This window comes from Chlamydotis macqueenii, chromosome W, assembly GCF_036417535.1.
Source record: "Chlamydotis macqueenii isolate bChlMac1 chromosome W, bChlMac1.mat, whole genome shotgun sequence".
In the NCBI taxonomy this organism is placed as follows: Eukaryota; Metazoa; Chordata; class Aves; order Otidiformes; family Otididae; genus Chlamydotis; species Chlamydotis macqueenii.
This window is the reverse complement of record NC_141592.1, coordinates 362698-433859: the sequence shown is the minus strand read 5'-3', so window position 1 is coordinate 433859 and position 71162 is coordinate 362698. Positions and strand designations below refer to the sequence as shown.

Sequence of the window (71162 nt, the reverse complement as noted above, 5' to 3'; positions counted from 1 at the left end):
GTCTGAGCGTCCCAGTACAAGAGGGACGTGGACAAGGTGCAGAGAGTCCGTCAAAGGGCCGCAAAAGGTGATGGAGCGTCCCTGCTATGCAGAAAGGCTGCAACTGCTCCTCCCAGAGAAGTGAAGGCTCGGCGGGGGGGGGCTCACCAAGGGATGTAAACACCTGAAGGGAGGGCACAGAGGAGCGAGACCAGGCTTCTCCCAGAGACGCCCAGTGACAGGACCAGAGTGATGGTCAGGAAACGCTTTATCCCTGTCAGGGTGACTTTAGCACTGCGTGGGTTGTCCAGAGCGGTGGAAAAGTCTCCCTCCTTGCAGCTACCCAGAAGCCGTCTGGGCATGGTCCTTGGGCAACCGGTCCCGGGTGACCTTGCGCGGGCAGGGGCTGGGGACAGTGGGTGTCGTCCCCCCCCCAACCTCAGCCGCTCTGCGGAGAGGAGAACGGACGGAGAGAGGGATTAGCTCGGCGCGTGTGTTTGCACGAAGTCACTGCGTTCGTGCAAACGGGCCGCCAGACCCATGGGTGACCACAGAGGGCCCGTCCCAGCTCTAAACCCCACGGGGCAGGGCCAGCCCCCCCCGGGCAGAGCCGGACCCCGCACCGCGGGCGTGCAGCTCCGCGCGCCCCCAGCAGGCGGCGCCCTCGGCCCGCGGACCGGGAGGGGCTGCGGGGGGCGGGGCGGGGCCGTGGGCGGGGCCGGCTGCCGGGGAGCGGCGCGGCGTGGGGGGGGCGGCGGCGTGCGGAGTGCCCAGCGCGTCCCTCGGCGGGCCCGGTCCGTGCGCGTTGGGGGCGGCTGCCGCCCGGCATCGGTAGGCAGTGCCGGTGCCTTTGCTCCCTCATCCGGGCCCGGGCCGTCGTCCTAATCCCGCTCTCCATTTCCTCTTGCAGCCGCTCGGTGCCGGCCTGCTCCCCGAGCGGGAGTAAACCCAGGTGAGGGCTAACGAACGCCCCAACGCTGCTCCGTGGCCCCCACTCAGCCCTGGGGATCGTAGGATTTTGTAAATGGGTACTCTGTGGTTGACAAACTACTGAAAGAAGATGGTAAAGTCCCAAGGTTTATAACCCATGGCATCAGTGGCAGATGCTGGCTGCATAGAACCTGAGTCTCCAGCCCAAATCCACCGTAGCTGAAGAGAAACCCCTTGAATTAATGCCTGGTAGAGCTGGACTTCATATGTCCCAACAGACTGAACTGAAGAAAGATGTAGCCAGGAGCTCTGAACAGATACTTCAGATTCCTCACTAGTAAGAAAGTAAATGTTCTTACTTGAATTCCCTGACAGATGTAGCTGAGGCAGAGGGAAACAAAGTCCTTCAGCTCTCCGTCTCACCTGCAGACATGACGTGTCCTCAACAGAGGAAGGGACTGGTGCTGCTCTCAACCCCAACAGCTCATGGCAGATATTTAAACTGTGGCTGAGCTCTGTGTGTTTTCATCTCTGAGGGGCTGTGACCTGTTGCGGCTCTGGAGCAAACACAAGGGCTGGCCCACTTCTCCAGAGGGGATGAGAGCTTCTCCTAACGCCATCCAGCAGGGACTGAGGGTCAGTCCTGCACAGAGAGCCAGTCTGGCTGCTCTGGAAAGCGGCTCAGCTGAACTCCACGTCAGAACTCTCCTCGGCTTAAATAGGTCAGGTGTCTTGGCCAGTTTTCTTGAATACGTCATGACAGGATTTTGAACAGGGTGGGAAGGAAGAGAGATCAGAATCCACTTTCTGCTGAGCCGTGGTGCCATTGAGACCGAGTTTCACGGCAGCATTTTCCTCATAGTTATTAATTCAGAGATCCTCAAAGCTCTTTATAGTAATTGTCTTCTCTCCTGCATAGCTCCCGCAACTGACTTGTGAAAAACTTTACACTTCCGTATGTTAAACCTGCAATTTCTGGGCTGGGCCAAGACAGCCAGGCCTAATGGAAAGACTTCTCATGCAAAACAGTCTAGCTCTCTGCATTTCACGTCTTAATGAAAAAACACCCAGGATTAACCTCATTTACCAGTGGACATTGCTACAGATGAAGCAGATGCAGAGGTGGTGATTTGATTTTACTCTTCCAGAACTTTGAAGCAAATGCAAGGTGGACAATTTAACGCTTTGCATAATGTAAAGAAATGTATATCCATCCATCCTCTCCCTGATTAAAAAATAGGAAGCTCAGACTGGTCGTGTGGGATTTACCTGGGAATGAATTAGGCTTTCCAAACGCAGCGAGGGTCCTAGTCCAGCCTGTTCACCCAGTGGAGCGCAACAGGGAAGGAAAGAGGAAAGGTTTCCTCAGCTTCCGACACCGGCTGCCCTCCCCAAGCCCCATCTGGTGATGGGAGAGCCCGCTTTGGCTGGCAGCAGACACCACTTGTCTTGCCTCCCATTCCCAGCACCGTTTGCCCCTCCTTACTAGCCGTTTGCCCTGTGTTGAGAAGGGAGGTGCGGCACCCCAGGAGCCGGGATCAGTGCCCATGGAAGGGTAGCAAAGATTCATCTCCACGCAGCAACCCCTCCCGGGAGTCTCATATTCAGGACACTGAGCGATGACCAAGTTGCTCGTGGGACGTGCAGACTCACCCACCAAGGCGTACACACTTCCATGAGTTGCTGCGGCTGCTGACAAACCCTGTCCTGCAAGTCCACCTCTCCCAAAAGGTGGCACACCTCGCGTAGCAACATTCACTGTCTGCAACCGTCTCACTGCAAAGGAGTAAATTTCTTAATATTTTCACTGGCAGTCCTTTATCGCTATTGTTCTTCCTTAGAACTTCAGCTGCTGCAAAAAAGTCAAATATAGACACTAATAATACAGTTTAAGCAAAAGAAGAAATAGATCACTCAGAAAAGGCCAGGCTAATAGCCTTAGCAAAGTTAGAGTAAAGAAGTGGTTAAGGATCTAGATGATTTAATCCAGTTTTAAGAAAAGGTTTTACAGTGAGCAATTAGATGCTGTTTAAGGAATTAATCACTAATGGGTCATTAACTCTGACTGCTATTGTACAGTTAACAAGCCGAGGCAGGATTATTAGACTCAGCACCCAATTAAGAAGGAGAAGATATTTACAACAAAATGAACAAATGAGCTTTTAAAATGGAATGGGACAATTTGAAATAAAGTGTAGGAACACAGAAAGCTAGACAGGGTCTGAGAAAGAGAGGAGTTTGCATGTGCCTCTGTCCCTTTATTTGTTTGAAAAATATTTCTCTGTCTGTGCCCACTTAGCTGGTCAAAATATTTACTTTTAGCAATAAATATAGCTTTCCTTGAAGGACAGGACTGCACACAGTTTGTCCATTACAGGGTTCACCTGTACAACGTATAACAAAAGACCTGCTTAACATGTCAATAAAAGAGCAATCACCATAGCTTGACATAATCTTTTTTTTTTCTCACAAGTGTTGGATCAGGAGCTTAATAAAACAGAACGGGTTTCTTCAGCTGCTGTTTCTGCTGTCCTGTCACTGTGTTTTTATCTACTGTTAGTCTTCCACTCTCTCGTCAGTGCTGGTGACAGCGCTGATCAGAAAGTTGGGGGTGTCCTTCCAACGGCTTTACAGGACACAGGAGGGAGGGCAGCAGCATCACGATTCAGAACACCGCTGAAATCTTGGCCAGCTGCTTGTTAACCACCAGCAATAAGCACAGGTAAGAGCTTTGGGGCTGCAGCTCGATGTGCTGAGATGCAGGAGGGTTCTCAGCATCACAGCCGCAGCTGGACCGCGCCCAGGCAGTGACAAGTGGGGTTGTTCCTGCCCCCGAGGAGGAGGAGTGCGCGGAGTCGAGCCCGGGGTGTGCCGGCACTTCTCAGGCACCCAGAGGCATCCTTCGTCCCCTCGGACATGCCTTCTTGCAAGCCCAGCACCCTTGGTGATACACACAAAGCCCATCTGTGAAAGGACCACTGGGATAAGACCTAAAAACGGAAGCAAGACAGTTTTTGTTTTCCTCTCTTCCCCCCAAGACTTTACTCAGGCCGCCTCACTAGAAGTTAGCAAAATATTTCCCCGGTCCCGGCAGCAACAGCACTTTCTTGTCCCAGCAGCACGGTACTTTCTTTGCCAAGGAAGCAGAGCTGTGTGCTGGGCAGACTGGGCAGCACCACGGACACGCATACGGTGGCACTGACAGGTCCAGGGCCCAACGGGAGGGTCCAGCCCAGCAGAGCTACATCCCCCCAAATTCAGCGGAGATGACTCCCGGGGCCTCCCTGCACCCCTGGACCAGCACAGCTGAGGGGAGGGAAGCCTGGGGGCCCGGGCACAGCATGTGCTCCGGCCCAGAGAGGCAGGCTGGATCTGCAGGGAGGCCGGGCAGGGAGGAAAAGGCGTTTGAAAATAGAGGGATTCCTATTATTATCTGTAAAAGCAGCTCTCCAGACAATAGATGGGGGCTGCTGTGGAGAAGGCTGTGAAGGGATGTTTAGAAACTGCTGTCGAAGGTTAAAAAGCTCTCTGAAGTGAAGCCGAACAAAGCTGACATACTTATTTCTGGCAGGACTCTTAAAAGATACGCACAGATTGTAAAAATATAATTAGACGCCAGCCTTTGTCTGGCCACAACGAGTGGGAAACGGTGAAAGGAGAGGTCTCCCAGTCTGCATTGAATCATCCCCAGGACACAATGAGGGCGCTTGTGCATCCTTCTCTCTTCCCTAATGAGAAACGTTAATTGCCACAACCTCCAGAGTGTGTGGAGCACCCGGTGCCCACTGGAGGAGAAGGGGTGTTTCATTACAGCTTCTCAGCCCCATTACAGGCAGTAACGGAGATAATGGAAAATAAAGATGCTGCAGTTTTAGTTTCAGCAGCTTGGCGATGGGCACTGGGTGGGTGGGGGAGCGAGCACGGCCCAGCACCGTGCCAGCCTTGGGGGCTGCGCTGGGCAGGATGCACCCGGCGGGCCCTCACCGACAGCTCCAGCCACCCGGCCAGGTGTCCAGCGCCCCCGCCAGCCACCGCCCGTCTGCCCCGCGGACAGCTGGGCTGCAGGGCCCTGCTGCACCCGCCGGTCCCCTTCTCCGAGGAGGCAGCGAGGGCCAGGGGACTGACACCGACCCCAGCCCGCTGCGGCAGGGGCAAAGGCCATCTGAACCCGGGCTGTCCCACAAGGGCAGCTGTGGGAGCGCTGCAGACCCCAGCCCCTGGTACTCACAGCCACTTTGGGCAGGGTCCTGCTGCCAGAGGGGAAGGGAAGAGAGCCCACAGCCAGGCCTCTCCCACCCCTCTGCACATCATAGGCAGCAAAGGGTCCGGCCTGAGCAGCCCATTTGGGTGCAGAAACACGAGGCACAACCTTCACACAGGTTGTGCCGCTCAATGGTGCAAAAGCACAAAACCCTCCCCAGGTGACGCAGGCCTCGGTTCCCAGCCACCTTACACAGCTCTTCGCCCTACTGCAGCTTTTATTGCAACTAAAGTGTCCAGCCAAGGAGGGAGAGCAAAAGAGGTTGGTTTGGTTTTTTTTCCTAAGCTATGATCGGGCCCCTAACTCTGCAGAGCATGTGGAAAAGGGAATTAAAAGGACCACAAAATACAAAGCAAGTCAAAGCTGGGGGAAAGGCCAGTGCAGGGGACAGCCCTCCCTTGCCTGGCCGTCCGGGTGGGGCAAGGGCATCCCTTGGTGGTCCCAGGACCGGCCTGCCCCACGGGTTTCTCCCAGGTGCTGAAGAGGAAGCTCAGATCGTCTGCCAGGGTTTGCCAATGGACTGGATGTGCTCCTTGGCCTTCATCCGCAAGGCGGCAATACTGGTGTTGCGTGGGTCTGCCTCCTCCAAGGGGAACTTGTCCACAAAGGTGGCCCCGCACTGGTAAGGCGGCGGCGGCCCCATGGCTCCCAGGGGCTGCAGTGCGTGGGTCACTGCCGGAGAGTTCAGGAAGGGTGGTGGCGTGTAGCTGCCGGGCAGGCTCTGCGGCGAGGCCACGAAGCCGGGCAGCGTCTGCAGGGCCGTGCTGCTGGGCACAGGTGGGCTGAGCCATGTCTCCAGGGGCAGGTTGCTGCTGAGGGGACCCATGGGCGTCGCCTGCGGCGAGCGGTTGAAGGAGAGGATGGGTGAGTCCTGCAGCTTCATGGAAGTCACCTCCAGCTTCTCCTGCCGCCGCCACTTGGCCCGTCTGTTCTGAAACCACACCTGCAAGCACGGCCGCGTCAGCCCCCACGGAGGGCAGGGGCTCTGCCCTGGGTGCCGCGGCGCACGCGAAATGGAGCGAGTGACACGGCGGAGCGGCAGCCGAGCCGAGCCGAGCCGAGCCGAGCCGGGGCAGCAGCGGCTTCAGTCGCGCTCGGCGGAGAGCAGCGCCGCGGGCGAAGCGGGGCGGCGAGAGCCCCGCCGCGGAGCCAGGCCGCCCGCCTGCCGCCTCTTATCCGCCCGGAGGAGCCGGGCCGCGGCCCGACCCCGCGGCTGCCGAAGGGAAAAGAGCCGCGGCCTCCGCGGTGTCGGGGCCGCCGCGTCGGGGCCGTGCGGACGGCGCCGGGTTTTGCCGGCGCGCCCGGTGCTGCAGCGGTGCCGGTGCCTCGCGGGGCCGCTCGGCCGCGCCCCGTGCTAGCGGTGGCGGAGCCGGGTCGGGTTGGCGGGCCCGCCGGCCCGCGCGGTGCTACTCCGCCGTCGGAGAGCGAGTCCGCGTCGGGCTGGGGGCTGCGCAGGGCCGGGCCGGGCTGTGCGGGCGCACCCGGCCGAAACCGGGACCGCGACGCCGGGCCGGGTCGGGCCGGGGGCTGCCGGGGCCGGAGCGGGGCGGGCGTTACCTGCACGCGGACCTCGGGGAGGTTGACCTTCATAGCCAGCTCCTCGCGGCTGTACACGTCGGGGTAGTGGGACTTCTCGAAGGCGCGCTCCAGCTCGTGGAGCTGGTAGGTGGTGAAGGTGGTGCGGTTCCGCCGGTGCTTCTTCTTGGGCTGCTCCTCGTCCGACGGCTTCCCCTCGCCGCTGCTGCCGGGGGGCAGCTCGGGGCTGGCGCTGCCGGGGCAGTACGGCTCTGGAGGGGAAGACAGGCGGTCACCGGGAGGGCGATCTCCGCGCGGGGCCGGCCCGAGGGCGCGGAGGAGAGCCGCCCGCCCGCCCCGCTCACCTTGGAAGCGCTCGGCGCGGCCCTGGGGCTCGGCCGGCGGCGGCTCCCCGGACATCTTGGGGAGGCAGTGTCGGGGGCCGCGCCTCTCCGCCTCCTTGGCGCTGCCGGCGCTGCCGTCGGGGGGGAAGGGGCCCAGCAGGCCGTCCTCCTTGGTGAACCCCAGGATGGCCTCGATGCTGTGCAGCCTCGACGGGTTCCCCCCGGGGCTGCGCGCCGCCTGAGCGGACAGCGAGAAGGCGCCCTCGGCCATGGCGAGCGGAGCGCCGGGCGGGTGCATGGGGCGGCCGGCCCGGGGCCCCGGCGCGGCGCTGCTGTCCCGCCCGGCCCCGGGGCGGCGCGGGCGGCTCTGGCACGGGGCCGCCGGGCGGGCGGGCCTCCTTGGGGCGGGGGAGGAGTGCCGGGGGGCGGTGGGCGAAAGGGAAGGCGAGGCCCCCGCGCCGTTCCGGCGCGGCGGGGGAGGCAGGGCATCCCCCGGGCCCCGTCGGCAGCGCTCGCTGCCCCTCCCGCCCCGCCCCACCGCCGGCTGCCCCGCCCCGTCGGCCCCGGCCCCAGACGGCGCCGGGCGATGCCATCCGGGGCCCTCGAGGCGGGGCGGACCAGCCCACGGCGGCTGCCAGGGGCTGGCCCAGGCCGGGCGCCCTGTCGAGCCCCCGCAACCGGAGCCCCGGTGCCGCGCTGCCCGGGCCGTGCGCCGTCGGAAATCGGCGTGGGACAGGCGGCTGCCGGTGCGCCGGGCGCGGGGGGGCCAACCCGCACCGCAGTGCCCGGGCCGGCGGGAGCGCGGAGGACCGGCCCGGGAGGCCAGGAGCCCCGGCGTGCGCTGCCGAGCGCCCTGCGCTGTGCCGCCGGCTCTCGCAGCCTCTCCGACGTTCCCTCGCTTGACGGCTCCAGCCTCCGTCCCTCCCCGGCGGTTTTGAGGTGCGTCGGCTCCTCGGGCAACCTCCCAACCGCTGACGTGCCCGAGGATGCCGCGGCAGTGTCCTGCGTCAGACGCACAGAGTAGAAAGCACTGGGGGTAAAAGCTGATGCTCTGGTCCCGTCGGGCTACTCGCCCTGCGTCTGGCTGCCTTCACAGCTGGCTTTACAGACTACGTGAAAGTGCCTGTGGGCTTTTGGAAAGGATGGACTCTGGAGGCATCTGAAGGAGCTGGGCTCAGCCTTTCAGCCGTCACAAGTCTGGGGAAAGCGCTAGGCAATATTCCTGAGGAAATTTTCCAAGATGTTGGTACAGGAGAAACCCTGTGAGAAGAGCTGTGACCCCTGTTCTCCACGGCGTGAGTGGGGCTGGGAGGCTAGAGAGCAGGGCATGGCTTCATGGGAGATCTGCAAAATGCTTGTGAAGGTAAGGCAGGGAGCCAAATCCCACACCTCACTTGGTACTTGGCTTGGTGGAGGGCATGGACTCGGCACAGTACTAACCGGGCAATGGTATCATGTCTCTTGCCTCCAACGTACTCCTTCCTGCATCAATATGTTTCCTGCTTTTCGCTGTCTGTCACTTTATCACTTTTTATGCTAGCGCTTGCTAGTTCCTCTGAGGCACCAGCCGTCTTTTGTCCCAGTTGGTTTAAGTGACAAACACAGTAACATCCAGAGTGCTTTTCAGGCTGCTTGGAACATGCTTCCATTTCAAGCCTGAGGAAAGTATGTGTGAATTAAAAACACCAGTGCTGCTGCTTCTTCCAGATATATTAGCTAGTCTAATAAAAGGTATGACCTCTCTCAACAGATCTTCATTTTTGCTCCCCCTCCTCCCCCCAACAGGATGCATTTTGTGTAGATTTTTCCGGAGGAATCGCTTCAAAACAAAGATTGGCAGTGCTTGCCTCAGACTGTGCCCACACTTTTTTAAGGTTTATGGTCTGATGTCCCAAAGTTAATTTCTTTTAGAAGTGCTTGGCTTTTCCTACTAGCTCCAGGTGAGGTTTGCCTTCACTGACTGCTTCTTGGGGGGGGGGGGGGGGGGTGAAAGGACTCAGCCATCCGTTGGCAAAGAGGGAAGAGGCCAACAGAAAAGACAAAAGGTTAGTGTGGCTTTTGTGCACAATATGAAAAGCAAGTCAATACCATTGTAGGGGCATTGGAGGGTACTCAAAGCAATCAGCCAGGGGCCATTGTGTTCCTTTAATCTACATGTGTATTTCCCAAGAACTCTATTAGTGAAGATGAATGAAGTGTGCCATGTCCCTAATTTCTTCTAATTTGGAGCTGGGTTTTATGGCACTCACAACCAGCGCAATAATGCATGTCCCTCCAGAAGCCCTGGGCAAACTTGGGAATCTTTTTTGCTTGTTGTAGCAAAAAAAAAAGATAGCAAGGTGAGACGAAGGAGCAAAAACCCTTTAGGCAGACTCTGGTCTGGCAGTAAGTGCCACAAAGGGCCTTGGGTCCTGGCACACATGCTGCTTTTAGGGCACCTGTCAAAATTGCCAAATAGAGGGACAAGACTCAGATTTGTTGTTGTTAATCACAATGCAAATGTACAGCAAAAAAACTTCCACCCCCTAAAGCGAGCTACACATCCCGCACAGTACACGAGAGACCTTCCTGCCTCATAGAGAAGGATCCTCCTTCCTCAGCAGTAGGTTGTTACAGCTGTATTTGCCGTATGGAACTGCATTTGTCACTGTAGCATCCTTCTTGCAAGGGACTGGGGTTGTCGAAAGAGGAAGCAACTCCCTCGGTCACAGTCTGTAAAATCTGGGGGAAAAGAACCCCCAATGAATTGTAGCAGACCAGAGACCAGCTCTGCCTGTCCCAGCTCCAGATCAATCTTTTCTCTCTCGCCACGCTTAAGGCACAGACTGCGGTGCCCTGAGAGGCGCGTGAGGCATCACACTGCTCTGGAAAGGGAGGAAGTCTAACGGTTCCTCTGATAATCAGAGACTAACGCAGGGAGTCCGGGATGGCAAAGGAAGGTACCTGTCTGAACAGCTCCCTTTGGGTCTCGTGTGCCGGCTGTTAGCTAAATCCCCTGCTGCCACAGAGTCCCTGGGGATGTATGTGGTACTAGTATGAAGCCTCAGAAATTGATACCGTGGTGCGTCTCAGCTTCGCAAAGACCTTTTGCCTTTGGAAATTTGCAGGGCCAACCTGATCAAATTTGAGAATATTCATTAGGGCATGAAATAGGAGAGCTTTGTTACTTGCCTTTCCAAAAGATTGCCCCCATTCCATCACCTTTTAAAGTTTTTTTTTTCTGAAATTTACTGCTGAAATTATGTTTGGAAGCTAACAAAAAATCTGAAGACAGGCAACCTCTAAAGCACAGCTATCTGCTATACCTCCTTCCTGTGCATGCATAGTGAAGACTAAATGGGAACAGTTTTGATCCTGTTGGTGCTGTTGAGACATACCTACGGGACATGGCGTGACACAATTAAATCAGCACCATAAAATGCCACAGATTCTTGCTTCCTTTCCTCTTGTCTTTTCTTCAAGCTGAAGAATAGTTACTGCTGTCAAGCTGAAATAGTTACTGCCTTGCAGAGCAGACATTTGAAGATGAAGTCACTCTGCAGGTGGCACATCACTCTTCAGACCAGTGATGTGCAGCAGGGAGCACCTCCCCTGAAAGATGAACAGGACTTTCAAGGTCAAACAGTAAACCGACAAGGGGCGGCGGGGGGCACGGGCAAGGAAAAGGGGGAAATATTCAGAAATATTCACTCAGCCAGAAGCTGTACCCTGCTGCAGTTTGCATACTCTGTATCATCCAATAGATTGTTTAAAATGAAAAAAACAAACAAACAAACAAAACCCTGGCTTTGCTTTTCTTCTCCCCAGAAGTTCCCAAGTGTGCAGTTGAAGAACCTTCTTGAAAGCACGATGTATGAGGAAGCTGCTGCCTCCTCCCGTCACCACATTGCTTATACCTTGACAGTCACCTCCTGTTTCTTTCTAGTGAGATTTTTTCTTGATCTGCCTCTAGGAGAGTCGGTTGTGTTTCCTCCACCACTTACAAGGTGCTCTGTGGCACGCAGGGGTCCCACGGAGAGCTGAGCCTCCGTGGAGCACGCTGCCCGGTCCCTGTCCTGGCTGTGGGCGTGGAATCAGCCGTAGCTGTTCGGGGAGCTGGGCGGCCCTTTCTGGGAGCAGGGCAGCATGGGCCTGATGCGAGGGCTCCACCATTTCGGCTCCCCAGGCTCAGCCATCTCTTTGGAGGGAGGGAGCGGAGGTTCATGCTGTAAGGCTATATTAACACAATCCTTCTTTACTTGTTTTCCAATTAGCCTAATTGAATTCGGATTGCTTAAAAGTGGGCACTAGAGACATTTATCTTGATGGGATGACGGCCTTGAGCTCCAGCGATCCTATTAACTGTAAGAACCCAAATCCCAGGTAGGGTCCGTCCAGCAGTAGCTCCCATGTGACCCAACGCTTTAATCTGCTCCTCTTCCGTGCAGCACACACACGCGCACACACACACACAGACAGATATGTACAGAAACATGCACATACATGTATATGTGCATTTGTGCACACAGGTGTCTCCCTGTACACACACACCAACCGTAGGAGAAAGGTTGTTTCATGCAACACATTGGAGAAAGACCTTCTTTTTTCTCAAGAGCTGGAGCAGATGAGCTGCCTGTCTGCCTGCCTGCCTGCTCTGCTCCAGGCTCTCCCATCACCTGCCCCCCCCGGGGCCAAGCATCTAAGGAGCTGCACGCCGGGTGACGTGCGCCCCATGTGGCCCTGCCACCTCCTACCTGCATGTCTCCACAGGCCTGCAGCCGGTGTAGGAGGACAGGGACAGCCGGTGCTGGAGGGATGAGCCATGCGGGGCAGCCACGTCCAGCGCGGTGAGGGTCACGCTGCTGCTGAGGGCAGGACAGATTTGCAGCTGTGCCCTGGCCATCACGCTGCCCTGTGCAGGGGCTCTCAGGGGGATTTGGGGCAAAGGTGCTGGCCCTCACAGGGCCGGGACCTGCTGTGCCCCACCGCTCCTGTGCACAGCCCGATGCCAGCCGCGGGGCAGGTGCAAACACAAGAAAATGCCATCTGTGCGCAGGAGGTCAGGGCAGAAACTCTCCTGCGACGTAGCCCGGCTCTGGCACTCCAGACTGAGAGTTTTTAAGCCTCTGGTTCTGAAAATGGTGCCTACGGCCGCCCACTCCCCTCCCAGCAGCAGATCAGCGGGGCGGCAGCCAGCGCCAGGGCTGGGGAGCGTCCCACCTTGTGCATGGCCAAGGCCCCTGTTCCACGCCAGCCTGTAGCCCCGTCCCCACCCTGCTCACGTCTGCCAGCCCTGACATTTTTTTTGGAATCTCATTAATCGCTTGTTTGGTGATTCTGACTGTACTTTCTTCTCTGACCCTTTAAACCGTGAAAATGCTGATCCTATATGTACTGCCGAATTTAATTAGCTCCTTTAAACCACCAGATGCTTTCAGTAAGATTTGCAGGATGTCCCAGTCACATTTTAATTCAAAGGTCGAAAGCCTTAGGCTTGATTACTTTGGTGTTTTATGGCTAAGACAATTCAGTCTGTCAGGTAACAGAACAGTATGGAGACACCTACCAGATTTATATAAATACAGAGGGAAATGGATTGATCCTCACAAACCACAGGTCGGTTGAGCTAAGCTGGCAACTATTCTAACCACTTTATGTGAAGACCTCCTAAAAAAAGCCCGCTTGTCTCTCTGCATAGATAATTAAATTCTGTGGTGATATGTGAGAGAAGGATCCCAAGAGAACGAAATAAGGTCAGAAGTCTTGGTGGTTTTAGGCAGTGTTTGAGACCAAGTTAGTGTTTGCTAGCTCAGATGCTTGATGAATGCACTGAAGATAGGTCTTCTCCACTAGAGAAATGACCTCTAACAATACAAGAGCCACTGACATCCCTCTCAGAATGGACCAGGGCATCCACTGGGAAAAGCGAGGAATGCAAACGTGGCAACTTCTGTGTTTCTTAAGTAAGAAGGGCCCCTGGGCAGGGGCTGTGGGTGAAGAGCCATTGAGGAAATAAACCAAAAGTCCTTTGGCCACCAGACTTGTAGGAGAAAGAAGTTTTTCTGGTTAAAAGAGTGAAAGCGGCCATCGAGGGCTGACTGCCTTTGCCAGGGCTGATACAGCGGCACAGCGCTGTCTTGGACACCTGGGTCTACCAGGCCCTTGCTGGCAGTGGGCATCACGCAGCCTGGCACAGGGAAGAACTATATTTAAAAAAAAGCCAACCTGCTTCTGTTAAAAACTAGAGCAAGACGAAAAGATTGGATGTTTTCTGTAGCTTCTGAAGATCCCTTCCAACCTTTCTTGCCATCTCTTGCTTTCTTGTCTGGAGGATTTCTCTGTTGAATAGCAAAGCTGCCCTCCCTGGCAGTCTTGGCACCCAGCGCTGGAGCAGGAGAGAGGTGACTCCCCCCCCCACCAACTCGCCCCACTCTGCCTCACTGCAGAGGTGGCTTGGCCAGAAAGAGAATTTGTCCTCCTTTCCCAAGTGACCAGTAAAACATCACAGGCACGGCACAGGCTGAAAGCCGTCCTAAGATTTTGTGTGTGCGCGCGCGCACTGTGCGGTAATGGCGCTGCGTAAGGAAGGGCAGGGCGGGGCGGGGTGGGGAAGGGAAAGAGACAAAAGAGCGAAAAGACAGAGAAAAGGAAGGCAGGCAGGAGGGAAAGAAGGAAGGAAGGGAAAGAGAGAAAGAAAGAAAAGAGACAAATCATACTTAGTGCATTTATTCATTTAAAATGAATATTTTTACTTGATTGGGTGGAGACAGAGAGAGAGAGAGAAAGAGACTTACAAACCTGTAGGGAGGTGCTGCAGGTATTCACTGGCAAATTTCATTCACAGGCTAGCTCTTGGAGAACTTACAAAGTCCTTCATTTCATAGCATATCTGAGCCCCTTGGGAGTAGCATTGTGTCCGTTATCCATGTGCAAGGGCTGTACCGCTTTTGTGTGGGTGATCATGTGTGATAACCGCTGTGGCCATGCAGGTGCAGAGACAGACGGATGCTCCTGTCTGCCTTGCCCACAGGACCCTGCTCCGCAGGGCTGGTGGAGATGGCCTCTGCTGGCCCCATCATTGCCAGCCCAAGCAATGGCACCCCTGGGCTGCAGCCCCAGAAAAAAAAAAAAAAAACCTCTCAACACCAGCAAAGAAAATCTTTCTTGGTCCTGAGTCTCAAACGGTTGAACTAGATCCTGCCTGTCCCACGACTCAGATCTAGGGCTAGTGAAAGCCATGCTTTTTCTCAGGGTTTAGGCACCATACCCCATCATAATCTTCCAGGTGTCCAGTTGTGTGTTTAGCCTCGTATGGAGCTAACTCCTAGGGTAACTGCGGTGAGCTCATTTTAACCGATACAAGTTATTTGCTAGTACCCCACGCCCCAGAATTTGGCACACATGGCAGCCAAGCAGAGGGCCACCGCTGTCACTTGTCATTTGAACTGCATTTAAAGACCACGAGGGCTGTGACACTACAGCAGCCCGGAGCAGTCTGTGTTGCTCACTGACCATGCTTCGCTGATAGCTACCAAGCCCTGGGTTCCTACAAGTCCTCCCTCAGTTCTATATATGGTGACATTTTTGTCCCAAGCTGTAGACATATGCTTCACTTTTTGCCTTTTGCAATATTTAGTACAGAGACAGTCAAACCCATTTTTTTTTTAAAGTCTTTGCAGATAATGTCAACATTTGAATACTGGTTTTGTTTCAAAATACTTGAAACAGATATGCTTTTATTAGAAATACAAGTATTTATTTCTGCAAGTAGTATTAAATGAGTGGTTACCTATATATGTTATGCATCAGAAGCACAATTTTGCTAAAAATACACATTTAATAGCATTTTGATCACTTTGAAAAAATGGAAAAAGGCACATTTTTTCCCCAATATTAGCTTTTTTAAAGCCTTTTTTTTTTTCCATGGGGAAAAATGTTATGTTAAAAAAAAGAGGATCAGTCCTAACTTTGCACTAAGTAGTCACAACACATAAATTCTGACCCTTCTTGGGGTACTAAAGTCTCTCTCTCTCTCGCTTTTCTATTTTTACATTTAATGCTCTAGAGCTAAGTGCATTCCTCTGCCTGCCCTCGTTCTGCAGCCCCTGTCAGACAAGCCTGATTTCACAACCCTTGGACAGCGGTGTCTCTTCTACATTACAGAACATTTCTGCTCAGCAGCCTGTTTCATTTCGGTGAAGGTGGCTTGTGCCTTTTCTTTGATTGCATCCATGTCCATATTCTGGATGTTCTGTAGCTGTCCCAGGATAGAGTCCTTGTCCTCTTCCTCCACCTGATCTTCTGCCACCATCTTCTGAAGGTCTTCTGGCAAACCCACATCATCTCCAGCCATCTGTATTTGATTCTCATCCAATTCACTCTGACACAAAAAGCAGAAAATAAAAACAGTACATGAGAGTATTTCTGCTATCCCAGGATCTACCAACAAGTCTCTTTCTTGCTCCTCTGTTTGTTTGTTTTAGGGAGAACCAAAACATATGCACAGATTTTTCAGTCAAAGTTTTTAGATGCAACTTGTGAATTCAGGGGCTCAATCAGCTCTCACTGAAGTGATAAGATTTTTCAGACAATGTCAATTACATTTCTTTCTTTGAAGGATTTCAGCAGTCTCAAAACTGAAGTCTTTGGTGTCACTTGCCGTTTTAGAAATTTTTGCCGTATGTGCTAACTGTGGTAACATGCTGATGCTGTGGGAAATCCACTACAAGTTATCTGTACCAACCAAAGACATGCTGCAGTATACTGCCTAGGCTGTCATCTGTTGTGCGATTTGGTCCATGGAACAATAGCTTTAGAAAAACTCCTTAGAGAAACCATTCCCATATTCATTTGGTGGGGGGGATTTTTAGACATCAGCACTAAACTGAAGCCTTCCTGAAGAAAGATACATTAAACTTAGGAAAGAATTACTGGGAAAAAGGTCTCCATCTTCCCCAAACCATGTCTAGACTACATCTAGGTCTCTGGTTGGCATCTCTGAGTTGTGACGAACAGCAGGGGCTGCCTGGCGCACAATCAGAGCAGTGCTGCAGTGCTGGTAAGCGGGGTAATAGGAGGACTTAGACAATAAAGGCAGGATGGAGGTTGGGTGTGAGTCTGAGAAAGCAAAAGGAGACAGGAGAAGGAGCTGGTTCAGCAATTAAAAGGGGTGAGATGCACTAAGTGCTGCACACACTTGCTTCCTGCCTGCCTGCCGAAACACCATCAGCGGGGCTATGTCGGTTTCTCAAACAATGGCGATTTTGTTCACATTTTGTGGTGGATTCTGATGGATCCAGAGCTCAGAAGAACAGGATATTTTGACACAGTTCACACATCAAAGATAAGCATTAACGCCTCATTTCATCCTCAAAATGAAGCATGACAGCAGCAAAGGTCTGATACGAATAAGCAGCAATGTTGTCAGCAGGAGGTGTTTTGGAGAGTGAGAGGGCTCTTAGGTTTGCAGGAATGAATGACTGCAAGAATGAATGGAAGGATGCATATGAGCAATGTTTGTGTAGCTTCAGGCCTCAGCAAGGACACGCAGACTGGGATGCTTGACTGCGCAGCCACTATTTACTGTTACATGTATTTGCACAGCTTTATGTTTGCAATAACTGTACTTCCCTTTCATCTGATTACTCCCCATCTCTCTTATGAAATGATGGTGAGGTGTGTCATGATCGTGGCTAAAATGAGTGAGGACGTCTCTTCATCCCACTGGGTAAGGGTTGCTGCTGTCAGATATGTGGGAGCTAGAAACAATATCCCAATTGGCCTAAGTATTCTTTATTGCTTGTGTAGCAGGAAAAAATTGTGTTAAGCTTTTAATCAGCAAGTGCTGGCTATCGGAGGAGTTAGCCCTTTTGAAATTCTCCCAAGAAGCAGTAGAGGATAATAAAAAAAGATACTGGGTTAATTACTGAAAAGTCCCCCTAAGCAGACAATCACGCATGTTCTTTTCTTTAGAACTATTCATAATTTAAGACATCCTCGCTGCACACTGCTGTATATTATGTGGAGAGATGCCCGTACAGCACACACAGAGGCCACTTTGGCAAGGTGAACAATTGTTTAGCGCGTTCTTGCTCCAAAGCCTACTGAAGGCTGAGCGGTGATGCACAACACAATTTGGGAGTTCAGAGTATTTTCTGACCAAAGAAGAACATATTCAGATGTAGTCTGAAGCAGTCCAATCCTGCCCAATGCATGCGCCTGGCACTGAGCCTGTCCTTGAGCAGACCCAATATGAGCTTCAGCAGGGGAGGGCTGCTCAGTAACAAGCCAAGAAGCATGTAAGATGTATATGGCTTTTTCTCTTCCTTCTAAAATTTGACAGATCTGGTTCTGGTTCTTTGATTTGAAATGGAAATGTAGCTTTAAGTTTCTTATTTTACCTGGTGGGTGGGGTTTTTTTTTGTTGTTTTTGTTTTGGTTTGGTTTGGTTTGGTTTTTTTTAAATTTTAAGTCTGGTGGAAATAAGTTACAGCTTGTTTTCTCATAAGGAGAGAGCAGAAGATTTTCCCACAATATGTTTTTAGAGTCCAGCTAATGCTGCAAGTGTCCAAACAGACACTGAGTCTGCAGCTCCAAGCACTCACTTCTGAAAGTCAGCATCAGAAACGTGGTGCTGGAAACGCGCTGTGTCTGTTAGTTTCAGACAGCAGCTTGCCATCAGAGTGCGCAAAGGTGTGCAGATCCCTACTGTTGCAGCATGCAGACACGTGGGAACGGTTACTTCCCCAAGGCCAGCCACGGCTCTGACAGTGACAGAGCACTACCCTACATCAGAATACGCTCCCTGGACTACAGAGAGAGCCCGAAGTAGGCAGACCTCATGGACAGGACAGCCAGGGCCATGGCCTCTAACAAACCCGTAAAGAAAGCCCCTCTCGCCTCTCTTCCGATGACTTTCATCTCCATAGTCCCCAGGTCTCTGCAAGCGTTCAGCCACTCTTTTAGGATCTCTGAGAACACAGAAGCAACATCTGTTCTAGTAAATTAAATATGCCTGGCACTGGTCTCTTGCCCCAAGGCCAGCTGGCCTGAACAACCCACTGCGATGCTATTGAACTCTCTCGCCCAACCAAACAGGGTGGTCCCATCTTAACTGCCTGTTGGGAATGCCTGTCCTAACTCCCAAACCAGCCCTGGGAACCGCTTGGGAGAGGGCCCAGGCCAAAACTGGGTCAGACGCTATTCTGACAATTCAACAGGATAGGCAATAGAGTCCTAGTGCCTGCTAATGGTCTTTGACCCCGATTATGCTTCTGATGTAGTCAGATCCATTTTGTTACAGGTGCAATATAATACAGAGTTCTTTAAACATACATGATACACAGGTGTAAGCAGAAAACAGCCAGTCTAAACATCTGTTTATGCGAAGTCTGATTGTAAACAAAAGAGATCAAAACTCACAGACTAATCCACAGGGGAGCCAAACTGTTTTCCAGCAGCCCCATACTGACCTATGCCATCCAAGGGCTGCAGTACCTCACGAGCAGGTACAAAGAGCCACAGGTTGGCACCACCAGCCTTCTCCCCCACAAACACCCTCTTGTGCCATCCCTACCCCGGGATCACAGTTCGAAGCACAGAGAAGGTATGTGGAGACTGCTTGACACCACAGCTGTCAGGGGCTCCTAGGCACCATCATGTCATTGCCCAGACTGGCTTCAGTGAGAGCCCCAGAAACCTGATTTCAGCTCCCGCCAGGCCCCCAATCCTGCCTGTGCCAAGGCGGTCCTCTGCTGAGCCTGGCTGGTTTTCCAGGATGGACCATGCTTTGCCTCCCCTGATGATCACTGGGCTGTTGCAGGAGCCTGCTGCCAGCCCCAGCTCTGCCCTCTGCATTCAGAACCTGCGGGACTGTGCCGGTGGGTCAGGGCACTGCTTGTGCTGGGGTGCCCCATCGCCCCAGCCTGGACCTTCTCAGGGAGCAATCCTGATCCTGCTGCCTCCTGATATCCACACTGTGACTGCATTTTTCCACAGCGGATCCACAGCTGTTTCACCCTGGCCTATTACGAAGACATTTAGGTCAGCAAAAGAATTCTTCAAGCTTAGCAAATATTTGTTTTCAGGTACTTATTTAAAGCCTGCGTGCGCTGAAGAGCTTCTCCTGAGACAAGCTTCTCTTTCTGCCTGGTCAATATGCATCCTCCACGGCACAGCTAGAGCTTATGTAATGGCTGCATGCAAGTAAAAAACCCCTTAATTCTGGAATGGTGCTATTCATTAAATCAAGTCTTAACAATATTCCCATCACAGCACAATAGAGCAAGAGCTGTTTGAGATTACATGACTACATGTCCCTTTCACAGTGAGAAGCTTTCCTTTTTAATGTCTTTAGCAGCACTTGTTATTGAAAAGACACCCGATTGCATCTGAATACTCTTTCCCTCTAAATACCCGTGAATGAAAAACATCCTGCTGTTCAGTAACTAAGAATCTTGTAGAGCAGTGCCACAGAAGTGCTTTGACTAGGGGAAGGGATCCACCTGCTTGGAGCAGATGACATAGTTCCTTCCTGAGGTGCTAGAAATCCATACATCACAACACACACCCCAGCACTTGGACGGAAGAACAACACTGATGTGATAATACTCTGACAGAGCGCGGTGACATTTGAGGCGACATGGTGGGTATATGTGCAGATCAGCGATGTGAAATGGGTGGTGGGGCCCATGGGGAGATGTTGCCGTGCTGCAGACAAGGTCTTTGGGCAGGCTGGACGGGTCTGTGGTCAGACAGAATCATAGAATCACAGATAGCTTGAGTTGGAAGGGACCTTTAAAGGTCACCTAGTCCAGCCCCCCTGCAAGGATATTCCTCTCTCACATCACAGGCACAATCACCTCAAGCCCTGTGTTTAGACCTTGCAGAAGTTAATTGATTACTGGATCCCAGTTCAGGAAAAAGGCAGTAAGTGAATAGAAGAGTTTGGTGTGGGGGTTTTAAATGAAAATATTTATTTATGTATTTACATAATTAAAAAAACCCAAACATTTTGTATGGATGTGATGCATTGAATACTCTGAAGATGAAAAGGTGTTCCATGGATCAAATGTCTCATGGCTAAAAACGTCTTTCTGATGACAAACCTAAGTTGACAATTCTGTTAATAGGATTAGGTTCATTAAGGGACTGCTTTCCCTTATAAATCTGGCCCAGATAGCATGGAGCTTTAGATTTTACACTGAAAAGGGGGCCCTCCTTAGTCCTGAATGTCATGCTTTCATTTACAATGCATGATAGCGATTGATACTGGTAATATTCAGAGTTCCTATCCCATACTAGTGTACCTGAAAGTACTTTCATTTTTCAAAATATTTAATGTAGTATCACAGATCTGAAAGCATTTTGCTGCCATAATGTTGTTTCATAGAGTTGAATTTTTTTCAGTGATATATAGCATGCACATAATAATTTCATTTTCTTCCTTATATAACATATGTTTTCATAACGGCTGATGAAAAGAAAGCAGACCTTCAGCCAAGCAGTGCTATACGGGTAGACACAAATGCAGAAAAACCAGATCCTGCACAATTTACTTGCAACCACTGCAAATTAGCAAAGCCAAGTATAGGCCTTTCTGGCTTAGAGCTCCTGTCCTACCTTGGAGGCAAATCTTTTACTGTTATTACTGAAATTTGGCCCCAAGTATACCAAAGTGACGATCCAGCTGGAGATGGAGTAGATCATCGCTGCATGCTCTCAGATGCTACGTGGTGGCAGTGCACTTGTCGAGGTCAGCCAAGGGTGACTGTGGAGACCTGAACACTCTCTCAGAACTGGAAAAAGTACTACGGATGGGAGACTTTCAAAATTACAGAGACACCTGGCTCCACTGGCTTTTAGTTAAGAGCTGGGCACATAAGCGTCCCAAAGCCTTTGAAACTAGCCCTTCCTGGGATTTAAAGCTGGAGCCTCATGGAGTGTGGTGAGGCCATGGGGAAACGCTGTTCATTAGCTGGCTCAGCATATGCCTCCAAAAGGAAAACAAAGGCTAATGATATTTTACTACTCAGCTGCTAATTAAAATGCTGGTGGTTAGAGATTTAGATCTACAATCCAATCAACCACTCAAAATCTTGTAGTTCAATTTTTTGCATAATTAATCTTTCTGTAATTAAGCTTACTCTCAGGATATGTTTTCCTCTTTCTTGTCCCTGTGCTGAGTGCCTGTGGCCCAGAACAAATGGTATATTGCAAGAGGTGAATACAGAAGAGAATAGTGGATAACCTGCCCTTGCTCCTTCCACCTCTATATATGACACCGACCACGCACAGAGCATCTACCCATGTTTCTCCAGGCATATCCCTTTCTCTCCAGATGGATATTCAGTCTGGAGGGAATCAGACGACATAGTGCATTTCTCTAGTCCTTTTGATGCCAGGCTGCAGCTGTGAGTGCCAACAATTCCCTAACACGTCTGCTGCAGGGACAACCGCCAGTCTTACACACGCGGAGTGGATCCTGCGCTTGCACCAGGCCCTGCGACCGTGCAAGCCTTGCGCAGCGCACCGGCAATGCACGCAGCCTGTCTGGCTCGCTGGGGACTGCACTGCTGAGCTGAAAGAGCTCAGCAGCTTTGATTCAGCAGGACACACTGCAGATGATCTGTGTGGTTTGCAGGAGATACACAGGTTTGGTAGCGGCTGGAAGCGTCAGACTACGCAGTGCAGACGCGTGTTTCTAGAGGGAGACCTGCAGCTGAAATAGCAACACCTCTAGGGAGTGAAAAAACCAAAGCTCAAGTACAGATAAGCATCTGTTACTGATAACCACCTGCAAGAGACTCATGGCCTAACAATTCTTCCCTTTAAAGGGGTCATTTGAATGAGAAGCTACAGGTGTAGCAATACACCTTCATTTTTGAAGATGGCACACTATGCCTTCAGATAATTTTAAGAGTCAAATGTCCTTACAGAGAGTTTTTTGATCTGAAATGAACTGCTGTATAGAACTGTATTAACTTCAAATTTGCTTGTGAAAGCTTTGTTCAACACTGACTCATTGGGAGGGCAAGTAGAGGTAGCTTACTTGAGATTCCTCCGTAGCATTTTTCCCATGCTTTTTTTCTCCCCAGTACCTGTCTCAAAACATTCTGCCATACTTTTTTTAAGACAGCACTTACCTTTCTTGGAAAGTCAGTTAGCAAGGTTTTGGTTGCAAAACTCATGTTTTCAAAGTTAGAGAAAAAAAATACATTTTTCACCCCTGGTCATGAATGAGGCCTGCCACACCGGTTAAATACAGATGGTATCATTTTATCTAAGTCACAAGGTTGATTCACTTTTCGTCCAAAATGTAATTTGCCTTTAGGGTTCAAGCAAACGATTGTATTGAGAGTGGTGCAATTTCATGAACACGGCACTAGAGGGCCTTTGGCGGCTCAGGGCTGGAAACAGAATCAAAAGTTGTAAGGCCACCAAAATCCGCGCCTGTTCACTCTCCCGCCAGTAAGCCTGAGATCACTGTCTGATCTCTCCTGTTTCTTGGTCCCTCGCCATCAGCTTCCTGCACACCTTTCCTATGGACATCCAGCTGGCAGTGGCCAGGGACCCTCTCCAGAAATCCAGGGCCGTCACGGCCACGCTCAGTTCAGATTCAAGCTCAAGTTTGTGAGCACAGAATCAAGGATCGGGTTGTTCTGCTAATTCCGGCTAAAGCATTGGAAGAACCAGGATCTTAGGGGTGAAATACATCTCACCTGACTTCAGCCATCTGGTCTAAGGTAGCAACCTGGCCTCCCTCTGCGAGAGGCATGCGTCACTGGAAGGTGACCCAGCTCCTACTTGAACGCTAAAGTTTGGATAGGTGAAGCTTGAAGGGCTGGTCTCTTTCCATTGATGATGGAGTCTCTAAACAACTTGCTTGGGTTAAGTACTAAATTTTTAGCAGCTGAATTTAGACAAGATGGATTCTTTACCTTCCTCCATTTTAATTAATCACAAAAGCACTGAAAAGTACTAATCAGAAAACAAGCAGTAAAGACTCAGAGCTGGCAGGTGAGTACTAGTAATATAAACAGGCTCTCAAATTGCTATGAACCACCAAATGCTTCCTTGTGGGCTATAAACGAAATCTTCAAAAATGCTAACATCTTCACAGCAGTAGTAGTTCAGAGCAGATGCATGATCCAAACCCCCACATAGACTACTCTGTCCCATACTACCTCTCTCCTGCCCGGAGAAGAAGCTTACAAAAAAATGCAGTAACAACTTTTCCAAGGACAGAACCCTGAGTTACTTTCTCTGTGCTGGAGCTAGCAGTGCAAGCCACTCTGGACAAAACTGAAAAGCACCCCCCACACCACAGCCAAGTGCCAGAAAGTCATGGACAGACACAGAGCCTTTCAATTCTGTGGCCCAGACCATAATCTCAAATTTTAGGGAGCCTCTAAATGCACAGTAGTAAAGGCCCCAAGAGTGATTTGCACAAACAAGTCTTCAGTCACTTCTTCAAAATGAATGGAAAATAATATTCAATACTTAATGGACCTTCCTTCACACCCTACCACAGTTTGTTTTCTTTAAGGAGTCTTTGGGGAAGGAATTTGTCCAACTTTTGGTTTTGTTTTGGTTTGGTTTTTTTTCGTTGTTGTTTTTGTTTATTTTTGTTTTTTTAAACTAGAACTAATAAATTTTCACCCTTATGATTAGTCATCCCTCCAGAGCATGCTAATAGATTTGAAAGGCTGGGCTGTGTGGTACAAAAGTCTTATTTCTCTTCCTCCCATCACATCATATATCTGCTAGCTGTCTTTAGTAGTTTTCCTTCATTTCCCTTACAGAAGTCAGTTACTGATTCGTTGTTCCCTCTATCTCTCTTGTGGTCTTTTTGTGAAAATGTCTTCACATTTCCCATCTTCTGAGGTTAAATGACAGAGTACGTGCCTCAGTAAGTTTGGCAATTTGTAATTTGAAATCCTTTAGAATTCTTGGGTAAATACCTGCTGGCCCTGGTATACTGTGCACCATTTAACAGCCTCCTCCAACAACACTCAGCTGAGAAAATTCCCCTGACTCACCCCCATAAAAGAGACTGTGACAGGGAAACCTATCTAGGGACCTTCACAGTGATCCTGCAGTTAAAATGAATGCAAAGAATTCACTTAATGTTTCTGTTATGGGCTAATCTTCCCTGATTCTTTTGCAGAATCCTTCTCAGGCTATCACTTCTTCAGCTCACTTCAATTCCAGCCCATAGTCCTAGAAGAGATATCAGCTTCCCTCATTCTAGAAGCATCACCATCTTGCAACAAGAAATCATCTCCAGAATAGCCACATTTTGAAACTTTTTTTTTTTTACTTTTATTAATAGACAAGATCTGTTGATGTTTAGTGTAGGCTTAGTGCTAAAGCTTATACTTTGACAAACCTTGGATAAACAAGAGTTCTGCATTTAAATCCCTGAAAACATGGAAGACAATCAGAAAATAAGGGAGCAAGCCTTCCCTCTAACCAAGAAAACACCTTAAATACAGTAGAGAACCATCCTTGTTTGTATCCATGTGCTTCTATGTCAGAAAAACACTATCAACATAAGCGCTAACTATGCTTTCTGTTATGATCCAGAAGCTATTGCAGCTTTTAACAAACCTCCAGATTTCTCTGTTGCTTGAGGCTTCTGTTATCTGTATTTTCATTTTCCTGGGAATATTTGGCAAACAGTGTCAGAAGTACTAAAGAAAAAAGAACAGCCAGTTTGCTTACACTTCTTGGAAGAAGATAGTAAAAACATGCCTTCAGCAGCCTAGCAGGACTCAAATGTACGGCTTGTAGAGGAGTTTTCAGGGACTTGGCTTATTTGCTTATAGCTTTTTTTTTTTTTTTTAGCAACTGTTGCATGTTGCTAAATTAAGAACATAGACTAACTGTGAGATGTGATCAGACCAGATACTCCACTTGCCTAGTCACCTGTTTCAGGTCTGACAGTACAGAGAGGGATTACAAGAATCTTTCTGTTAGATTCATCTACTGAGCAGAGAAAAAAAGGTCTAAAAGAAGGAGTCACTAGGGAAAACCATGTTTCTGGCCTCCTCCATTTCTGTACTGAGCTGCAGTGAGGATCCCACTAATGAAGGCAATTTGCCATTTTCAGAACTCTGTGTTGGTAGTCAGCCTGTTTTAAAATCGGCCATGAAAGCAGATGAGATCATGAACTGCAGGCTTACCTTAGGGAGTCTGTACTTTTCTCTCAGATGAACCCTCAGACAGGCTCGCTCTGCTTTTTTCTGTGCAAACGCTGCATCTCTTTCCATCCTGGAAATCAGAAAAAATGTTTCTTCAAAATACTAGCAAAATGTTTTTTTTTTTTTTTTACACTGAGACAGTTGCTCAGCTGCAAAAGCTACACACAGAAGTTATTCCCAAAGTTATCTAACTTGTCCAAAGGCACAAAAGGAGTGGTATCAATAAAATGATGCCTGCTGCAAGCTTGTTCTCAGAACAATTCCCTTGAGTCTTGTGAAGAATGAAGGATAAGCCAGTACTACTTGTGTGGAGTTTGTACCTGTACTAGCTGTTATTGTTCACTCTAACAGTGAACAATTCCAATAGGCAGAACAGAAAAGTCACGCTTGTTCCACTGGGGCACTTACAGAGACACAGATGCCTGTCAATGCTCCTGTTCTACAGACGTGATGTTCTCATAGTATAACACCACACAGACAACGGCAGAATGGTCCTTCTGGGGCAGACCAAAAGTTTAGCTATCCCAGAGTCCCATCTCCAACAGTAGACAGTAGTGGACACTTAGAGAAAGAATTTAAGAAGAGGATAAGCATCCTGTATCCAAACTGCGCAGCTTCCAGAAATCAGTGGTGTGGGGTACTGGAGCTGGAAATTGGCTCTATATCATTTTCTGTGGTAGACCTGGATGGCCTCTGTCACCTGTGAATTTCCCTGGTCTCTTCTGCTTCCATTTATTGCTTCAGAATGTCCTACAGCAATGAATTCCACAGCTTCCCTGTGTGGAAAAGGACTTTTTATCTGTGATTTTATAAAGTGCTCTCACTAGCACTTTTTTTTTTTTTTGTTAGATTACTTATATATTTATTTGCAAAATCTGTCTCCTCAAACATTTTTGGTAACATTTGATAACATTCACCTTTCTCCTTCTCTCTTTCTCCCTCCCCCCTCCCCCTGAAGCATTGTCATGGACATTCTATGGCAGAATTGATTTTGTATAGGTATTTTGTCACAGAAAAGCTACTTTCAAGACAAAATGTTATTTTCCCCCTGCTTCCACAAATAAGCTTTTGGGTTTCTCTCTCTCTTAAAAAAAAAAAAGTTCACATGAACTGGAAGCCATCTTAAACTTCTTTCAGCCAGTCATTGATGAGAAGATCCTTTAAGGCTTTCTGGCATATTTTCCCTCTCTTTCTCAACCTTCCTTTTCTGTTGCCCACTCCTTCTCCAGAGGAGCCATTAGCAGCCATAGTCACTACTGGGATACATTCCGACAGGGCAGCACGCGCAGCACATCCCTTTGGGTGTCCCATGAGGCTGAGGGGCAGGAGGGGAGTTTCTGCTCAGGTAGATTTGAGCTTTTCATTTGTCATGGGAAGACCTGGCAAAACTCACTCAGCCCATCTCCCACCATTGCCTGGGCCCTAGCGTCTGACCTAACCTCACACCTTTTTGTTCTGGAGGATCTAACTATTCCCTGGAACATGAAGCTTTGTAGGAACAGGAAACAGGTATAAGAGCAGTTGTGTGACAGTCAAGAGCCTGTGATGTACAGCACAAACTGGTGGTTCCCTTGTGCTTAAGTTCTTGTGATGCTGGAAGGAAATTCTATGCGACTGTGCTGAAAACTGCCATCACAAGCCACCTGTTTGTTCCTGCACATAACACATTTTCCTGAGAAACAGCAATCTGTGCATTTTTGTGTGTTTAATCACAAAAAAGCAAAAAACAAAAAAAACCACCCAAACAAACAAACAAAAAAACCCCCCACCAAACCAAAAACCTGAGAAGAACCCAAAGCCAAGATGATCATATATCAAAGGCCAAACTCTGCCTGATGATGACGCTAGCAAGGCACTTCTGCTTCTCTCATCTCCTCTCTTGTACAGCTGAAATTGGAGTAAAATCCAGAGAGCCATGAAACAGATGCTGTGCCCAGGACAAACATTTCTGACACACATTTACATAACCACACCACTGTGCGCTGTCCTGAGCCAATTTTTTCCTCTTTGAAAGTACTTCAGATGTTCCTACTATGGTTCCAAACTGTACTTTCAGAAGTACTCCTGCACAGACTCCTCAACACAGTTCAGCATGTTACAGACACGTGCCACACTTGAAAACGTTATAAAAATAATTCTTTTTCCAAGTATTTTCCCTATCCCAGGAATCCTGTTCTGCTTCTCAGTCTCAAAGTGTCTTCCTGCTGGCAGGTGGTTATTTCTCTTTTAAATATCCCTTGACAAAATGCATAGCAAAACATTCTGTATTTTATTCCAAACCAAATGATACCTATTCAAGTTTTTATGACAGAAATGGCTGCTGCTAAATACAGACCTGGATACCTCAAATTCCGTCAGTTATTAACCTTTCACCTATAATCATCTTACATGAAAGATTTACACAACCATTATGTAATTGACCATTAGAGGAACAGATGCATTTGAGATTTAAAAGTAAATTGTTTTATTTATTATGTGTGATTTGAACTCCTACATGTTAAGTCCTTTATTTTACTTCTGTTTTGATATTTAAACACCGCAAGTGGTAAAGATAATTACAGAGAAAATAAAATTGAGATTTAATAAGTTGAGAAGTTTTGATTTATTTAGATTTTAGAAAACTAACTGAAAATGCAACTACAAAAAAATAACCTTCTTAAAACTTTTCTCTAGATCAATATAATTCATTTAACATAGCACTCATTACTTTTTTACATCTGCCGTAATAAATGTGGACAAAGAAAACGTTACATGTTGAAAGTGGACACTTTCAGCACTCCACATGGAGTTCTAGGAGAATAAATCACACACATTTCAGAATTAACACCTGCACTACAAACACCTTTGCAACTGTGGAAAAAAATTGATAAAGTAACATCAACTAGGAACGAATCCACCATATCAAGGTGTGGAGATAGCAGGAAAGTGTAGGAGAGAATTGCAGGATGAAGAGGGAAAAGAAGGAACATAATATTTTATCATTTCCAGTTGGTGAACTTTTATTTTGGAAAGCCTCTTTAGCAAAGATTCTTCTGCTTTAAAAAGAGGGAAGAGATGAACGTTTGGCTTTTTCATGGGTTATTTTTGTCTGCACAAAGTTACCAAGAATCAGCCCCATACTGATAATAAGGGAACAGGTACTCACTTCTCCTCAACCATTTGCTTTTGATATTCCTCATACTCCTCTCTGGTCATTCCTGCAGCTGCTGCTGGATCAGAAGGAGTGCTTTCTTCTTTGCTTTCTTCCCCTCCACCTCCAAGTCCCAAATTCTTTACCTGGTTGCTCAACATACTTTTCATTAGAAAGGCCATCTTCTCAAGAAAAAAAAAGGAGCTATAAGCAAACAACTACAAGAAAGCCAAACCAAACCGAAAATGTTTTCAAAACCAACAATTGTAAGCAAGAGAGTTTCTACAGCCGCATCAGCTCTTCAAGGGCACAGTGCTAGTGAAACGTGAATGCCAAAACCAGTTTGTCAGCCATAATCTGGATTAAAGAGTGAACTCCTTAATATCTAGAGGCAGATGGTTCAGATTATTCAAAAAAAAAAAATCATTAGATGCAGCTATCTACTTTTTATATTAATACCTTAAGCTAATTTTACACACACACACACACAAATCAATTATAGCGTGCAATAGCATTGTGACTTCTTCAGTCCCGAAACTCTCACTTTTCCCTGGAAAACAGTGGATCTGAATTAAAAACATGGTTGACAAAATGGCCATAGTAAAACCGTAAAATTCAGGCTACTGAGCAGAAAACCTTTTGGGATTTACACAATCAAATGAGATTTGAAAACTGTAAGTTTTCATTAAGCAGAAAACCCAATCCTTTTTATCCACTAACATTGTATCATATTGGACAGAAGGTACATTGAATTATTTTTCTTCATCCACTTTTCATATGGCAGTTTTGTCTCGTAGATTAATGGGGCTCTACTGCTATCATTACTTTTTTTTTTTTTTCAAACAAAGGGGAACGACTTCTAGCAGTTTCCTGCAGAAGCTACCACCTTAGGCCCCCCTCCACTAAACAAAACCACAACATGACAGTAATCCCCAAAAAAGCAAATCACATCTTCCAACTTTCCATTCCTTAGAGTTTATTTCAACTCTTTCCCAGGCTGTCTCCATCTAGATCACCACTTTGGTGCTGCATAGGATACCTAGTGGTTTTAATCATAACTGCCAGTAAAGGAGAAATGAATCTGACTGAGTCTATATGATATAATACAGCCTTGATGTCTTTTGTTTGTGGATTGCTTGTGTAGGTCCTCATCTTTCACACTTTTATTCACATCATTAGCCTCATCAGGTCTATTCAGGTGAAAAAAAGTTTGCAGGACCTGTTGCCTAGATCATAGACTATTTCGGGAAAGAAAAATAATCTGCTAGGTCTCAAAAGTTCATTATTTTGGGTTTTGAGCATTTATCCTGCTATGACTGACTGCGCATGTCTTAATGAAACAGTATGTAATTTTGATTATCTAAATGGTTCTCCCAGCACTCTTGTAATTTCACTGAGAGATGGGAGGATTCCAGTTTGCCTAATGCCTTAATCTGTATTAGAGCCTTTCTAATTAAAGCAGATCTGTTACTATATTAAAAAAAAAAAAAAAAAAAAAAGAAGAAGAAAACTACTTTGATATACTACAAATACCTAGAAAGCATTTTTCTTAAATCAAAATTGATTTTTCTCATCATTGTGCACTTTCAGAACTATGCATAAGTTGCAACAATTTGTGGGAAGAATCAGCTTTTTACATTCGACCAACTCTGACCTTGATTACCAAAACTATATTGTTTTTGCCCAAATGGCCCACAGCACTAAGATCATAGACGCCAGATAGCTAATCCCATTTTAAGCAGCGAATGCTAAACTTGAGCATGCATTAGGCTGAAGTTGAATTCATAAAATTAAATAAAATGTGTTATCTGGCAAAATTAAAAAACGAAAAATCTGGCATTAAGTTTATACATAAAGGTATCGCTGCTCCTACCTCAGAGAGTTACTTCAACATGGGCCTGGCAAAGTCAGTCTGACCTTCTCTAACACCCAGAGACTTCCCTGGTTCAGTCTGCTGCCTCTCCGAGGCATTCAAAGGGCAGAACGGCTGATGGCACCCTGTATTTCCCATCCTTCTGCATTTTAGAGAAGCCTGTATTTGCTCAAAAGTTTGCTGACAGCTAGCTAGTGCTGTGGGCACGCTGCAGGCCAGCTGTAGCTGCACAGGCATGCTTGTTCCAGCAGAACGCGGCATGACCTATGCTATTGTCATATCATTGTGCAACTGCATCCTCTTAAGTGCCGTCCGACTCTGCTCAATGGTACTTTTATACCGTTTTCTCAGCCTGGAGACAATACGGGCCAAGCAGGCATGGTTCTAAACAGCAACACTCCTGCTGCCTTCTGCTAAAACCAAGACCTTGTTTGGGACCACAAGGGCCCCTCTCTGCTTAAACAGCCAGCTTTAAAAAGAAGAAATGAAAATAAAGGCCTATTACTAGAAAATTACTCGAGTTAAATAGCACTCCAAGAGCAAGCCCGTGAAAAAAACCTATCCCTAGTTCCTGAACTACAGCCCGCATCAGGCTAGTGACTTGCCCCACGCTGCTCAGAACACAGTGACTCTCAAGAGTGGGAGAAAATCCAAAGTGAGGGGAGAAGGTGCTTGGTCAATTCAGGCGTTTCTAGAAATAGATGCTGGCTAGAGAAAGAGGGCATCACAACTTTGGTTAAAAGTTCTGGTCTCGCTGAACTGGGCGTCCACTCCTTACAACACTAACAAACCAGCAACATGGACATCAGAAGCTGGAAGATCATCTTCTCAATCTGCTTCAGCTCCAGAGCCAAGCTCTATCTTACACAAGTACGCAGCACAAAAGGGGCCAAGAGATACTGCATGAATGACGTACAGATCACGGCAAAAAAGTTTTCAGCAGCTTGCAAAAACCATTGAACAGGTTCAAGTAACATATTGGCACCGCTTATGCGCCAACCCTAAAACGCACGAGTTCAGTAACAATACAGCAGGCGTCACAGAAAAGCATGCTACAGAAGTTGAAGAACAGATAAATAGAACTTTTGATTGTTAGCATTTTCTCTGTGCTTTGGCAGGCACTTGATTAAATGTTAGAATGCTGTCCCACATCATCACTACTTAGTGCCAAATGCCTCTCATGTCCACCTGCAATGCTTGACTCATCTTTATTTAAAACTTGCCTAACTGAACAGGGAGCACCAGTGTGTCTGTACTGTGCACTTCGCATATACGACATGCAGCACTGATTTTCGCAGTATTAGGTTTCATAGTCTTCTCCAAGTGTGTCTGTTAAAACTTAGTAGTATTGGTCTTTACTGAAGAGAAACTTCCCTAGCTTTTGGTGTAAGTCTTGGCTGTAGACTTTGATCCCTACAGAAATTTTGCTAACACCACCTTCTGCCTAAAAGAGCTGCTGTCACAGAATTGACTGAGAAGGCAAGAAAGCTTAAAACTGGCTTGGGAAGGACCACTGGGAGTCTGAGAGATCTTGCCCTCCAGGTCTTGAGAGAGGTCTCATGAACCTTCCTAACAGCAAAACGCTTTCCAATGTTAGAGTCAAAATCGATGGCAACAAAATGTGCTTTAAAAGTTATTGGCCCTATTGGCACTGGAAACTGCTGAGAAACACAAAAGAGACAACACTTTGGAAGACACTACATAGCTAGCGAATTGCTCACTTCATTGTGGATTTAGGTATTTATCACAAATCTGTGTATACAAATAATGAATAAACACTCAGACTGATAAGGAACCAATTGCTTATAGAGTATCTAAAACACCAAGCACTTACCTTGGGTGTCAACAAGGGCCAGTACCCCCTGTTCCAGACAGGTGCGTTAACCACTGCCTAGACTGAAGTTACAAACCACTCACTGCTTTTTGTTGATTACAGGAACCACAGGCTTAATGAAAACATACAGACAGGTGCTAATTAAGTACTCATGTTGCCACTTCCTTTGCTTTAAATCAACATCCTTTCTCTCTAGCTTAAGTGAAATCAAAATTAAAGGCTCAGTTCTTGTTTTATCTGATGGAACTGGGCAATATGAAAAAAGCATGTGTTCCATACCCAAATAACATAAGTATCTCCAGCCCCAGAACAGAATTCAGTCTTGAAACCGGCAAATTGTGAAGAGCAAAATCTAAAAGCCTCAAAGACAGGCCAGCACAAAAATGCTATAGGCAGGAAAGCACAAAATTCCCAGCCTTTTCTAGAGACCATGTTCCCAAAACACAGTCACAGCAGACAACTCCAACCACACAATTTAGAAGCATTTAAGTGTTCTTTGAAAGGACCAAGACTCCTCCCTGGCTTCATCCCTCTAGAAGAAGATGACACCTTTTATGCAAGTCGAAACATTAGATCACTTGCACAGAAAGAGAGCTTTCTCAGCTTGAACAGATTCAATTAAAGATTCCTCTCCTCCACCTATCAGAGAAATTGCTCCTGGCTGGGGGAAAATGATGGCCAATGAGGGAATTCTTACTCTTCCTGTGGGAGTTTACCACAGACAAACACAGTTTACTAGACAGAACAGTAAGAACAAAAACAAAACAAGAAAAACCCAAGATGAAACAGACTGACTTGTTTTGGGTAGGCGTGTTGTATTCTAAACAAACAGGAGCAGAGAACCCAGGTGACAGCAGTTTAGGGAATGTGGAGAAAGAACTTCAGAGATACCGGCAATCTTCAGCTCAGAAAAATGAGGTACTCCGTATACTCAAAATGGCCAGCAAGCAACTCGATTTGCTGTTAAGAGACTTAAAAGTTGACACACTACTTTATATTTGACCCTAAGTGTCTGATACTCCAGGCAAGTCTGATACTCTTAACACAAGCTTTTGAGCTAATCTCTTTACTTTTAGGTTAGACTCACTCTTGCATTAGACCGTAACACAGGGGATGTAATCCCTCTGCACAGAATGAACTGAGGCTGCATTCAGTGTCTCTTTCTAACCAATGGCAGTCGTTTCTCTCTCTAGGACAGGCAGAGCCTCAGCCTCTGAATGCCATTAACTCTCCAGGATGAGGTAGGACTGAACCCACATCTCAAAAGTGTTCAAACTCTCTGAACAACAGAGGGTACAGAATGCTTCAAATCCACTTGCTTGGATTTCATTGACATGTACCAAATTAAAAGAAAAAAGCTTACTAAAAATATGCATCTTTATTCAAATAAGGTTATTTCTGAACTCCAAGTGTCAATTTACATTAGTCAGAAACAAACATATGAAAATGTCAGCTGTTTGAATTAAAAAAAAAAAAAAAAACAACAAACAATAGACAGCCTTCGGTGTTACAGTAATAGAAACATTAATAAATGTCAGATTTTTTTCAAACAGAAAGTTAGGTAATTTACAAACCATATGGTGAATTTTACTTTTGAAAGATTCAAGCGGGACCGTGTATTTAATATACTCTGACCAGTACAATGAGATTCTCCTGTCACTGCCAAGTATTTGCTACTTATCATCCACACTTCAGATACAATTATTAAACTTGTTCTCCCCCATATTGTCAAACTGAATTCCAAGGTGTCTTCTCCTCCTAGTCCTGAAATCTTACTTCTTAAGAATAAAACACACTATCAGCATTCAAATAAACTTCTAGTAGCCAGCCATAACAGGAGGCTACCTCGACTAACAAATATTCTTACAGTCAAAATTTGTTGCTATCACTTCAGGAACAGACAGGACAAAATTTGAGCTGGGCAATTTGGAGCTTTCCTTTGATCCAGTAAGTGACGAGGCAATTATGGAAGTTCCAAGAAGAGGGGACTGTGAAATGAAGCATGAAGCAAAGTTATCACTTTTTGGATGTTATGCTTTAGACCATCTGCTCCCTAATATGAAAGTTTCCTAGTTGCACATGGGAGATATGTCAGAACTATTAGCAGCATAAATTCACAAGCAGAGCCTCATACTGAAGTTACAATTGCAGGTTCAAGTTTTCCCCTACACACCCTCCCCAGCCTTCTCTTCTTTCTAACAAAAGACAGAACAGCGTGGGCTGCTCCAGCTTTAAAACAAAGTTATTGGTGGATAAAGTCACAGTAACAAAAAATACAGGCTTCCTCCAATTGATACATTAGACCTGTTCCTCATTATGCCAGATACATGCATCTACTTATCAAAATACAATTGCTAGCCTTTCTGTATAAAGGGTCTTGCAAAGCCTGCTGTTAAGAGGGAGAGTTCCATTTAGGTGTTGCACTGATGCAGGAAGGCTTGCAACTGAAAGGAACAACACTATAAATTTCAGAACAATTTAAGAAAATATATTATGTTTAGTTAGAAGAGTCAGGGTTGTAATAGCTTCGACTCAAGGCACCTGTAAATATTTGCTGGTGTTGAAAGAACTGAATGGATAAACTCCTATGTGTTATTCTGGCTTATCTGAAAAGGTTTTTTTTCATTGATTTACCCTATTTATCCAGCAAAATTAGCTTGAGGCAGTAGTTTCTCCAATTAGTACAGAAAAATCTTTGCAAATTTAGAAATTAATCTATAAAGCTATACCATTTACAGTATACTACACACTGTAGCTACGTAAATAGATGTGTAGGTAGTATCATTTTATTGGTATAGCATAAACATCCACTTTTTGGACAAGGATTTTAAGTTACAAAATATATTGCATAGATTTATAATTTCTCCAAACTGACAGGCACAATACTGAAGTGTTCTTCATAACAGCAAATTTGGCAGCATGTGTTGCACTCCAAGGGAGTAGAATGTAGGAATGCAGTAGTAGTATGCTAGATTCCAGATAATTTTTGCAGTTTCAGACAAACAGATTAACAATTAAAAGTGAAATATCTTGATGCATGTATTTTATAGAATTTTTTTTAAAAAACAACCCTATTCTAACTCTACACACAAACAAGTCAAGGACAAAGTTACCACAGATATGTAAACAAGGCAAAATGAATTCATTTCACATTCCTAATTTGGGCTATGTGGTTTGTTTCTTTCCTGAAGCAAATGTTCACCTGATAAGCCATATCAAAACCACATGTTCAGTCTTATGCTTTTGATATTAAAGCAGGAACTGACACACAAAACTGGTTCTACGATAGCTGCTGGATTAACAAACATGTCTGAAACAACTGCTTGTGAAGAAATGGGTTAACACTCAACATCTGTACTTTAGAATACTTGCCACATCAAGATTTAAATCAAAGCAACTGTATTTGGTACATGAAAGACATGAAAGAGTTTTATAAAAGACAAGACATATTCATCCACTAAACATATCCTGAATAAAATCAGATTTGAAGAGGTATAAAGCAATGATACCTTTGCTGAAAAGGTTCCACAAATCTCCAAACAAAATTACAGACAGACTTGAAACTACAAAAAAGAAATCAGACCCACAATATACTGAAGAAACTACCTTGTTTTCTCTCACTGCCTAAAACCAAAACCCAAAATAAGGAGATAAGCCTTTATTTGCTTCCTCTATATAGTCTGTTTTCTGTATCAGGTATCAACAGACTGTTAAAAGCCTGTCTTTGTGTCCACATATTAAAAAGTGTTTACATTTATATTTCATGAAGACTTAGAACTATCTAAATAATTATTAAACTGTTAAATCCAAGTGGTAAAGAAATGAAATGTTTGTAACAAATTTTTACTCCCCAGCCCACAAAAAAAATAGAGAAGAGTAGTTGTTTGGAGATTGTTTGTTTGTTTCATTTTCTTGTTTGTTTGCTTTTGTTTTTTTAAACTGCTATGTCAGGACACTTAGTGGCAAACTTTCCACACAAATCACCCATCTGCAGGTCTCATTATGAACAGTAACCAAACATGGCTGTTTCAATTCCCTCCTCTGGAAACTTAACAAAAGAAGAGGAATACAGCATTTGCCTTCCATAGACCTAGATAGGGTCTGCAGCCTTCCTCTGTCTAGCATCTGCACTGCTGCTCCCTAGTCCGTTTTTATCTTTAGCATTAACAGTTTAAATGAGAACTCATTTCGTTTAACAAAATTCAATAATTTACAAAATTGAAGTATATCAAACACTAAAATTTCCCTCATTGACAGAAGTGTATAATTTTCTGTGCATACATACTGCTGTTATGTACACACAAAAGGAACAGGTCATCAAAAGAACTTTTTGGCTGCTGCTTCTTGTTGACTCCTGAAAGAAAAAGCAGAAGAGAATTCATTAAGTACTTGCAGTATAAAACTAGCTAACTGGTTTAAATAAATAAATATTTAGTTTCTTTGGGGATTAAAAGATTTCACTCCTTGTCTACAAGTACTTTGGAAAATAAAATATAAATCATGTCACAAAAAAAATAGGATATAATTTTTTGTATTTACAAAAAGACATTGGTAGCATCCCTATAGTTCCAACTTCACATTAGAAGCAGAAGGAAACAAAACATTCTAAACAGAAGCCAGAAACTGTAAAACAACATATGAACTGATTTTTAAAATACTTTTAACTAAAATTTTCTAAAGCTTCTCAGTATCTGATCGGCCCAAATATCATCACAGAAGAGGAAACACATGCAACTAAGCAGTGAAAGAGTTTACTTGAAATGGGGTTTCCTTTTCCCTCTGGCACAGAATGTATTTATTTTCTTAGTGGATATAGATACTGTGGATCAACCATGCACAGATGCTAGAATTACAAGGGCATCAAAAGCTACTGGAGGGGACCAGCTCCTCATTTGTCTTGGAAGCCATCTTTCCAGTTGATGGCATAACATAACATACATAAGAAATGCACTCTCTCCACTTTGTAGAGAAGCAGGCACACAATAGAAGTTGCCGCTATCAGCAGCACTGGTCTTATATTAATACTAGGTGTCCTTCCATAAAGGTAGCAAACAGCACTTTCTCTTTGAAGAGCAATACAGCTATTTTGGTCCCTACTCCTTATCCTGATCAGTGTATGCGAGAAGCAAGAGGGAAGACTACCAAGCAAGTCCTTACTCTCAATACATTTTCCTTTCCATCAATGGAAATTTAATTTGAACATTATGACATTACAAGGAGGAGGAAGAGAACAGAGAAAACACGCCAACTAGTTTAGGGGGGTGGGGGAAGTTCATACACTATCAATATCATGTGTAGGAGAGGGACGAAGGGATATATATCATTAAAAAGTTCACTGAGGAATCTGTTTAAAAATAAAAAAAAAACCAACAAAAAAAACCGCATCACATCAGATTTTGTTAAGATATTAATAAAATTCAGTAGTCTAGCAGAGGACCACAAGGATAGTGGTCAAGAGCTGAAGCACACGCCTCAAGAGAAGAGAGGGAGGGAACTGGGCTTGCTCATCCTAGGCAAAAGGCGGCTTCAAGGGCTGCAACAGCAGCTTTTTAATACCCATAATATGTTACTGAGGAGACAGGGACAGCTTCTTTACAGAGATGCACATTGCAACAGAGACACAACAGCCAAATTGAAACAGGGCAGGTTCCCACAAGATATACCATGGAGGCGGAGAGAGAATAAAACAAATTTAATTATGATAATTAAACATTTCCCATGGGGTCCATAACAGTGGTAAGTTTTCCGTTCTTGGAGGTTTTTAAGACCTGACCAGTCTAAATACTAAGCGACCTGGTCTGAATTCAGTCTTGACTCTGCTTTCAGCAGAAGGTTGAACTAGAGACCTCCCAAGGTCTCTTTGAATCTGAATTATTGCTTTTTTAAAAGAAGATTAACGTAATCGTACCATTGCAATTGCATTTCCAGTGAGAAGTTCTAAAATAATTTGCCCCATTGTCTTTAAAGAAAAACATACTTGCCTATACATGATATAACCAATGAACAACACTGTTTGCACTGCTACAAATATGAAGAAGTGCACTGTAGATAAGCATGATGGAAACGGTGGCAAATCTGGACACTTCGATTTCTCACTAGATGGCTAAAAAACAAGAAAAACAATATTTGAGAAGAGAGCAAACAAGACATGCCATCGAAAGACTTATATGTAAGAGACAAAACAAGGTCTTTGCAGCATGATCTAAAAATCGGAACACAAGCAGAAGAGACAGAAATGACACTATTCTGAAAAAAACACAATCTTACTCCCCATCTCACTTTGCCCTTTCACTTTTACATTTCTCAGATAAACTGACTGATGTTAATCTGAACGTTACAGGGGAAAGAAGAAATCTTCGGTAAACTAACCCAGAAATCAAGAACCTTCTACAGGATCATAAGCTAATTCAGTTTAATTGCTACCTAGACTAGAATAAGGTGCTCCTGAATGTGAATGCAGTCATCTTTCACCCTTAAGAGACCTTAAGCGGAACCTGCCCAAATGTTTTCTGATTAAAGCTCTCCCCTTCTGTGCAGAAGCAATAGAGAATCTCCTATGTATAGATCTGTTAATGCAGGGGGACAAACACAGAAAAAAGCACCCAGAAAACATAATTGCTTGACCTTGTTTCCACAGGAAATTAGACTAAAAATCATGCTCTTTGTGCAAAACTTCTCATCGAGACACAGATCATGCAGTCAGGTCAAGGCAGTGCAGTTTTAGCGAAGCAGCTTAATGAAGGATTAATTGCTCTGTAAATTGCATGCTGGCTCATCCTGGCTTTTCACTAACAGCCAAATAAAGAAGCATTACAGTCATGCTTTGCACTACCGCACAGAAATTACCATATTTCGTTGTACTAAATGCTCAATGTCCCTTTTTACTACATGAAGGTGTTCTTTGATGTCATTGAAGTGCTGAGTTGTTTCATAGACTCCTGCAGCAGAGCCAGGATGTTGAGCTCCACTGATCAACCGCAGAGTATCAGCCATGGAATTCCTGAAACAAGACAAACAACAAAACATCTTTCAGCGCAGAACAGCCTTTCTACAAACTGCAGTTATTCTGGACACCTTTTAGTCCATTAAAATTAATTTGAAATACATTGGTGCCCCAAAAGGCAGAAAACACTTTCTGGTTTCCAAGAGTACCTATCAAGAAATAATTCCTTAATCAAACTATGATTTAAAAAAAAAATATTTAATTCCACAGACAGTTTCAATTTGTCTAGTGCACCATCTCCTAAAGTCACGCTGAAAACAAGATCTGGCAAATATTCTATTGCTAGACATCTGCTCTGCCTGACTGATGAAGTCCAAAACAAGTGTTTTATCTGAAGCTCTTGCCAAGGCTTTAGGATAAGCAGAGTTTAATGCAATCTTTGAAGAAAAGCAAAAGCTGTTTGAAAAATAAATAAATAAAACCAGTCATATAAGAAATAAAAATAAAGAAGAGGCTTTAGGGATAAGAAAAGATTTAGATACATCCTGGTTTCATGATTATCATTTATATGAGAAACTCATTTCCCATACGCATTGTCATAATACTTAATATTGTCCTCATGTGAATTCATTTTGCTTCTACAACGAATCAAATTAAATCTGTAAAAAGTTGAGGTTCCATAACTAATTCTGTTTGAGGTAAACTAGTCAATGAGAGAAAAATACTTAATCTCTAATCAATATGTTTATACAATTTCCCCCTACTGTGATGTCTCTTTTCAGTGGCAAAGAAGATTATTCTACAGCTAAAATATTTATCATGTGAATGTTAATCTCATCATTATGAACAGAGTAGACAATCAAAATGTATGTCTTTGGATTTCTTTTTAATTTACTTAAAACTTTCCATTTTGTTCAGATGAGAGCTTACTTTGATGCCTTCAAGACAAAGCCCTAACTTTGTACAGTGGTCAGCAATTTATCATAGAATGGCTTGGGTTGGAAGCGACCTTTGAAGATCATTTGGTCCAACCCCCCTGCAAGGAGCAGGGACATCTTTCAATAGATCAGGTTGCTCAAAGCCACATCCAACCTGGCCTTCAATACTTGCAATTGTAACTTTCACATAAGGAAAAAAAAAAACAAAAACCTGGCTTGTATGCTATTCCTCAAGTAAACTGACAACAACATATAACCATATTTATAAGTGTTACGCAAAATTATAGTGCTGTTTTTTAAATGTCTCATATTCATTGTGAAAACAGCAAGTTAAGCATCAAAACTTAAATGTTTACAAAAAAATCTTCATAAAGATGTTGCTCATCTTTTAGCTCTGCATCAGTTGCTCTTCATGCCATTAAAATTCAAAACCCACAAAACTAAAAATAAAACAGGAGAAAAGAGAAAACCAGTAAGGTACATACCTATTCAAAGGCACTATGACAACCCCCTAGAAATAAAAACTGCAAGCATAGAAATGCTGTATTAGGGTTACAGCAGCTCTCGCTCCATTATGAGAACTATGCAGCATGTTTCAACAGCCTGAAGCAGCTACATATTAAGTCAAAGCCACACACTAAATTAATCTACAAAATTACATCAACTTGCAGATACACCACTTAAACAAAGCAGCATTTAGTAATTACAGTCCCTGCTAAACGCCAGATTAACAACATACTTTCTTCAAACTGAAGATTATCAGTTTTCCTTAAAAATATCACTTCAACACACAAATCAACTTAACGTACTAGACTACCAGTATTATACATAGTTCCCACAGAACAAACAAACAGACAAACAAATATTATTTTCACTTTCAGTAACAAAAAGATCCCAGAATTCACCCTTTCCTGTCATCTTTGTAAAAGCTCAATCCTACTTCCAGCACATGTTAGAAGATCAGTCACTTTCCCCAGTTACATTTCCGGTCACCGCAGATAATATAGGGCACTCTAGGCCAGATGGAGCTAGCCATGGATTTCTGCAAAACTCAACACTTATCTCAATAAGTACGTTTTTAATATTGCAAAGTTTTCACAAGGAGTTACTGAAAAAAAAAAAAAAAAAAAAAATCCACAGTTTGGTTCTGCAAGCCACTGCAAACAAAAGTGATTAAAGCAGCTCTCACCTTCCCTCATTCTACGTTTCTGTTTTGGAACTTCTACATACAAAACGAATTCAAAAAACCCCTCCTCTGTCCTAACCTGAATCAGCATATACATCATCCAGAAATTATAGTCTATTTTTGTATTGTCATTGTACAGAATATTTAAAGTAAATTGATTAATATTTATCTGTATTTTGAATAGTGTTATAATAACCTATCTTAGAAGTAATTTAACTAGAAGATTTATTTCCTTAAATAACCCATGCAAACTGATGCAACCACCATCATTACCACTGCCTAATAAATGCCAATAGCAATTCTATCCACATCCATCACGTTGTTTATCTTGCCCTGCTGTTTTCAGTACTAGAACACAAGTGTGACACTCATTTTGTTCCTCTCCCTCTTAATACCACCATCCCTATGAAATTAACAGAAATCTGCATGCCCACCTTCACCCAGACTGATCCGCTGTTCGTAAAAAGCAGAATAACTTCCATAAATAGACATGGTCTGTATCAAATTTAATTTACATTTACTTTTGCATGAACAATACCATGCCGATAGTTTCTATTGTATGAACATGCAAGATTCTTCTGTAATCAGATGATCAAGAAATCCACAAATCTTGACAAGAAAATTACTTAGACAGTAAGTCCTTTTCCTCCGGGATGACCAGCAGTGCAACAGCGGGCTGTTCATTTCTATTTATAAATAAAACATCTCTTTAATCTAAGAAAAATATTAAGATGATGTTACACAAACTCATACCTAATAAGTAGTCACAAAAAGGGCAGACTGCCAATGTTAACAAGAAAATCTAATTTGCTTGCAAGGTATAAAGATTTGTCAAGAATATTACCACAAAAGCTTTCATGGAAGAACAAATGCAGAAATGGAAGCACTCTAATCTTTATTCTACAAAAAAACTGACCTACTTAAATAAATCACAAGAGCTGCCCTTGGACTAATACAGGAAAAAACCCACAACTGTTTTATATACTACATCACCACATTAGAGGAATTGTTTTTCTCCTTTTTTTTAAGCCCAAGGTAAGGAACATTTTAACTACTATAAATAAAGGGTTAAATAAACCTAAAGGCATTCCTGATAAAGACAGCAATTGTACAACATCTTAGAAGCAGTACACAGATATCCCTATCAAACACTGAAATTTTCTCAAATCCATTTTAACGGTCTAGCACCTTCAAGATCAGATTTTTATTTCAGTTGGTAATGTAGTTTGAAAAGGTACAGTATACCTCTCAATCAATTTTTAAAACTGCATCTTAAAAAGCAAAATCATTAATCACTTGGGAACTTGCAAGTGTCTCTGCAGACATATGCTTCTTGAGAAAGTTAACTGGCAGAAGGTCCTCTGGCAAAAACCCAAACCAACCAACCACGCCCCCCACTCTATAGGCCTGGCTTTTCCACAGTAAAGAAACATTAGACCACAAAATTGTCACATCCTTAGAATAAGAAAAAGTATTTAAGTAAGAGCAGGCAGTCCACGTGTAAAGAACAAACGGGCACTTCTATCGCAGTAGAGTTTAAAAATGTTTTCCTGTTTTTTTCTCTAACCTAAAAGAAACGGGGACAAGATTACTAAAATGGTCTACACAATACATTGGCACATGAAGAAACAACCAACACATTTCTCTCTTTGCCATGCAATGTGACAGTATTTTAATATTAGAGTGCGCTTTTTTTCTTCCCCTTTCCTACTCCTCCCATTACATCCTGTATGACAATGTGTCTTAGCACCTAGCAAACGAAGGAATTTTTAGTCACAGTTGAGCTTCCCGAATCTCCAAGGATGCAGACTGCAAAACCCTCCTGGGCAGCCAATCTATTCCAGTGTTCTGCTACCCTTACAAGTTTCTTATGTCTATGCAGAATTTCCTGTATTTCAGCTCATGCCCATTGCCTTTCACTCTGTAACTGAGTACCAGTGAGAAGAATCTGGCTCTGTCTCTATCGCCCTCACCACCTCCAAAATCAGGTATTTATACCCATTGATAAGACAGCCCCAGGCCTTTTCTCCAGGCTATACAATCCTAGCTCCCTCAGCCTCTCCTTGTACAACAAATGCTCCAACCGTTTAATAGTTTTCATGATCCTTCACTTGACTCCTTCCAGTATGTCCTTGTCTCTCTTGCACTGGGGTGCCCAGGACTGGACACAGGACTCCAGATGTAGCGTTACCAGCACTGAATAGAGAGGGAGAATTAACTCCCTCAATGCACTGGTGTGATGGTTTAGCCGGAATCACACACAGTTTCTCGCTCACCCTCCCCCTCCCCAGTTGCTTGTCCACCAGGATTCCCAGAACTTGTCTGAAGAACTGCCTTCCAGCTGATCAGTCCTCTGGCTGTACTAATGGATGGAGTTACTCTTTCACAGGTGCAGGACTGTGGAAACTGCACTTTTTTCCCCCGTATTTTTTAGAGTTCGGGTCAAGTGAGGACATAAATATTTTCCAGATCTGACCCTTGTTTCAACTGCCATCGAGAAGCAATGCCCTCTCAAGGCCTAGCCCTACTCCTACTGATAAAACATTAATATACAATGGAAACAAACAAACAAAAAAACAAACCTGAAAAAGCCTCCCAAAGGCTCGTGCACACTGGAATTCTGAGAGATCTGCCATAAAACTGTAAACACCTTGTGATAGACAAATCAGTAATGCTAACGGACCACTATGGAGCAATGATCAATATATGAGCTTTAGGCAGTTGTAGCAAAATTAAGGAAAAATAAAATCCAAAGACAAAATACATGTCTATATTGAAGAAAGGAGTGAACTATAAAAAAAAAAAACAACCAAAATAATCAGAAGAATAAGAAATAAAACTCAACAACTCTTATTACATGCAGAATACTCAGAATTATTTTCATGCCCTTATAGTTGTTTACACTAAACAAAACTTCAAATACATATGCTATAATATTATTTAAATATAATAGTATAGATTTTATTCATAATATTGTATAATAATCTTCTCATATAATCATTGTATCAGGAGTAGACTGTGTATACAGATGAGATAGTCCAATACAACTTTTTTTTTTTTTAAAGGTTCACTAGCTATAAATCAAAGGCATTTCTGCTCATGTTGTTATCCATACTTCAAAATCTGAGCAACAAATTTCCGTGAGGTAGCAGGTTATCACATCAGCAGAAATCTACTTGTTTTAGAGGGACTGGAGTTGAACTGCTGAAGTTGAATCTCATGATAAAAGGGAGGAGAGGGGGAAAAAAAAAAAAAAAAAAAAAAAAAAAAAAAAGGGAGCTTAGCCACCCTAGGGACATGAACTTTGTTATAGAAATTAAATGTATAAAGAAAGTCATTGCTAAGGAACTGACACAGAAATTTCAAGTTTGTCAGTATTCTTCTACCAAAATAATTAATAGGATTTAAAAGGTGGAAAATAATACAAAATTCAAAACACAGCTTTAATATTTAGAAAGCACTTACCTTATTTCATTTACTTGTCTAATGACCTCTTCTTGAGTCTTCACAACTGTCCCAATCTCTTGCTGGGAAACCTGGCAGGGGTAGGGGGTGGGGCATGCGAGAGAAAAAGATCAACATATCTTGGAAAAAGCAAATCAAGCATACTGCTGAAATTAGGCTGAGCTATCAACCACAGTGTATTTTGGTTTTAATTTACCTGTCCTTGTTGACCTGGAAGACCAGTTCCTCTTTTAGCAATCTCATCTGTGACTGCAGAAACATATCTCCTCTGCTCATCCAGAATCATGTCCAATTGTCTATTAAGCTGTTTGATTTCAAGATGAATTCGATTCTGCCCCTCAAAGATTTGCCTCAGTTCACGATCACTTACAGTTTCAAAAAGATCATCCGCTGATAAGAAAAAAGCACAGGTTCTTACATATATGCATTCCTCATAAGCTGCAATGTATCATTTTTCTTGCACCCTTAAAGTTTCCACAGGGATATACTTTTTTCCCATAATTTGATAATTTGCTGTTTATTCATCACCATTGCCATGGCAAAGGATAGTCAAATGGGATCAGAACAACTGAACAGAGATAACCACACATTCAGACTCAGACTCCATCTCAAAGTCGCTATTTCAATACTTTTGTAGTGTGCAATATAAAATGGAAAGGGGATGACGCCACTATTAGGAGGCAAGTATCTGCATAAGCTACCACTGTATTACCAACTATCCGTCAGAAGGGATTTGCAGGTATTAAGTAACAGCTACTTTTGGAAAAAAAACAAGCTTTTAAAAGCAGCTTGAAATAGAGAAGTGACTGCACATTTTGAGTGAGTTCCTCCATAGTTTCAAAATCATCAGAAAGTCCAAAAGACTCCGTGGGAAAAAGATTATTATTTCTTAGCAATGGAAAGACACACAATATTTCAAAAACACAGATGAAGTTAAAATGGTGTAGGACCTTTAGAACAGTCATAACTTATCACTGTGCAAAAAAAGATGACAACCTGTATTTCAGGTCTATATGCCTAAAATACATTCCTGACATGCGTGCATTCAAATACAGATAATTCAATCCACAAAAATAAGAAATAGACAGATTTCCATTCTTCCTCTTTCCAGTTTTTCCTCTTTTGCCCGTCTCTAAAAAAACCAAAACGAAACAAAAAGCAACCCAAGCAAACAAATCCCCACCATGTTCCACAGTACAATAATCAAAGTCAAAGCACTTTGTATAAACACTCAAAAAAGTAGGCAGGAGTCATTATTATAATTCTCCTAAATGAAATATAACTTGAAATCAGAGGGAAAATACTGTTCAGTCTGAAATACCTTTAAACCAATGCTTGCTAGGAGTTGCACATGTGTGGTATCACTAGTGGAAAGGGTAATTCTGCCTTATGCACACAAACTTAAATTTCTTACCAATAGCTTAAAAGGTAAAAATAAATGCCACAGATTTGAGCAACATCAAGCTGGAAATCTGGTTACTAGCCAACCTAAATATCAACACTGAATGCCAGTTAATGCTGTGGTGCTAAAATTGACAGAACTCACTACATGTCCAATTGTTAGGCAAGTATTAAAAAGCTTTTCCAAGTAAGCACATGTTCCAGCACATCCACTAGCCCATCTTTAAGAACCATCCATAAAACAAGATGGAAAAAACATCTGCCATGGATGTGCAGAAACAGACAAAAGAGATAACCCTTCAAATACATTTTCAAATAACCAAGAACACCATGCTTCCTTAATCACCACTTTATAGAGGGATGCCCGACCTTCTCTCCCATCTACTGTTCCACACAGATACTCTTCGTTCCCATCATGTTTCTGTTCATTTGTTTTGTTCTCAACCCAGGCATGACAAAAAGGACATTAACACTTTACAAACAAATGACCAAACATTCTTAAATAAAGTAAATAACATCAGTAGGAGCTTAGCAGGATCAGAGTATCAGGCCCTAGTTCTGAATATCCCAGAAAGCAAACATCTTCCTTGACAACTGAAAAATTGCCCAAATAACTTGCCTGGCTGTCCTTGCACATCAGGATGTTCCTTTTGAAATTCTTCTTTCTTTTTATCCAATTCTTGTTGAAAGTGTTCAAATTCTTCTTGATACTTCTCTTTATCCTTTTGAGGAATCTCTGCGTCTGGCGTTGGCTTTAAAACATTATCAAAGGAAGAGGAGGGGAGATATTTTTTTAATGTTCTCCACCACTCCTATATAGCTTATTCTCCAGCAAGGCTGTTCAGATTTCAGATTTCAAGACATAACACAATTAGTGGAGCACACTAATATATTCAGCTCAAGTGAGAAACCAGACATTCCTATGGAAACCTCTAGCTTTTTCCTGATACATACATACTTCCTGCGATTAAAAAGAAATCAAGTTTTATAAGGGCAGATGCTGTTTAGCAGGACAGAAGTGTTCTAGACATATGGGAAGTTGAAAGCGAAAGAGGTTATTTGTCCACTTTCTAAACAAAGTGTACTTTTTAGTTTGTTTTCTCTGCATGTTTTGATTTAATATCAGGATTTGAGTCAGTGTTCATTCAAGAATTTTGATCTTGAAAACATTAATTAAAATATTACTGAAACATTACAGTATTAGTCTCATTTTTCTAAAACAGATAGCTACATGTCAAAATCCTGAAACAGGGATTCCAAGTATGACTTCAAAGGAAATGCCATAATCTGGTATATATAACATATATAACAAGACATTTTACTAATTATGTATAAAGATGCTTACTACTTCCTTCCCAGGCTCAGTCAACTGGAAGGTCAGAAAAGACAGGACATCATGATCATCTGTATTCAACAGACAAAAAAAAAAACCCACTGTTACTTCCCAAGTCAACCTTGCACTTGCAAAAGATCTTCAGGCAACAGAATCCTCCCAAAGTCCTTCCAAGAGTTTAGGCAGTAGGGAATGAGACTGCACAATGTCTTTGTCAGGACAAACTGAAAGTCCTTCTGCCCTGGCCAGGAAAAGGCCTAAGCATACTAGTAACTTGGGAATGGGAGAGGATTAATTACATCATCATAGTCCAAAATTGGTATAATAGATCAACACTAGCAGTAAAAAAAAAAAACCCAACAGAAAAACAAACAAACAAAAACCCAACGCACACAAAACACACTTTTGCAAGCGCTGCAAGTCTCCACTTCGTTTATCACAATTTTTAACATTTGCTACCTGCAAGTCCCCCCGTTGCTGCAGATATTCCAAAATATCCTTGTGATGGCAACACCATATCTTCTATTTTTGCACAAAATTCATAATCTTCTTTATCTGGAGTGAAGCCATTGTTAATTAATACCTAAAAGGATAAACATAATTTTTACCAGATAGATCTGTTTATGTTACCTGGTTTGTCAGTCTACAGTAATGGTCCCAAACAACGTATCCATTAATCCAGCAGTTAATACTAGAAATCAAAAACTTTCTTTTCTGAAAGACACTTTTTACAAAGAAAATGCATAAGCTTTCTATTTTAAAAAGGGAAAAAGCCTGATTCAAAGCTCATCATGACCAAAATCCAACATTTTCTATTCATTACCTAGGAGCACATACCACAGCAAATTCATAAACATAGAAAAATATATTCATTTCAGTTATAAGAAGCAGCAGGACAAATTAGTACGTGGAAAGGAACAGACAGGGGAAAAGGATACCATCAGGAGAGATGAAGGTAAGCCAAGGGATGGCATGGCACCGCCTAAGGGTGCTAACAGGAGCATTTAAACTGTTCCAGAGAGCACCGAAGGTTTAAGAACACATCTGAAATGCTTGTACACCAACACACACAGTATAAGAAACAAACTGGAAGCATTGGTCCATTCCCAGAGCTATGATATCACTGGTATTAGTGAGACTTAGTGAAACGAGTCCCACAAGTGGAGGGCTGGGATGGAGGGCTACAGGCCGTTCAGGATGGACAGGCCGGGCAGGCGAGGTGGAGGTGTTGCGCTGTATGTAATGGAGAGGTTTGACTGTACAGCCCTTACAGTTAGACACTACGTGTCTGAGAGCCTCTGGGTGAGGATTAGGCGACAGAAAACAAAGCAGATGTTGTGGGCATGTTGCGGGCATGTTGCCCTTACTATGTTTTAACTTCTTGTCAGCCCTGAAGTGGTCAAGATGTTGGACTAGATGATCCTTGTAGGTCCCTTCCAAATGTAATTATTCTACTCTATTCTAAAACTGAACATGGCAGAACAGTATCAACTTTGGTTCAAGAAATCCCTGACTCAGGGATCATAAAAGGCCAGGCTATCAAAAGTATACATCCCAATAAGGTGCTGGGCAATACAAATCTTTGGTCTGATCTAAAGAGTCATTCCTTACTGTTCTTCGGTTTAATTCTAAGCTTCAAGAGATTCTGTCTTCCTCCATGGATGCATCTGCAGAACTGCTAAGTTTAGCAGCAACCTTTGGGCCAGAGTAGTTCCTAGATAGGGCATCAGGGACCAGGCACATTCAAAGAGAGAGCAGCCTTGGAGTCTGAAATTTAATTTTCATTCAAGAGTAACAGATAGCTTTTACCATTACAACACAGTACAAAGTCCACCCTCTTTCAGGTGCATTCATATTTACTTTTAGAGAAACTTCTACTACAAAATGATAGCTGTGTGTTTTATGACTAATACTTACGAATAGCACCTTTTCAGAAGAAAGCAGAAGCCGAGAAACACACATTTCACAGCTGCTGCAACCTGGTACCACATTAGTCGTCTACTCTCCTTATCTAGAATTCACAATCATCTGAATAGTATTTAAGAAGTCTTGAAGACTCCTTTTTACCAGTGTTTTTTTATCTCCTTTTATCTTCAAAATTCTACTATTTCTTGCAGATGGGAAGCCTCAAGTAGCAAATTTAAATCTACTGTCAAATAGTGAGCTTCAGTTTTTTAGCCGCATTTCAAGAGCCTCTTACAATCAGCTACAAAACCCTCCGCAGCTCTCAGATCAGCTTGAGAAATACCATTCAAGTTAAGGAGCTCCTCAACTACTCAGAAGCTGAGGAACAGATGCTGGCTTTGGGACACCTCTACGGCCAAGTCAACAGCAAAAAAGGGTCTGAGCACATACAAGTATGTTAGTACAAGTGACTCGTAAATAACGTCAGAAAAATCAGCAGTACCTGCTGAGCCAGCTCAGGAAACTACAAATGCACTAAAGGAGCTACAAGAACTTGCCTAGCATTTGAACACACTGCATGTCCTTCCAACTTCTGCTACTGAGCTCAGCGTTTTCAAGAATACTGGAATTAACTTATGAGGCCTTTGGGTTTTCAAATAGTTGCAACCATCTCACACTTTAAAAGCTGAGAAATACAAGTAATTATGTTATTTCAGAGTACTTACAGTCAATGTTTTTCGGTAGTATGTTATCTTTACTCGAACAGGATAGGGCTTGTTACGGAAGTCCCTCTGACAGGATGCCAATGCTTGCGTGGAACCATCACTATGCAAGAAGACAACTTGCATAAAACTATATCTTATGATTTATCAGCTAAGACAAAAAAGCATCAGTGTATCACTAAGCAACATCATTATAGTTTTTCCAATATGCAAGTTTTTCAAAAGCTGACACACAACTGCACTGAGCTTCTCCAAAGTCTGGGATCAACAGTACTAAATGCTCTACACAGGACACAATATAGACAGAACACGGTAATGGGGAAATCTTTTTGCTGCTAAGACAAATTCCTGCACCTGTGAACTGAGATGGAAATAAGCTATAGTCTGAACTGTATCAGCTAAGCAAGACACCTCTTTTCTCAAAGAATTCAAGATGTCAATTGTGCTATTGACAATAAACAACCTGAAATCAAAATTAAACCAATTAATTTTAGTAACAGGCAATTAGCTTTCCAGTTAGTTATTTTTGTCAGTTATTACCAGTGTGTGGAAGATACCAACAAGCAATGAAGAGGTAAAATGTTTGTACCTCCATTTATCTGAGTTCACCCATCCCAAAGGACATACGCCACTTAAATATCCATCAGTTGCCAATTTCTGTGCTGCTACTACCAAAACAGTGTTTTAACAAACAGAAAAACTCAAATGTAAAGTAAGCAAAGTTTCATATGAAAGAAAGCTTTGTAAGGTTTCTCAAAGAGTTTCATGCAACATTTCATCATTCAAAAGCAAATATTCATCATTAACACCAAAAATAAACTTACTTCTGATGGTCATACAGAAGTTTTCCATTGTTGCCTACAACAATGACTCCAGGATTGTTTTTCTAGAAAAAGAAATAGCAAATAAATTGAATAATTTAATTCAAAGTGAAACATACATATCATAACTGATAGCTTTTCTGCCATAAAGCACCTAAAGTCATTACACTACAGACACACCACAGATGTTTTTCTTCATTCTGTACCTCAGGATTACATAAGCAAAATGACTGAGTAGCACTGTGTCATACTACATGCTTTGCAAGAGATTGCTACATTCTTTGCATAGTTAGGGGTGAAAAAAACCCCACACAAATTAAGTTCCTGGGTATACTACCAAGTACCATAATTTGACAAATACAGGAGTATAAAAGCCACAGATAGGAGAAATTCCTATGTAGTGAAGATACAGATCTTAAAACTACCAGATGACTTAATACATACAACTTTGGCTACATAAAATTGGGAAAAACATCCAAACAAACTACATTGACATCCTCCTGACCGTGTCACAGTCATTAGAAAAACCTCAGGTACTATCTGCCAGAGACTAAACAAAGTCTGTTGAACACATCCCCAGTTATTTATATTGCCAGAGGATGAGAATAAGCTAAAATGATAATATCAGAACAGATTTACAGTGCTATTCCAGTTGCCTCCAGCAGTTTATGAAGTGAACTCTAGTTTTCACAAATGCACAAGATTTCAGAGTTAATCTCCCTTCAACATTCCAATTAATCATCTCCTAAAGTGTACTGGGTTTGGCTGGGATAGAGTTAAATTTGTTCACAGTAGATTGTATAGGGCTATGTTTTGGATTTATCATTAAAACGGTGTTAATAACACAGTAATGATTTAGCTATTGTTTACACAACCTCAAGGCCTCTTCTGCTTCTCACCACCCCCCACCAGCAAGTAAGTTCAGGATGCACAAGAAGTCGTGAGGCGACACAGCTGGGACAGCTGACCCCAACTGACCAAGCAGTATCCCAGATCATACGGCATCACGCCCAGCAATAAAAGCTGGGCTAAGAAGGAGGAAGGCGCGGCACATTCAGAGTTATGGTAATTATCTTCCCAAGTCATTGTGATGCATTATGCAGCCCTGCTGTCCTGGAGATGGCTGAACACCTGTCTGACAATGGGAAGAAGTGAATTACTTCCTTGCTTTGCTTGAGCAGGCAGCTTTTGCCTTACCTGTTAAACTGTCTTTATCTCAACCCACAAGTTTTCTGACTAACCCTTCTGATCCTCTCCCCTATCCCATCAAGGGGGAGTGAACAAGCAGCTGCGTGGTGCTTAGCTGCCTACCAGGGTTAAAACCACAATATGAGGGGGTATACTGTCCCACTACACAGACTGCCAGATCTTAAGAAAAGAAAACAGGACTCAGAATTCTAGAAATAATGTCCTTCTCAATTCACAGTGGTGGGGTAGGGTGGTCCTTTGTCTTAAAAAAAAAAAACACTACAACCAAACTATCTGTTTCTTTTCCTTCACATAGACTGTGACAGCAGAAGAACAGTACACCAATGTACAGAACTACACCAGCGTTTCCACTTCTCAGCAATGGAGTCTGGTTAGCGTAATTGGTTTGACATCAGTATGACCCACTCAGTACCACTGGAATACTTTCATGTCATCTTCTTACTGTTTATTCCAGTTTAACAACAGTAATATTGAATTAGTTCAGAGCACACTTGCACATATTCTGCACAAAGTGCGCACAAACAGTTCCATTTCAAAGCATTCATGAATGCAAGCCTAGTCTAATCTACGTTAGATCACAGTAGACAGCTACTAACAAAAGTATTCAATGCTCAGGTTTGATGGGCCATCCAATTTCTGGTGGGGACCACGCCTGGATGCAAGCACATGCAAGAACTTGAAAGACAGTACATAATCCAAAGTGGCGAATAGCTTCTCAATTTTCTGCCTTCAAAGGTCACAGGAAAGATGTGCTATAAACTCTTGTCACATTTAGTGTGGTTCTTGCTATTTCAGGTGTTCAGAGGTATGAAATTGTATTTCTCTTTTTAAAAAGCTCTTGTTACTACTTCTACAGAGAAATAAAAATTCAACTTTAGCACATCCTACAGCCTTGAAGGAAGAGAAAAAAGGCTTTGCACTTCTTAAATCAGCCTCATAAGCAAGGTGCTTTGAGTTGGCAGTACCAGATAAATTCTATTTCTGGATGCTAGCATATTAGGCTGAGAACTAGTTACAGTGACAAACATCCTTCAGTGAACACGATGAAAGAGCAACAAGAATTTCTGCATACTGGGACTGAAGAAAGTAACTGGCTGTCATAAAAAAAGTCTTACAAACTCCAGTATTTAAGATATGTCAGACCAATACAGGCAATACAAATACTTTTTGCTTTGACTACAAGTGACACATCATCACTTCCTAAAAAAGGGTTTCGCACTACACTGACAAAACTTGTCATGACCAGAGTCCCACTGCTATCAAAGTTCTAGCAAGAAGTATTGTCCATATGAAATTTTTGTTAGATGGCATCTTCAGCCAGATAAACCATGCCAGTCTCCATATTCAAGCCAGAAGTCAGAAAAAAGAGGAAAAATAAAAAGAAGATTTAAGAATTCTTAATAAGTTGAACAATACTCTAATTCTGTCTTGTCTTTGAAGATCAGAAACATAAAAGTCACCTTCAGTCTTTCGGCTTTTACGTATGATGAAGTTTGCTGTATATCAAAAGACATCTGTATGAAAAAAGCCTGTACACCTACAAAAATATAACTAAAACATCTAAAAGCAAGACAAAGTAGTGTGGAAAAAGTAAAAAAAAAAAAAAAAAAAAAAACCAACTTCACTTCAAAGTGAAGGGGAGGACAGTAGGAAAATAACATCCTATTTTTTTCCACTACGTTGTATGTTTAAAACAGGCAGGAAATTAATTTATAATCTTTGCGTTAAGAGTTTGCTTCTGACTAACCTTTCCATCATTGTCAAAGGAATCAAAGAAAATTCCAACACCATTCCATTTGTCAGCTGCTCCAAAAACAGGACCTTCCAAGCCTTGCTCTTCTGTAAACCAGATTGCCTATTACAGAAAGCAAGTAAGAGTTGTAAGTCAAGATTTGCTTTTTAAAGCATGTCTTTTTTTTTTTCAGTTAGATCAAATTCTTATTACCAATCCATCCGCTCCAATGCGGCCTCTCCCTGTAACTCGAAAGGTCACTTCAACTTCCCAGTATTCAAATATTGACTTGTTTTTTGTCCACACAGATCCTCTTTGGCTTTTCAAAGATGTTGTTATACGAATCTGATCTGCACTTGGTATGGCATCTAGAAAGGAAAGGAACCAACACTGAATATATGAAAGAGAAATTATAGCAAGTGTTTAACTAGCCAATTAACAAATCTTCTAAACTCACTAAATTTTCTGGTCTCCTCAACTGGAGAACAGTTTTGAAAAATAACTTTTTAGTGGAATACTCAACCACTTGCGAGGGGGAAAAGAAAACCAAACTAAAACCTATACCTTTACTTCAAACAACCTGATTACTACTGCTTACAGAAGACTTAATCATCTTCCACTTGGGACCACAACGTACAACCTAAATAGAACATTGGTCTTGCTATTAGGATACATATTAAATTAATTGGAAAAAAAAAAACCACCAAACCAGGTTTAGTTTTCTGCTGTATCTCACATGACTCTTCACAGATTTCTGTTCTGCTTTTTAAAAACAGATGTTCTAATTTTCTGTTTAATAATTTAAAAGAACAATAAGTATTTATTTACAGAGATTAATTCACTTGTATGAACGTTTTATTATTATTATTATTATTATTATCTACTTTAAAAAAAAAAAGCTGGAGAAATAGCTTATCTATAGACAGTTTCCTTCATGTCATTTGTGGGATACTGTCAAGTAAGAGTCAAAAATTAACACTCATGAATTAAGCAATTTAAACTAAAGTCTGTAAAAAAAAAAAAAAAAAACAGAGCAGAAGCTACTGCAAGGAAACTATACTAAGGTAGAGTCATACGTACAGTAAACATCAACACATTTTACAAAGTGGAGACTTACAGAAGACCAGATGCCTTTCTGAGTACAACCAAATCCTTAACCCATACTGCAGAGGATACATAAATTGCATAAACTACACTGAATAAAGTCGTTTTTGCCAAGACACAATTTCCACTTCAAGCTCTTATGTTACAAAATTCAACAGGATTTCTAGCCATACAGAAAGAAATATCAGCGGCTTGCCCCAGGTGCGCCATGCAGGCGTGCAGCCGACTTTCATTCTGACCAAGAGTGACACATCATCACTTCACAAAGAGGAGTTTCACACCGTCTTCAGTTAGCTCCTCACAGCGCGGGAGCTACAGCGTTACCAAAAAGGTCACGGGCAACTTTGCACCGCACGTCAAAGAAACGGGCAGCGGATTCGCAGGCGTTTCACGGCTACCGCAGGATCAACCTGTCCCTCGGGAGCTACGCGAACGCCCGCAGGACAAGGCCCGGAGGGTGCTCTCGGCCCGCCGCTGCTCGCAGCGGGGCTCTGCCGAGGGAGACGCAGAGGGCGAGCCCGGCTCGCCTCCCTTTCGGCTGCCGCAGGCCACAAGAGCCCCGCCGCTTTCACCCGATGCCTCGGCGGCCCCCGGAACCCAACCAGGGCTGACCGGTCCCGCCGGCCCCAGCCATCTTCGCTGTGCCCCTCAGCGCCACGGCCTGTGGCGGCTCCTTCTCGCACCTTTTCCTCAAGTAACGAGGATTACGTGCCCGCCGCGGGGCCGGCCACAGCTGCCCGCTCGGCAGGAACACGGCGCGGCTCGGCCCCGCTCGCACCCCGCTGCCGCCCCCCTGCCCGCACTTACTGCCCGTATGCACCCAGAACGGCACCGTCCCATCCGCCTGCACCAGGTGCGGCCCCTTAAAGCTGTACTTGTACTCAAAGCGGCGGTGCGGCAGAGCTGCCGCCGAGCCTTCCGCCGCCGCCTGCCCGAGAGCGAGCGGCAGGCAGCCGAAGGCAAGCACAGCACCGGCGAGGAGGGCCGCCACCAGGCCACCCCGGTGCGCGCGCGCCGCCATCTTGCAGCGTGCTGCGGGACGCCCGGCACAGCCAACAGGGCGCCGCCCGATTGGCCGAGCGCGGGGGCCGGGCAAAGGGCAAGGCGGCCGGGGAGGGGCGGGCCGGGCCGGGCCGGGCCGCGGCGCCCGCAGCTGGGCCTACGCCCCTAGTCTCCCGCCCCGCCGGCGGTGGCCCGGGGGGCCGGCCCGGGGAGGCGGCGCTGGCTGTGGCGCTGCTGAGGGCGCCGGTTTTGGGTGGAGCGGGCCGGGCCGCGCCTCCTCTCCTCTCCTCTCCGCTGCCTCCCGCGCGCCGGCGAGGCCTCCGCTCTGCAGCCGGGCGGACACACGCTGCAGTGGTGCCGTGAGGTGGCTCTTCCGTGGGATCGGAGGGGTCCCGGAGAGCCCGAGAGGCGGGAGGGAGCCGGCCGCCGGCGGAGCGGCGGTGCCGAGGCCGCTCCCCGTGCCCGCGCAGCGGGAATGCCCTGCGGGCCGGCGCCATTCTCCTCCGCTGGCGGCTGGGGCGTAGCAGCCCCTCCGGCCTCTCTTGTACTGCGGCCTGTTGCAGGCTGCATGGGCGTTTGAAGGGTAAATATCTTCTTTTCCCTCAACATTACTCCCTTAGCAAAGATCCCGCTTACACAGGCTCTGTCTGTTCGGTTTTAGAATAGTCGGAAATCCTGCAGAAAATTGATACCGTTTCTTATAACATATGAGACCAACCTTCTTCCATGGAAGTGAGCAAAACAAACTGTGGTGACACAACGCCCTTGAGTACGTGAACTGACAGTGGTGAAAGGTGAGTAGCGATCCCGACGCTGCTTCAGAGGGTCAGATTTCTAAAGGTGAGAAGTACGGATATTTGTCAGTGTGCAGCATCACGGAGCAGGGGCAGGTGTCAGCTTTGCTTCACTGGAGTGGCAGTCCACCTGACCAGACTGAACCCCTGTTAAATCGATGACTGAACCAACAGTTAGAACTTCCTTTTTCATTCTTAAATACTATCTATCACTCTGTTTTCCAGAATAAAATAATTATCAGGAGTGTTGTTTTTTTTTTTTCAGTTTCTTTCCACCCTTGTGTTTTCTTCTACCTTTTTAATATCCATTTGTTTCTGATATCCCTTCTTTTCCTTTAACCTAATCTGTGAGTATGAGCAATTCAACAGTCAGTAAGTAGGTTCAGAGCCTGTTAAAGAAGAGGATGATTTTGGAGTCATTCAGGAGAGATTAACTTATTTTTTTTTTTAAATGGCACACATCTACTTCTGCATGGATGGAACTAAAACCATACATATTCACTGGAAAAGATAGGTTCTCTGTTACACAAAGGATTAAGAAAATATATTGATCAGATGAGACATGCAAGCAAAATATTTCTGAGATAAATTTTAGAAGAACTTATGTAAGTATCTTGAGTATTCTTGATAAGTTCAGTATAGCCATTAGTAGAGAACCTGACCCCATCACGTGTTGTAATTTTGGAATGTGGTTATAACCTAAGGTAGGTAGCAAGTGGCTTGTCTATGATTAGACAGTAGAAAGCTTTTTAAACTTTTTAGAAAGCTGCATCTGCAGGATAGGCATGTACCTCTGCTATGACCGTCCTAGGCTCCTGATATAGCTAGAACAGAGAAGTGATGTAATGATTATGCTTGCAAATCGTAGAGCAGTGATCCTGACAAGCTTTTTATCTATGGCGGTGCAAAGGCAGAACAGAATTCCTCAAAATATTTAGTTTTCTGGAAAAAGGAAAATCACAGACTGCTTTTTTTTTTCTATAAGCATTATTCTCATGGCTTTGTCAGGCTTTTCTCCCGATTAAAATATTTTTCTCTGTCCAATCCGAGAAGAGAATCAAACCTCTATGGATTACACAGTCAAAAAGGCAACACTCAGCACAGCTAAGTCTTTAAATGTTCAGAACATGGAGTATCATGAACAACCAAAGTTTCAGTGCTTACCCCATACACATTCCCATTTCCATTCTTAGACCTATTGCATTTAGAAGAAGAAAGAAGAAAGTGGACATGTTTCCTAGGCCTGGGTTGCAACAGTGGGTCTGTTTCTAGAGGGACCTAGACAGGCTGGAGAAGTGGGACAGCAGGAATCTCATTAAATTAAACAAAGAGAGATGCAAAGTCCTGCATCTGGTGAGGAATAACCAGGAGAGTCTGCGGTGCAACCAGATGGAAAGCAGCTCTGCAGAGAAGGACCTTGAAGTCCTGGTGGAGAACATGTTGGCCATGAAACAGCAATTGCACCCTCATGGCAAAGGTGTCCAACAGCATCCTAGGCAGTATTAGGAAGAGCATCACTAGGAGGTCGAGGGAGGTGGTGTTTTCTCTCTACCATGTAAATAATAATGTACATTCTCTCTTCCTAGGTTAAACAGGATAGTGCTCTTGCAATCTATGGCTTGCACATTCTTCCTTATGCTTTAGTTAGATCATCAGCAGACTCCTTAAAACTCAGAGGAAAGGAGTTCTTGTGATTAACAACTTGCAAAATGTAGTTCTTAACTACAGGATTAACTTACGTACTTTTGAATTGAAAGCTCCCAGCAACTTTCCGACATCAATACTTAGCAGCAACATAAAAAATTACCATGGATCAGAGCATGCTTCCACTAAAATCCATGGAATTTTTGCTATTGACGTGAAGCCAGTAGTGAACCATAGTTGCGTGTTTTACGAAACAGAAATTTGGTGAAGAAATTTTTCCTGATACCCAATCTAAGCCTGCCCTGGCGCAACTTGAGGCCCTTTCCTGTCATCCTATCACAAGTTACTTGGGAGAAGAAACCAATCTACCACCTCACTACACCCTCCTTTCAGGTAGTTGTAGAGAGCAATGAGGTCTCCCCTCAGCCTCCTTTTCTTCAGACTAAACAACCCTAGTTCCCTCAGCCGCTCCTCATACAACTTGTTCTTTAGACCCTTCACCAGCTTTGATGCCCTTCTTTGGACATGCTCCAGCACCTCAATGTCTTTCTTACAGTGAGGGGCCCAAAACCGCACACAATATTGGTGTGGCCTCACCAGTGCCGAGTACATGGGGAAGATCGTTTCCCTGCTCCTGCTGGCCACACTGTTCCTGATGCAAGCCAGGATGCTATTGGCCTTCTTGGCCACGTGGGCACACTGCTGGCTCATGCTCAGCCGGCTGTCTACCAGCACCCACAGGTCCCTTTCCGCCAGGCAGCTTTCCAGCCACTTTTCCCCAAGCCTGTAGTGTTGCGTGGGGTTTTTGTGCCCCAAGGGCAGGACCTGGCACTGAGCCTTGTTGAATCTCATACAACTGACCTTGGCCCATCAATCCAGCCTGTCCAGATCCCTCTGTAGAACCTTCCTACCCTCAAGCAGATCAATACTCCCACACAACTTGGTGTTGTCTGCAAACTTACTGAGGGTGCATTCGATCCCCTCATCCAGGTCATTGATAAAGATATTAAACAGAACTGGCCCCAGTACTGAGCCCTGGGGAACACCACTTGTGACTGGCCACCACCTGGATTTAACTCCATTCACCACAAGTATGTGCCCGGCCATCTGGCCAGTTTTTACCCAGCAAAGAGTACACGCGCTCAAGCCATGAGCAGCCAGTTTATCCAGAAGAATGCTGTGGGAAATGGTGTCAAAGGCTTTACTGAAGTCCAGGTAGACAACACCGACAGCCTTTCCCTCATCCACCAAGTGGGTCATCTTGTCATAGAAGGAGATTAGGTGAGTCAAGCAGGATCTTCTCAGGCAGGAGCATCACTGCTATGTGAATCTGTTTCAGCCTTGAAACAAACAAATGCCTTGAGCCTCTGGGTTAGCTTGCTCTGGTGCTTGAAGATGTCATAATGGCTGTAGTGGAGCTGACCAAAAGGAAGGTGTGCTCAAGCTTCAGATAAATTTCTTAGTGGAAACTGCTGACAAAGACACATTCAAAATTATGTGCTGGGCTAAGAACTGGAGCAGCTGAAGTGCCAGCACGTTCCCTGTTGGAGCAGTGGTCATCACAAAAGATCTGGAGAAACTCTGTGAAGGGGCTATGGGTTGAAACACCACAGCAAGATTCCCCAGAGCATATCTGCCATACCTTACAGTCTAGGACATCACATTGATAGAGAGTCTATTGGTTGCTATAAAACCCCTAAAACCCCTTTCTGTAGGTGAGTTACATGGCAGACAGGTAACTGAAGGATCTTGCTGACTGCCCATCTAGATCCGTCAAGCACTCTATGTTTGTTTTGTTATTCTTTCTTTTCTGAACTGTTATGTTCAGTTTGGCCCAGGAAACTGAAAATGTTTTCCATTGCAACCCAGAGTTGAAACTATCCTGTATATCTTATTATTTACCTTTTGTTAGGATCTTGAAATAGTAGATGCCATAGACTCTAACACATTATTGTAGAACTATTTTTTTTCTTGTTCCAAGATAGAGATCGAAAGGATATAAAACAAAGAAAGAAACCAGATGTCGTAGTTCAGCCCCAACGGGGACCAGACTACGCAGTCTCTCTCTCACTCCCCCCACTCTCCGAGAGAATAGGAGGAGATTTGACAAACAAAAGAAAACCAGGGAAAAAAAAAAACCAAACACGCGGGTTGAGATTGAACAAAAAGTAAATTTAACAGTAATGACAGAAGAAAACAATAGAGTGATGGAACACAAATACAGTATAATAGCTCACAACAGATCTCTACATCCAGTCTCTTCCAACTAGGAGGGCCTCCCTTCAGCACCCTCCTCACTTATATACTGAGCATGATGTCAGATGGGATGGAATAGCCCTTTGGCTAATTTGGGTAAATTAACCCCAGCTGTTAGCTAATAAGTTAACTATCCCAGCCATAGGGGCTACCAGCTTCAGTTCTCCACCCAGCTCAGGTAAATATTAACTCTATCCTGGCCAGAACCAGGACACCAGAGAAAAAGGTGAAATAGCTCAAAAGCAACTTGAAACAAATCTGAAGTGTTTGGGATCTCCAGAATTTGTTTTCAAATTGATTATCTTCATTCAATGTAACAAAATCGATCTAATGGTACAACAAAGTCAGATTTTTTTTAGAAGAGGTCTCTCATTCAGATACCTTTGTTCCCCTGTTGGTTTTGCTATGAGAGAAACCAGTCACAGCTTGCTGCAACCTAGTAGTTTAGCATGCTTTTAGATGGTAGAATATTCTCTCTACACCTCCTCTCTTACCTACACAAAGGAAGAGTAGAGGACACATCACTAGACTGAGAGATAAAGATAATTGTCTCTTTACTTTGTCCCCAGCGGAAACTATGTCAGGCCTCTGTCTGGCCACCAGACACTATGATCTCCATTTCTCTCTGTCTTTTCAGCACCCTTCTAATTATTTTTTTTTAAATCTGATTTCTTACAGTAGTCATGAAGCTCCCGCAATGAATATGAAGATCAGGTCCATGTTTCTGAACTGACCCTTCTCCAAAGTGTACCCTTTGGAAGAAGGAAGCTAATTTCCTCCTTCCTAGTGTTATAGGGGGCTAGAAGGGAGGGGGCAGTTGGCTGAACATCAGTAATCTTATTTTCCATCCCTGTAATTCCCCATACCTTAAATGTAGAGACTGAAGTAAGGGAAGGGTGGATATCTGAAGTCACAGTCTTAAAATGCTTTCTGTGTTCCTATGAAAATCAAAACTGTTGGAAAAAATATTCAAAATGCTTAGAAAGCCTCCTTCCACACCCAAATATCATAGGGCTCACCAGTCCTGATAATAAGATGTTTTTTTCAGTGAAGATGATGTGTGTGTGTGTGCTCACGTGAAAACCTAGGTGGCTTTCAATAATCTGAATGACATCCAAACATTTTATCATGGTTACTAGGCTGTATTAGCAATTGTGCATGGAGGATATTTAAAATCTCATTTGAAAATGGAAACTCACTCCTTCAAAAGTCTTCTTTCCAGGCATGGAAAGCTGCCCTACAATCCACTGTGACACGCAGGAAAACATCCAGAGATTCCCAAATTACAGAAATTAGCAGTTGAGACAGGAAACTATCCCTTCAAGTTGTTTTGACTATGTGAGCTCGCTATAGGAAGTAAAAAATGTCTCCTATTTGTAGAACTTTCTTGAATTCTGTCCTGAAAATTACAATTAAATTCAAATACAGTAACAGGGAAATGATGGTTCAGCAAAGAGAGAACACAAAATGGCTTGCTGGACTGAAATCTGCTTGGACTAGCAGGGACTGACAGTTTTCTCTATTTGAGAAAATATTCATTACCATCAGTCCAGTTAGCAACCGATAGATGCTCACTCAGAAAAGCATAATCATATTCACTGGAAGTTTCAGCAGAAACACCAAAGAGCATGTGAATATGTTGTTGCTTAGCACTTTCTAATGTCTCTCACACATCTATCATGCACCGTCATAAGATACTTCCTTCGATGGGGATCCATTGACAGGATGAAAAATTCTGTATAATCATAATTAATTAAATACCTTAGCTGTCTTAGATTCTGCCAAGCAACAGATGGTATAGTTTCCCTGTGATTATTGTTAGAAAAATGCCATCATGTTTTCCAGCAGTCTCAGCGAAGAAGTCAGAGACCCTGTGGATATACAGTACGTGTGAATCTATCATTCAGCCTCCAATGTTGTGAGCATTCGGACACGCTAAAGAGACCACATTGGAAGGGGGCAGGGGAAAGAAAAGGGAGAAAACAAATATGGCCACAGTGAAGTCTTTCCAAAAAGTGTTGGGGGAACCATCACTTATCATGCTAATAAACTTCTGAGGTATCTTGTGTTGAACTTATGAAAGAAATGCAAGGGACTATATCTGTAACTAAAATGTAAAATACAAATATGTTTTATACCAAGAGAAATCTGCAGCACAACTGGTAAACTGCACTTACCTGTCTAATCTCTTCCCATCTTAATGATTGATCTGTGAATTTTATGTATATCCATGAAAGCAAGCATTTGTACACAGACTCAAATTATTTTACGTTTCACAAAAGCTAGGGGCATGCTGAAGCAGACTGTGGGTTTTGCATTGGCTGTGCTTAAATTTATGTGTGAATGAAACGCTGTGTGGAAAGAAACTTTGACTAGCTAGGAGAAACCCTTAATTGCTAAACCAGACACTAGACTCCTGGTGAAAATGCTGCATCAGTAATGATATAGATGTTGACATTCCGGAACACAGAATCCAGGGGTTCTTATCACTAACAATAATGTTCAGAAGCATGAACTTTTGGAGTGCCTAAAGAAGATGGATGCTTGTTCCAGGACTGGTGTTTTTACCAATCTCAAGCTGCTTTTCTCCTCCTTTTCTGTGACATCTGTATGGGAGAATGGATCTGCAAAGCTGCAAGTGTGCTACTGCTTGGTGGAGAGGCAGTATGGATGTTAGGTGGAAAGGAACCATTAAATCATGTTGTTCCAGTGAGCTCTGTGAAACTGAGGCATTCCACTAGCTTAGTGACACAGTGCTGTTCCCTGGAGACCTGCACAAGAAAGGGTATTTCCGCAAGGCAGTTGTGGTAAACAGCTGACCTGGCACATTCACCCAAATACACAGCATGAAGAGGAACCACAAAGATAGGCACAGATAGACAGCCCAGACTGCATTTGTCCAAAGGGCACATTTCTGATATCATCAGATGGTGGTTAAGGATCCTTCGCTGGGCTCTTGCCTGCAGGACTGATGAGATTTCCTAGGCATGTTGCAAGCTGTTGCAAGCTTAACACAGACTACCTTAAAAGCAGCAAAGTGAACAGCAGTGCGTCTTCAGAGCAGACTGAGAAGCAGAGCATTTCCCAGAGCACACCAAGAGGTGCGAGATCAAGTACTGACACATCCGTAGACTGTATTTCCAGAAGTATGACAGTGCTCCACAGTATGGTAATAAGGAGAGCAATTAGGGATTTAGAGAACAGTATAAAACCGATGCAAAATTTACCTCATCTGCTACATCAATAAAAGATGGAGGACATGTAAGCAACTTGTAAGTACTGCTGTTGAACGACTCAGTGTTGGTCTGTCAAGATAGCTCTATGCCCTGTCAACCCTGTATGTAAGACCAGACTGCCTCCCCTGGGAAAGTCACCCTCAGAGCACCTCTGCAAACCAGATTGTGTTGTTGCGTCCAGCCTGGACTGAGGCAGAGGCATTGAGGACTGGGCCCACTGCAGGCAGTGAGAAGAGGTAAATTGCATGAGTCCCATTTTTGGCTCTACCGAGGAGATGCTTCAGGAGATGCCCGTGTTCTCCAGCTGGGACACTGGGACATAAGAGGATTTTGTTTGGTTTTTTATGAGACCATAGGATAGCATTTTACCCTCAGCACAGCTTTATAAAGCCTCTCACATAAGCAAAAGACACGCTCTCCTTTAAGTAATGTGCCACGGGAAACAATGGAGAGGAAAACCACTGGGCATCCTAGAGATCGTCACCTTTTCTTACAATTTCCATTTATCAACTCGGTGAAGGAAAGGTGTATTTTCAGGAATTGTAAGCAGTATTTTGACAAACCCACCCCATTTCATCTCTACTTCAATATATCTGGAAGTAATAAAGTAATTTTTCTTTCTGACTGACTGTGGTACATTTCTTAAAATGTACCACAATTTTAAAGAGACAGTTCATATTTTGATGCTTGTTATTATTTTCGTAATTTCCCTGTCACAGCCTTGAGGATTCTCCCTTGTTCCTCCTCCTAGTACAGAAATCTGTGTCTGAAGTGTATTACTTAATTTCAATTACAATGTTAATTACAGAAGACAAGTGGTTACTGAATCTTGCACCATAATTAATCAACCTGATATTTACTTACTGCATTGTTCGTACTGGATTAAGCTGTAGCTGGACAAGAAGGGCGAGGAAAGTGAGTGACAGGAGCATTATCATGGCACACAGCCTCCCATTGGGAAAGTTCATCTTCCTTCTGAAAGAGACGCCTTCAGGGATCATGTAATTTGAATTCCCTGTGAATTTAGTGTCATCTTAGCTTGACCAGCTCTGGAAGAACATATTAACCTCCTCTTGTGATTTTCAGAAAACCATTCTAATTTAGCAAGTAATTAAGGGTCACATGTAGGATAAAGAGCTAGATAAGCTTGGATTACGCACAGGAAGCTTTGTTTCCAAGGCAACCCTAGCAGAGGGGGTGTTAATGCTGAGGTCAGTCAGTTAATGAACTGGGAATGGTTACTGGCTACAAAATGTATTAGAACTGGGGAAATGAAAGTAACAATTGCATTACCATTTAATGATTTGATGATAGAAAACAAATGCCTACAAAGCTAGTTATCACTGAAAATACTGGAGACAAAGGTTACAGGCGGTGGGAGCATTCTGCTAAGTGAGGTCATGAGAAATCCAAAACAATGACGCTTGACAAACCTCTTTTATTTTTTTTAAGCTAACGTTACTTTAGTCATCATTCATGGATTTCACAGCATCTCAGTGTGAAGCTGTCAATGTTTGCGTAAGCTGCCATTGCTAACACATGCAGTCTGTGCTGGACGTTCATTTCTTCCTGAGGTTAGACCCTACAGAGGTTACTACCTGGGTAACACTGTCAGATTGAAATCAGCCTGGTGGATTTAGCACACTGAAAAGCAAGAGCTCAGGATGTAACGCACCCTCTTAGGGCTGTAGGCTCTGGGAACTAATCTCATGGAAGATTTGACAGGGCAAACATGCAAACATCATGGACACAGCTAAAATGTAGGAGCAGCTCATACGTAGCAAACGTAAGCTGAAAAATGGAGTCATACATGTTTGGGGTTTTTTTTTCTGCAAATCTCATAACCTTAATTTTGACACTTTACGAACAGTGTGTAGGCTCAGTCTCCATCCACTCTTCCTGATAATCAACAGGCTTTGATAAATAAAAGTTCAGCTCCCGTAACTCCATGATGATATATTGCTGGCACCAGGAAGAACTACTTTGCTTTCTTCCTCCTATGTTTTAAAGCTCCCAGATGCACACCTCCAAACTGTGAGTCTACAATAACGAGTTTCAGAGCTAATCAAAGGAGGTGCAGCTCTCATTGACTTATCCAGAAATCATGCCTTATTTTTCGGGACCTTTAATTTATCTCTAAGATGTCTGACTACTTGTAAGCCTGTGCAGCTTGCAGAGCTGGATGTAAGTTTTTTATTTATTTTCAATACTTATGACTAATCTGTCTCTGAGGATAGCTAAGCCAAGGGAGGAATGACCCTATATACAAACACAGCAATAGACTTAGGGGAAGCAAAATGTTTTCAACTGGAGGTAATCAAAACATTTCAAAATAGGATTTCTGTGGAAAAAAAAGCCATTGTGTTGTCAAAATTTAGTATTTTTAAGGTAATTTATTTACAATATTATCGATATGTATAGGATTGTAATTTATTAACCAAAGGAACATTACAGAAATTCAGTATTTTCAACCTTATGAAAACAATGCAATGTTTATCTTTTTAATTCCAGATAATTTTTCAGATTTCTGTATAATTAAAATTAATCCCTCTGATTTCAGAAATTCATTTTTTCACCAGCTTTTATGCCTATTAAAATACAAAAAATTTCCCGAGGAAGATGCGTTTTAACAAGCAGAGAAGTTAACATTTTCTGTTAATATACAGGCATTGCATAATGCAATAAACATGGGAATTAGATTTTTGTGCTATAAAGCAGCATAAGAGAAATATTATAAGAGTCGGAATGACCCTTTAGATACTAAATGGTTCCTCAGTTCACTTGTGCCATACCTATCTCTTCTAATCTGTGAGAGAAATAATTGCACACGTGTTTTTCAAAGTTTTCTTTAAAACAAACAAGCATTCTCTACGTTTTGCTATAATCAGATTACCTTAATGTTATACAATATACTGTTAATATTTGGGTCATTCTTGCATCTGGAATACAGTTACCTCTGCCTTTGTACCATGCTTTTTGGAAATGTCTATCCATTGTGGATATATAAATTAGGACAATTTTTTATGCCACCTTACCTCTGGTTTCGTATGTGCAGCCTTGGCATAAAAGCAGGCCATTTTGCGTTAGACCACCTCTGCTTGCACTGGGGGAATTTAGATGCTACTCTCAATCGTGCACTGTAGAACTTCCAGTAAAAATAAGACCATGCTGAAGGTGAGCTAACAGCCTGTAATGACAGCTGTTTGGAACAGTTTGAGACAGCAGCTGCCCCAAAATGAATCTCCAATGAGTGTTACGTACACTGCTGCTCATAGAAAACTGACCAAAGGAGAGCACCGGAATGAGGAGAGATGTGGAAAACACACCTGTCAGGAAAGGCAGACTTCCTTCATTGACAGAGATTAGATGAAGGAAAGCACGGCTCAGCCATTCAAACCTAAAATTTATTGTTAAATTCTCCCAAAAAAAAAACCAACAAAAAAAAACCCAGAAGGGAATTTACCTTCTATGTCCAAGTAGCTGGAAAAAAATGTAATGACCTTAGACAAGTAATGGGTTTAAGCAGTGCAAGGAGAATTTATGCAAAATATTAGTGGATATTTTGCATTTGTTCCAACTGCTGAGAATGCTGACAAGGCCGTAGCAGCTCTGCACCAGTGTTTTTGGAAGCAGCTTCAGTGGTGCTGTGTCTGCCTGGCACTGGGCAGGACAGATCATCTCTTGGAAATTCTTCTTTTCTTCCCAAGTGCTTCCCATGGTAGTCACTGCTCTGCTTTATTCTACATGTTTCACTCTTCCAGGCTAAAGAAGTGACAATAGTATTTAATTATTCAAGTGTTTTACCACAACAATTAAAGGACTTGAGCAGCATTGTCAGTAATAATTTGTCTGCATGTGAAAATGCTGTACAGATTGGGACAAAGAGCATAATTTTTCTGGTTATTTTGATTGCAAAGAATCAAAAGTAACTGTAAAAGTCATAGGTAAATCAACAAAATCATCAACAAATCATCTGGAGCTTGGAAAACCCAACAATCATGCTAGGTCTGTGGTTCCCCAAGTCTGGACTAACACCGAAATTTTTAGAATAAAGTATCCCGATTCAAACGGTAAAACGAGGCTCTTTTGTTGCAGAAAATATTCTGTGGCCTACGTCTTGGCTGTGAGTTGTCTCCTCCACATTGTTATGGTGCATCTGACTGTATTGCAGATGGCTGCTAAGCAAGCTGTGCCAAAAATCGCTTGGAGCTTCTCTGGTACGAATTTGTCTTGGTATGAAACAAATAAAAATAACCTGCCTGACTTAACAGAGCTCGGGCTGGAAAGTAATTTTGGTACCTATCTTATCTAGGTCATACTAGTGTGTTTAGGCAGGCTCAGAATCCCAACACCACTGGAAAATTTAGACATAAAGAGAGCATTTAGCTTAACCTCATTCAGTTCAGCATTTGATCTGCCAGATGCACCAGCCAAAATTTTTCCAAGGGCAACAAATGAACCCTGGGATTAATTCAGACACTCCACAAATTAAGTGGGGGGAAATGCACAAACAGGTTATGGTGAGGCTTTGTAAGTTCCATGTAGGTATTGGTTATTGTTCAGCAAGCTCTCGACTTCTTAAATTATTCCAGCCTTCTTCTTTTTTTTCCGTTTTCTTAAGGAAATACTGCGGATGCTGGCATTCCATAGTAAAGGAGGTAAATGCTTTTCACTGTGCAGATAGCTTTATGTTCATATTTGCTCCAGTCCTCAAAATAAATAGCAGATTTGGTAACCAAATTACTTGAGTATAGGATAAAGGCAAGGCACGTCTTTCTCAGCCACAAATTTGTGGATGCCGTCACAGATAATTTTTTTTCAGGAGACACAATTTGCTAATTATTATTCTTAGATGAAGATTCAATCTTAGAAATAATGCATAGTCGTAAATTAATAAAAGGCATCAGTCCTTCTACAGCCTACTTGGTGTAAGAGGCTAGATTTCGAAAGGATGCATAAATTGGGTGGCTAAATCCACAAACACATGAATAAATGAACTGCTGAAAGCTTAATATATTTGGAAAATCGAATGGCTTAATCTAAATTTGGCTTGTAGAAGCCTCGTGGTAGCAATTACTATTTTGATAGTTTTAGCTTTCATAAATGTCCACTGGAAATTGGTGGGAGTATCTCAGTGTGCAAGAATTTTTTTTGGTCCCCAAGGGGCAAGCAGAGTGGCACAGCAGCTCATGGGATTCGTCTCAGGGTAATGAAGGAGCTGGCTGATGTCATCGTGGGACCTCTCTCCATTATTTTTCAATGGTCTTGGGAGTCTGGAGAGGTCCCAGTCACCTGGAAGCTGGCAAATGTTGCAGTTTTCAAGAAGGGAAAGAAGGAAGACTGTGGTAATTACAATCCTGTCAGTCCCACTTCAGTGCCTGGTAAAATTACGGAGAAGGTTATTCTGAGAGTTATTGAAAAACACTTGAGAGACAATACAGTCTTTGGTCATAGCCAGCACAGGTTCACGGGGGGGAAAGACCTGCTTAACCAACTTAATTTCCTTTTATGACAAGGTCACCCGTCTAGTTGACCAAGGGAAGACGGTAGATGTGATGGGTTTGGATTTTAGCAAAGCTTTTGATATTGTCTCTCATAGTACCCTTCTGGACAAAAAGTCCAGCACACAGCTAGACAAGTCCATAATACGTTGGGTGAGCAACTGGCTGACGGGTCAGGCTCCAAGAGCTGTAGTAAATGGGGTCACATCAGGCTGGCAGCCAGTCACCAGTGGGGTTCCCCTGGGCTCAATTTTAGGGCTGGTTCTCTTTGATGTTTTTATAAGTGATCTGGACACCAAAGGTACATTAAGTAAGTTTGCCAGTGATACTAAGCTAGGAGGAGCTGTGGACTCCCTCGAGGGCAGAGAGATCTGGATAGACTAGAGATCTGGGCAATCACCAACCGTGCTACATTTAACAAGAGCAACTGCCAGATTCTCCACCTGGGATGGGGTAATCCTGGTTATACGTATGAACTGAGAGACAAGGCTGGAGAGCAGCTCCATAGAAAGAGATCTGGGGGTCTGGGTTGTTGGCAAGTTGAATATGAATCAACAATGTGCCCTGGTAGCCAAAAGAGCCTACCATGTCCTGGGATGCATCAAGCACAGCATAGCTGGCTGGTCAAGGGAGGTGATTGTCCCACTCTGCACCACACTGGTGCGGCCCCACCTCGAATAGTGTGTGCAGTTTTGAATGCCTCAATAGAAGAAAGACATCAGACTATTAGACTGTGTCCAGAGGTGCGTGACCAAGGTGGTTGTCCTGGTTCTGGATAGAGTTAATTTTCACCTGAGCTGGGAGAGGAACTGGACCTGGTGGCACCCGTGGCTGTGGATGCAATTAGCCCACAGGTGCAATAGTTTAGCCCAATTGGCCCAAGGGCTGTTCCTTCCCAGGGTACCTCGTGCTTGGTATTTAAAGGGAGGAGGGTGCTATGGGGAGGATCCTGCTACTCAGGAGGAAGCTGAGCTCCAGGAGTCACTGTGAGTATTGTAATATAACTGACATGCTTAAGTCTGTTCTGTTCTTGGGGTTTGTTTGTTTGTTTTCCATTGGTGTGGATTTTTTTCTTCTGTTGTTCTCTTAAATGTTTTTTATCTCAACCTGTGAGTTTTGCCTTGTTTTTTTTTACCAGTTCTTCTCCCTGACTAGTGGTGGTGTGACACGAGGAAATGGAGTGAAGCTGTATCAGGGGAAGTTCAGAACTGGACATTAGGAAAAGGTTCTTCACTGAGGGAGCGATTGGTCCCTGGAACAGGCTGCCAGGGAAGTGTCACAGCACCCAGCCTGTCAGAGTTTAAGGAGCATCTAGATGACTGTTAATCATATGGTTTAGTTTTAGGTAGTCCTGTAAGGAGCTGGGAGTTGGACTCCATCATCTTCATGTGTCCCTTCCAACTTGAGATATTCTGGGATTCTGTGATTGATCCTCCGTCTCATACTTACCTCCTTTTATGCTTTCCTCAACACTCCCTTCTGTTGCTCTGAATGGCTATTTCTGAGTCAAATTTTATTAACACGAACAATTGACCCATTCATGTTTATCTCGCGCAGAGATGACCTGAACAGATGTAAAAACATCTGAACCTCTTTTAACATTAGAAGTTGTCAAACTTACATTTTTTCAATCAAATGATCTGGAAGTGAACCATGAAAAACATAGAAGCATCCCTGGCTTTGAACTTTGGCTTCTGGAGTGCAGCCTCTGGGGGAACTCTTGATGGGATCCTCAGCAGAGTGCAGCTTGAACCTTCTGATTTTCTCATTGCTACCTCTCCTTTCTCTATATAATGAGTCCCTTTCACTTGTCAGATGTCTACCCCAGACTTTGAGCCTTGTCTCTGCTACACTTTTCTGTTCTCATTTGTTTTACCTCACCTCCCTTTTTCTTTTTTGCTTTCTCCAGTATATTTATTCGC

General features: G+C 43.8%; 2 protein-coding genes across 5 annotated transcripts; both read right to left on the bottom strand.

The window, feature by feature from the left end:
* Positions 1–5371: 5371 nt before the first annotated feature.
* On the bottom strand, positions 5372–7327 carry RAX (retina and anterior neural fold homeobox). The gene is made up of 3 exons (XM_086769674.1): positions 7051–7327; positions 6728–6957; positions 5372–6113 (listed from the first exon to the last, which is right to left on the bottom strand). The coding sequence occupies exons 1-3, from the start codon at positions 7325–7327 to the stop codon at positions 5661–5663; spliced, it is 960 nt and encodes a 319-aa protein (XP_086625800.1). The 3' UTR covers positions 5372–5660.
* Positions 7328–13718: 6391 nt separating this feature from the next.
* LMAN1 (lectin, mannose binding 1) lies at positions 13719–55842 on the bottom strand. Of its 4 annotated transcripts, none has more exons than XM_086769570.1 (14): positions 55615–55842; positions 53917–54071; positions 53719–53826; positions 50766–50827; positions 49945–50044; positions 47774–47897; positions 47327–47385; positions 46601–46733; positions 44777–44970; positions 44581–44651; positions 38895–39048; positions 28357–28523; positions 25194–25281; positions 13719–15388 (listed from the first exon to the last, which is right to left on the bottom strand). In XM_086769570.1, exons 1-14 carry the CDS (start codon positions 55826–55828, stop codon positions 15161–15163), a joined length of 1857 nt encoding a protein of 618 aa, XP_086625696.1. In that variant the 5' UTR covers positions 55829–55842; the 3' UTR covers positions 13719–15160. The 4 variants fall into 4 exon arrangements, with proteins under 4 accessions (XP_086625696.1, XP_086625695.1, XP_086625694.1 ...); XM_086769569.1 differs by lacking the exons at positions 13719–15388; positions 25194–25281; positions 28357–28523 and adding exons at positions 32087–32105; positions 36334–36402; positions 38030–38151; XM_086769568.1 differs by lacking the exons at positions 13719–15388; positions 25194–25281; positions 28357–28523 and adding exons at positions 33412–34036; positions 36334–36402; positions 38030–38151.
* Between the last annotated feature and the right edge of the window lie 15320 nt (positions 55843–71162).

What these genes read in the sequence shown, in the direction of transcription:
- RAX (XM_086769674.1), bottom strand. Translation starts at nt 7,327, where the DNA reads ATGCACCCGCCCGGCGCTCCGCTCGCCATGGCCGAGGGCGCCTTCTCG. An exon ending in CCGCGCCGAGCGCTTCCAAG is followed by an intron (nt 6,958 to 7,050) that starts GTGAGCGGGGCG and finishes CTTCCCCTCCAG; the next exon opens with AGCCGTACTGCCCCGGCAGC. An exon ending in TCCCCGAGGTCCGCGTGCAG is followed by an intron (nt 6,114 to 6,727) that starts GTAACGCCCGCC and finishes CCGTGCTTGCAG; the next exon opens with GTGTGGTTTCAGAACAGACG.
- LMAN1 (XM_086769570.1), bottom strand. Translation starts at nt 55,828, where the DNA reads ATGGCGGCGCGCGCGCACCGGGGTGGCCTGGTGGCGGCCCTCCTCGCC. An exon ending in AGACAAGTAAATGAAATAAG is followed by an intron (nt 39,049 to 44,580) that starts GTAAGTGCTTTC and finishes GTCTTGTTTCAG; the next exon opens with GAATTCCATGGCTGATACTC. An exon ending in ATTTAGTACAACGAAATATG is followed by an intron (nt 28,524 to 38,894) that starts GTAATTTCTGTG and finishes TTTCTTGAGAAG; the next exon opens with ATGGCCTTTCTAATGAAAAG.